The 69,997-nt window shown below is 36.5% G+C and overlaps 10 protein-coding genes across 13 annotated transcripts in view; 4 read left to right on the forward strand and 6 right to left on the reverse strand.

Moving 5' to 3' along the window:
- Positions 1-421: 421 nt before the first annotated feature.
- On the forward strand, positions 422-6,785 carry LOC103935117 (histidine kinase 3). Of its 2 annotated transcripts, XR_007253539.1 has the most exons (11): positions 423-1,736; positions 2,107-2,388; positions 2,670-2,839; positions 3,047-3,259; positions 3,424-3,610; positions 3,696-3,747; positions 3,870-4,099; positions 4,220-4,318; positions 4,490-5,622; positions 5,837-6,188; positions 6,345-6,785. XR_007253539.1 is itself a non-coding variant. In XM_048571448.1 (10 exons), the coding sequence occupies exons 1-10, from the start codon at positions 1,248-1,250 to the stop codon at positions 6,102-6,104; spliced, it is 3,123 nt and encodes a 1,040-aa protein (XP_048427405.1). In that variant the 5' UTR covers positions 422-1,247; the 3' UTR covers positions 6,105-6,189. The 2 variants fall into 2 exon arrangements, 1 of the variants encoding a protein (XP_048427405.1); XM_048571448.1 differs by lacking the exon at positions 6,345-6,785 and having other exon boundaries at positions 422-1,736; positions 5,837-6,189.
- A 772-nt stretch (positions 6,786-7,557) lies between these two features.
- Positions 7,558-10,144, forward strand: LOC103935118 (nuclear transport factor 2B). Its single transcript, XM_009344872.3, has 2 exons — positions 7,558-7,961; positions 9,776-10,144. Exons 1-2 carry the CDS (start codon positions 7,665-7,667, stop codon positions 9,848-9,850), a joined length of 372 nt encoding a protein of 123 aa, XP_009343147.2. The 5' UTR covers positions 7,558-7,664; the 3' UTR covers positions 9,851-10,144.
- Positions 10,145-11,345: 1,201 nt separating this feature from the next.
- On the reverse strand, positions 11,346-12,559 carry LOC103935120. The gene is made up of 2 exons (XM_009344873.3): positions 12,292-12,559; positions 11,346-11,931 (listed from the first exon to the last, which is right to left on the reverse strand). The coding sequence occupies exons 1-2, from the start codon at positions 12,454-12,456 to the stop codon at positions 11,548-11,550; spliced, it is 549 nt and encodes a 182-aa protein (XP_009343148.2). The 5' UTR covers positions 12,457-12,559; the 3' UTR covers positions 11,346-11,547.
- A 365-nt stretch (positions 12,560-12,924) lies between these two features.
- Positions 12,925-18,904, reverse strand: LOC103935121 (calmodulin-binding transcription activator 4). The gene is made up of 12 exons (XM_009344875.3): positions 18,317-18,904; positions 17,823-17,948; positions 17,587-17,702; positions 17,208-17,296; positions 17,086-17,131; positions 16,371-16,970; positions 16,062-16,149; positions 15,752-15,963; positions 14,578-15,251; positions 13,740-14,313; positions 13,304-13,597; positions 12,925-13,214 (listed from the first exon to the last, which is right to left on the reverse strand). Exons 1-12 carry the CDS (start codon positions 18,324-18,326, stop codon positions 13,104-13,106), a joined length of 2,940 nt encoding a protein of 979 aa, XP_009343150.2. The 5' UTR covers positions 18,327-18,904; the 3' UTR covers positions 12,925-13,103.
- Positions 18,905-20,922: 2,018 nt separating this feature from the next.
- Positions 20,923-21,790, forward strand: LOC103935116. The gene has a single exon (XM_009344870.2). It carries the CDS (start codon positions 21,205-21,207, stop codon positions 21,412-21,414), a length of 210 nt encoding a protein of 69 aa, XP_009343145.2. The 5' UTR covers positions 20,923-21,204; the 3' UTR covers positions 21,415-21,790.
- A 2,278-nt stretch (positions 21,791-24,068) lies between these two features.
- LOC103935115 lies at positions 24,069-25,550 on the forward strand. Its single transcript, XM_048572008.1, has one exon. The coding sequence runs from the start codon at positions 24,327-24,329 to the stop codon at positions 24,534-24,536; it is 210 nt and encodes a 69-aa protein (XP_048427965.1). The 5' UTR covers positions 24,069-24,326; the 3' UTR covers positions 24,537-25,550.
- A 359-nt stretch (positions 25,551-25,909) lies between these two features.
- Positions 25,910-28,308, reverse strand: LOC103935112. The gene is made up of 2 exons (XM_048572007.1): positions 27,540-28,308; positions 25,910-26,356 (listed from the first exon to the last, which is right to left on the reverse strand). The coding sequence occupies exons 1-2, from the start codon at positions 27,940-27,942 to the stop codon at positions 26,340-26,342; spliced, it is 420 nt and encodes a 139-aa protein (XP_048427964.1). The 5' UTR covers positions 27,943-28,308; the 3' UTR covers positions 25,910-26,339.
- A 4,751-nt stretch (positions 28,309-33,059) lies between these two features.
- Positions 33,060-38,326, reverse strand: LOC103935113 (agamous-like MADS-box protein AGL9 homolog; the record flags this gene model as incomplete). The annotated part of the gene is given in 8 exon segments (NM_001302303.1): positions 33,060-33,346; positions 33,748-33,875; positions 33,969-34,010; positions 34,157-34,198; positions 34,620-34,719; positions 34,808-34,875; positions 35,979-36,057; positions 38,095-38,326. Coding segments are annotated over 8 exon segments (720 nt in total). The 3' UTR covers positions 33,060-33,270.
- A 23,382-nt stretch (positions 38,327-61,708) lies between these two features.
- On the reverse strand, positions 61,709-67,631 carry LOC125471545 (probable DNA primase large subunit). Of its 2 annotated transcripts, none has more exons than XM_048572075.1 (20): positions 67,417-67,631; positions 66,787-66,848; positions 66,600-66,703; positions 66,433-66,514; positions 66,304-66,363; positions 66,067-66,127; positions 65,762-65,781; positions 65,361-65,444; positions 65,192-65,256; positions 65,005-65,053; positions 64,865-64,912; positions 64,684-64,773; positions 64,518-64,577; positions 63,895-63,954; positions 63,600-63,674; positions 63,198-63,283; positions 62,795-62,888; positions 62,595-62,702; positions 62,384-62,455; positions 61,709-61,995 (listed from the first exon to the last, which is right to left on the reverse strand). In XM_048572075.1, the coding sequence occupies exons 1-19, from the start codon at positions 67,547-67,549 to the stop codon at positions 62,438-62,440; spliced, it is 1,359 nt and encodes a 452-aa protein (XP_048428032.1). In that variant the 5' UTR covers positions 67,550-67,631; the 3' UTR covers positions 61,709-61,995; positions 62,384-62,437. The 2 variants fall into 2 exon arrangements, with proteins under 2 accessions (XP_048428032.1, XP_048428031.1); XM_048572074.1 differs by having other exon boundaries at positions 61,709-62,019; positions 67,417-67,630.
- A 542-nt stretch (positions 67,632-68,173) lies between these two features.
- Positions 68,174-69,997, reverse strand: part of LOC103935110 — a 6,031-nt gene continuing 4,207 nt past the window's right edge. The window contains exons 7-12 of one of the 2 annotated variants that reach the window (XM_009344860.3): positions 69,899-69,988; positions 69,733-69,807; positions 69,610-69,642; positions 69,434-69,514; positions 69,072-69,194; positions 68,174-68,891 (exon numbers count right to left, since the gene is read on the reverse strand). In XM_009344860.3, coding sequence (XP_009343135.1) covers positions 68,670-68,891; positions 69,072-69,194; positions 69,434-69,514; positions 69,610-69,642; positions 69,733-69,807; positions 69,899-69,988 — 624 coding nt within the window. In that variant the 3' untranslated portion in view covers positions 68,174-68,669. The remainder of the gene's footprint in view (positions 68,892-69,071; positions 69,195-69,433; positions 69,515-69,609; positions 69,643-69,732; positions 69,808-69,898; positions 69,989-69,997) is intronic. The other variant, XM_009344862.3, reaches the window with a different exon arrangement.

The raw sequence follows: 69,997 nt of genomic DNA on the forward strand, positions 1-69,997 counted from the left end.
TATTCAGTTTAATTGCTGTGGGAAATCATTTTAAGCCTTAAACAAATCAGTTTGATCGATAAAAAGAGATCAAGTGGTGATTTTGCCAATTATTTTAGAGTTAAAAATAAAAAAGACTCACAGAGACATACCTATTGTTCATAAAACTTCACCTAAATATTTTTATTCATATTTTTATGAGTAATGCTACAATTATTAGCTAGTTGTACTATTTTTTGTACTATCTTTTTAATAGAATTAAGTCCCGCCATAACATGTAGATTTTGTATTTATTAGAAAGATAATATAAATGATGGTTGAACTAGAAAATAAGAGTAGCATTTTTGTATTTTTATACAAACAAATTATATAACATTTGGTTTTGTTTTTATTTTATTTAAAATTTAAAATATAAAATTTTATATTTTCCCCTGGGTGGATGTTTTGGATAGAGATAATGGCCCGTGCGAGCAAGACATCTCTAATTTGCTACCACCATATTCTTGCAAAACTTCTCTCGCAGTCACAGATTCTTCTTCGTTCTTCCTAGTTCTAAATGTCCATGAGTCATCCACACTTGCTAGCTTCTTCTTCTTCTTCTTCTTCCTCTTCTTCCACTACCAAACTTGCTACTTCCACCATTACCTTTATTCCTTATGATGTTTTCAGTGCTTCTTCTCTGCATAGATCTCTCCAGCTGGTTGTGCTCAATAGTCAAACGTTAGCAAACAAAACCCACATGCTCGAACTTGTTCTGGTATGATTTCACGAAGGAGTTCTCTGTTGGTTTGATTACCAAATTTGGAATCTTTGTTGTCCCATTTGCTTGTTTTGGGCTTTGGTCGGTGGCTGGAGAGAATAATCAAATCAAATTCTTCTTAGAAGTTAGAAAAACCAGACAGAATCTTGGGATTCTCTTGTTCTTCTTGGGTGCGGTGGAAGTAAATTCATTGTCTTCTCGTGGTTTTGGGTGTCCTGTTTCTGCCTGCTGCTGCACACCCGAATTTGAAGTTATTTGGGTGTGGATAAGGGTAACTTCTACCGACACACATCCTACCAAGAATCCCAAAATCTACCTGGCTGCAGCGGATTCAAAGTCGGTGGGTTTGTTTTCCAAGCTTGGAATTTTACTTCTAAATGTTGGGTTTTGCTGGACAGTTCCTGTAGATTTGATAGTTGGTGTCTCCCTCTCCCTGTCTCTCTCTCCACTCTCTCTCTCTCTCTCTCTCTCACTGTTTGTAGTTAATTTGCTTGGTTTACTGTGGTGGATGAGTGTTTTCCATGTATTTGGGTTCGGTTTAAAGGTGGGGCATATGCTTTGGATGCTATGTTGCTGGATTGTATCTGTAATTTCCATGAACTGGTACCTTACTGGTGGGATTGTGACAGACACCAAGGCAGGATTGCTTGGTGAAGTTGCCAATATGTGCCTCAAATGGTGGGAGAAAGTCCCAATGAACATCAGCAAGATCCGCTACCATTACTACCAGTATATCGGGTCGAAGAGAGTCCGAAAAACGTGGTGGAAGGGGCTTTTGTTTACGTGGGTGGTTGGATGGACAATTGGGAGCCTCTGGATCTTGTGGTACATGAGCTCACACGCTAGTGAGAAGAGGAAGGAGACTCTTGCAAGTATGTGTGATGAGAGGGCTAGGATGTTGCAGGATCAGTTTAATGTCAGCATGAACCATATTCAGGCCATGTCGATACTGATCTCGACATTCCACCACGGGAAGTACCCGTCTGCCATTGATCAGGTAAAGAGATCATCTTTCATCTTTGGGTAATTTTAGGATGGTGAATATGTTGGAATTGATGTTTGTCATTGGTGCTTTTGATGCATACAGGTTAATTGGTGTTTTATGTCGCTCAGTTTGATGTTAATTGGCCAAGTACCTGTCTGTTAATTAACTGTTTTGGCCACGTAACTGTCTTAGTTGATGCATTTTGTTCATGTGGGTATTTACTTGAAAACGTTAAATTGTTCGAATTTTGTAGCGGTTTCTCAACCGGTGTTAATTTGATATGCTTAGCTTGTTTTGGTTTCAGATATTCAGATCTGAGCTTTCTTTAGCTAAGATGCTAGTTATCTATTCGATAGAACATCCTAACTTTCGCAACCTGCAGAAAACTTTTGCGCGGTACACTGAAAGAACTGCTTTTGAGAGACCCCTCACAAGTGGCGTGGCATATGCTGTAAGGGTGCTCCACTCGGAAAAGGAACAATTTGAGAAGCAGCAGGGCTGGACTATAAAGAGAATGGATACCCTCGAACAAAACCAGGTTCATAAGAACGACTATGCCCCAGAAGCCTTGGAACCATCCCCAGTTCAGGAAGAATATGCTCCTGTTATCTTTGCACAGGATACCGTTAGACACATCATCTCTTATGATATGCTGTCCGGGAAGGTATTTCCTTATCTAGTTTCTGTCGTCAACTTGTACAATACAACTATACTGGTAGATCCAATCGAATTATATTATCTTAATTAAGCAGCATGTTAATTAGTGGTTGTCTAGGATCTTTCACTTTTATTTTGCAGTCCTGCTGTATCCAAAATCTAGATTATAGTACCTTTCTCTTAGAAACTTAGAAAGCTCTTCAACATTGTCTCATGTTATCTAGAAAAATTTGGTTTCCTGATTTGCGATCCTCAACCGTGAAGTTTCATTCATTTGCGTTGCAACAGGAAGATCGACAAAACGTGTTGCGTGCAAGAGAATCAGGAAAGGGGGTTCTAACTGCTCCTTTTCGGCTGCTTAAAACAAATCGCCTTGGAGTAATACTGACATTTGCTGTCTACAAAAGAGATCTGCCCTCAAATGTAACTCCAAATGAAAGAATTCAAGCGACTGATGGGTATGCTTTCTATGAATGAGAACATGTTAATATTAAGAATGTAGTGCAAGTTTTCTGCCGATAAAAAGCATATTCACAGTCCTTTATGGTATCGTCAAGGCCTTGAAGTGCTGTCAGCAGACAGGAATTGCTGTTAATGCTAAACTCGTAATATTCAGAGTGGTCATACTTTCGAAGTTTTTTAATCCTGTTGTTCCTGCCAACCAGGTATCTTGGTGGAATCTTTCATATTGAGTTACTTGTGGAGAAGTTACTTCAACAACTTGCTAGCAAGCAAACCATCCTTGTGAATGTGTATGACACTACCAATCAGTTGCATCCAATCAGCATGTACGGTTCAAATGTTTCAGATGATGGATTGCAACACATAAGCTCCTTAAGTTTTGGAGATCCCTTAAGGAACCATGAGATGCGGTGCAGGTAATCATCTAGTCTTGTGCTCTTATGTTATATGCCTCTTCTTGGTCTCTGGTAACGGGTCTAAGTTTGTATCACTTATTGTGATCACACTATTTCTGAGGCACCTAGGCATCTAGAAAGTCTTGTAGAACTTTATTCAGAAGCCAAGTTTATTTTTTATGCAGGTTCAAACATAAGCCACCATGGCCGTGGTTAGCCATTACAACTTCTTTTGGGATCCTTGTGATTGCATTGCTTGTTGGATACATTTTCCATGCAACTGTAAATAGGATTGCCAAAGTGGAGGATGATTTCCGTAAGATGATGGAGCTCAAGAAACAGGCTGAGGCAGCTGATGTTGCCAAATCTCAGGTACTTTCTGACTTTTGTTAATGCAGGAAAAATTTGTTTGGAATTGTACTATTCTTGTGCCTAATCACGTCTTAATCCTATGTAGTTTCTTGCAACTGTTTCACACGAGATCAGAACCCCAATGAATGGTGTCCTAGGTGAGTTCGTGAGACTGCTGCCGTTATTTGTTTAAAATCATGTCCCTGCATTGCTCAAAATTTTCGAGCAAAACTACAGCCAAAAGAGCTTGCTGAACATTGACAGTTCTGTTCCTTTTCAGGAATGTTACATATGCTAATGGACACAGATCTGGATGTTACTCAACTAGATTATGTCCGAACTGCCCAGGGAAGTGGAAAAGCTCTTGTCTCACTTATTAATGAGGTGTTGGACCAGGCAAAGATTGAATCTGGTAAGCTGGAGCTTGAGGCGGTGCGTTTTGACCTGCGAGCTATTCTGGATGATGTTTTGTCACTCTTTTCAGGGAAGTCTCAAGAAAAAGGAGTAGAGGTAAATACACCCCCGGCACTTCCCCGGAACTTTTTTTATGTGTGGTTTTCTGCTTCAAGTTTTCATGGTCTAATAACTGAACTTTTGAAATTTGCATGACCAAATTTTTGGAGAGAGCAGTTGGCAGTATACATCTCAGATCAGGTTCCCGATATGCTTATTGGTGATCCCGGAAGGTTTCGGCAGATTATCACCAATCTCATTGGGAATTCAATCAAAGTAAGTGTCTAGTTGGTTCTCAACTCTTGGTTAAAATGATGAGATTTTGTTAAATATGGGAAATGAATTCTATTTAACTAGAATTCACAAAATATTAGGACGGGGAAGAAACTAAGCGATGCTGTCTGCTTTCTGTATAAATAGTTCTGAAATTGATTATTTTATTTACAGTTCACAGAGAAAGGACACATCTTTGTCACGGTTCATCTTGTCGAGGAGCTGATTGGCTCGATAGATGTTGAGACTGAATCATCATCAAAGAACACCTTGAGCGGTTTCCCTGTAGCAGATAGACACCGCAGTTGGGGAGGATTTAGGTGTTTTGGTCAAGATGGATTGACGAATCAATTCTCATCCTCCTCTGACCTCATCAATATTATTGTATCTGTTGAGGACACAGGAGTAGGAATCCCTCTAGAAGCACAATCTCGTGTTTTCACTCCTTTTATGCAGGTGGGACCATCCATCTCACGTACACATGGAGGCACAGGAATTGGGCTAAGCATAAGCAAGTGTTTGGTTGGCCTCATGAAAGGGGAAATCGGGTTTGTGAGCATTCCCAAGATTGGTTCCACATTTACATTTACTGTTGTTTTCACCAATGCCAGCTCCAATTCAAACGAGTTAACAATCCAGCAAATGAACAGCCAGTCAAATGTTGCATCCTCAGAATTTAATGGCATGACGGCATTAGTAGTGGACCAAAGACCTGTTAGGGCCAAGATGTCAAGATATCATATCCAACGGCTTGGAATTTGTGTTGAAGTAGTTTCTGATTTGAATCAGGGTTTATCTAGCATAAGCTCTGGGAATACCACCATCAATATGGTCCTTGTTGAACAGGAAGTCTGGGACAAAGATTCGGGCACCTCAGCTCTCTTTGTCAATAATTTACGGAAAATTGATGGACAGGTTCCTCCGAAACTGTTCATTCTCACCAATTCTATAAGCTCATGCAGAATAAGTTCTGCAACTTCAGGTGTCTCTACCCCAACTGTCATCATGAAGCCTCTCAGGGCAAGCATGCTTGCTGCCTCACTACAACGAGCCATGGGAGTCGGTAACAAGGGAAATCTCCGGAACGGGGACCTCCCAAGTTTGTCTCTCCGCAATCTTCTGCTCGGGAGAATAATTCTTATTATAGATGATAATAATGTGAATCTCAGAGTAGCTGCTGGCGCTTTGAAGAAGTATGGGGCTGAGGTGGTCTGTGCAGACAGTGGTAAAAAGGCAATCTCACTGCTTACGCCGCCCCACCATTTTGATGCCTGCTTCATGGATATCCAGATGCCAGAGATGGACGGGTGAGTGATGCTTCTAGTTTAGAAAGCTTTCATTTTTGAAAACCTTACTGAAATGTCAGAGTATTAAAAAACTTGCTTTTTTGGCCTGTCTTACAAGTCAACTTGTATACGATGGTAGTTGTTTCTAGTTCATTCATAAAAAACTCACTTTCTGTTGCGTACTTGGCTAGTTTTTGGCCTCTAGATTTATATGTTCTATTTATTTCCCTCACAGGTTTGAAGCTACAAGGAGAATACGCAACATGGAATGCAATATCAGTAACCGTATTCAGCATGGCGAAGTTTCTGCTGGGGATTCTGAAAATATTCAAGCATGGCATGTACCCATTCTAGCCATGACTGCCGACGTAATTCAGGCAACCCATGAGGAATGTACAAGGTGCGGAATGGATGGATATGTTTCAAAACCATTCGAAGCTGAACAGCTTTATCGCGAAGTTTCACGTTTTTTCCAATCTACAACAACTGGGAGCTTGGAGTGAGGACTTGAATTGATGAGTTGCAGATGGCATAAGCTCAGGCACCGTTTCTCCAGGACACTGTAAATGGATCCAGAATTTTCCAGAGTAAGTTTTTATCGACAAAGATTTAGTTTGCGCTCGCTAATGCTCCATGTCTTTTCGTTGTGTTATATTAGAAGAAAATGTACGAAAAATGTGATGAAATCATCTTGAGTTCCGTCAGGAACTGACAACGCACTGCCCCACTGTCTAATTTTTCAGGAGAACATGTCTTTTGTCACACAGAGCGTATAAGGAGCCCTGCTCAATTACTTGGGATGCAAGTCAAATTTTCTTTTCCCTTGTATTTTTTCGATGAGCCAGATATCAAAGCCGGTTCATTCTCCTTGCACAGTTGATCCATCTCAAGAACCGATGACTTGAAATCCCGAATCATTTGGGGGTGAAATGGAAGCTCTGGGTTTGGATTCTGATTCTGATTCCGAGTTTAACGATAGAAGTTTGCATCGTTGAAGATATATGACACTTTTCTTAGCACCAGTGTACCATGTATAGATTGATTTGGCCGTGAGGAGGAACTTGGAGCTTATCCTGGGAAGATGTTGGAGGATCCACCGTGTACATTTGTAGAGTTTGATCAAATGTAGGATTTGATGTCAACTATATACAATGTTGGTAATTTCAGAAAATCTCATTATTTTTTGTCTGATTTGTACATTTCAAAGAATATGTTGAAAACATGCTTAAGAGTTAGGCCCATTCATGTCATTCGTAGCGGCATCTTGCACAGTATTTATTTTAGTTTTGTCCAAAATTAGACAACCTTGTTGAAATTCCGTTAATTTTGTCAATAATTTTAAGGAAAATTAATGAAAAAGGGTTTGAAAATTTTGAATTTTAACAATAAGGATAAAATAAAGGGTAAAGTGAATAGTATCAAGATTGATTTTTTAGTGTAAAAATGTGGTTTTTTGTTATAGTAAACAATACTGAGAGCTTTTCGTTAAAGTTCTCATTATTTTATCAAAGGGAGGGTTGTTTTGTTTCATTTTGTTTGGTTAAAGCCTTTGAATTTGCAATAGAAAGAAATCTCAATTATTATAAATCAGTTAATATAATTTCAGGTGTTTTATAATTCATGTGAATAAAGTATTTTGTTGACTATGCCTTTAAAAGCTGGTGAATTTTATGATGATGGTTAAAAATGTTGAAATGTCTCATGATCTCTCTTTTTCCGAAAAAGTAAATTGTCATGATGAATGTACAAGCTAATTCCTTTTATTAAAAACAAAAAAAAGGAAAAAAAAAAGCGACAAATAAAAAATTAGAAGTTTAAAATAAAAAACAAAAATAATAATAAACAACCAGCGTTAGTCATTGATAATTCAAAATTATAGTTTTAACTCCCCAACCCCCTGAAAAATCAATTAATTAAAAAAAAAAGATATAAAAACCTAGCCACTCGGTCGCAGCTTGTCTCAACAGCCCCGTATCCTTCCATTGCTTTGTTTTGCAGCAGTCCCTTCCAACAAATTTCACAGTCGAGTCTCCTCTGCGGCGCGGCGATCAGGTGCGACGGCGATGGATCCAGACGCACTTTCCAAGGCCTTCGTGGAGCACTACTACACGTTGTTCGACGCCAACCGCAGCGCCTTGGCGAATCTGTACCAGGAAACCTCGATGTTGACCTTCGAAGGTCAGAAGATCCAAGGGTCACAAAGCATCGTGGCCAAGCTCACCAGCCTCCCTTTCCAGCAGTGCCAGCACAGCATCACCACCGTCGATTGCCAGCCCTCTGGCCCCGCCGGCGGCATGCTCGTCTTCGTTAGCGGCAATCTCCAGCTCGCCGGCGAACAGCACGCTCTCAAGTTCAGCCAGGTCCAATATTCCTTAGTTTTCTAAATTCGTCTTTGCTTTAATCTTTTGCGGCGATTCTAGGGTTTTAGATGCGATTCATTTGCTGATCTGCTGCTAAATCGGCGTGCGATCGGTGGTTGTGGCGATTTGATTGTCGTTGCGTTTCTGCTGGTGCTATGAGCAGGATTATGAGTTTTCTTGGCTATGATATTAGGGATTTTGGCTTCCGTGATCGAAGTTTAGTCCTCGATCTACTCGAAACTCGAGTATGCAAATCCGATAGTGGAACTGGCATCATTGATTGACTGTGATTGGTTAGATTTATCAGGTGTTTTTCTGTATGTGATTTTGATTTGTGGACCTTATGATTATACTCATGCGATTTATTTAGTGCTTGTGTGATTGTAATTTCAGTCGGATTCAGCCGTGTGTGCTTATGCAAGTTTCACTCTGCGGATTACTCGCAGAGATGGACATTTGTAGCTTCGAGTATTCTGATTCTGTTTCTTTTACAATGTGTTTGATTTGAGCTCACAGTGGATTTTATGCTCGTTCAGTGTTTCTTTCTGTTTATGCACACCAATTGAAGATTATTAGTTGATTTAGCAATGCCTTTTGTTATTAATTAGATATGGCTTCTGCTGTAAAAGGGGGGGAACAAATGCACATTGTAGATGATGTTGAACCGTCTGCATAAAAGTGCTGTTTTCTCTGTTGAATTCTTAGTTTTGACTAAATGGTTGTTTCATTTTCATGTGGCCTAAATTTTGGTGGATAGGTCCACAAAATTCTCGTTTTCTAATTTCACGTTAGAAAGTTTTACATTGTCTCGTTATGTATTTTGGATTTCATGTTTGGTATTTATTGTTTGGAATTCTATTTGTGTCTATCCATTATCTCTCTTGCCTTTAATTGCTTTGTAGGTAATGTGAAGGGTCTCGTATCACCTTTTGCTTTATGGGCACCCATTTTACAAGGATCTTGGACAACGTGTAGTGATTTACAATTCGAAACTGCTTGATTTGCTATTCTTTTCAAGAAAGTTTTTCGCAGTTGCGAACTGATAGATAAAAACTTGGGATGGGTGTACTTGACCTAAGAGTGCTAATTAAGTTGGTCCCTTTGGTTTTCTGATTCAATCGTGATGTGTCATTCACTGACTGACATTTTGTGATTCTGCGGTATATATTCATTTCTTAGGCATATAACTGTGGCTACTTTCTGCTTGCACTCAGCCATCATCTATGATATCCAGTGATAGAACTCCAGAATTAATTTTCTTTCCCGCTCCCCTCCCTCTTGCATTGGGATATAACAGTGTGTTTGCATGAGCCCCATTAGGGATAAGAGCTCTGTTCTGCGTCTTCTTGTAGTCTTGCATGCCTTGTTTATCATTATAGGCGTATAGGCATGGCCATTGCTACCTGCTGCTTGTATTAACATTATGAGCTGTCTTCTGGTGTTGTCATCATCACTTTGCTTGATCACGATGTCAACAGCTTTTCACTTATGCAAAACCATTACATGTGTACTAGGTCGCGTTTTAAATTTTTTTTATGCGGGTGTATTTTTCAGATAACTGATTAAATAATTCCAAGTTTCCCGAAATTGTTCTTAAACCTGTTGCAATTGCGTATTCTACGATGTTTACTTATTTTAGATAGAGGGTCTTGGCCTGTGTCTGTCTTTTATCGATTCCAATTTCTATGTGGTTTACCATTTATGTAGGATTTTGAAGATCTTGAAATATTCATCTTTGCAATGTAGTTTACTCGTTTTTGTTTCCCATCTGCAGCCAGCTTTTACCTAACCATAGTTCTTTATTTCGTTTCCAGATGTTCCATCTGATGCCGACTCAACAGGGAAGCTTCTACGTGCTCAATGACATTTTCCGGTTGAACTATGCGTGAAGACAAGATTATGAACCACATTTCAACAAAAGGGTGGGATTATGTGTGGCCTCTCTCTGTTGCCCTGTTATTGTTTAGTTTCTAGGGATCTGAAATGGAAAGTATGAACGTTCTTTCGGTCCTTTTCGGTTGGTGATGTGTTTAGTGTTGTTGAATGTGGTTTTTGTCTCTTAAAAGTTTTAGAAATTTGAAATATTGTTATTGGTTAAATTGATGATGTTAGCTTACCGGATAATTGTCTAAATGAATACAGTTATTGGAGGTTTGAAAACGAGATCTGTTTCTTTGCTCCAATTACTCTTCCAATATGATTTTGTGAAGGGGTATTGTTTTGCTGAAATATCTAGTAATGGGTATTATTATAGTGAGATTTTTTGGAAATGCTTTTAAAATGACTGAAAGCGTTTTTGGTGGAAATGTTTTTGGAACACTTCTAAATGAGTCATTTATTTGGTTTTCTAGCTTCCCTTTCCAACAAGTTATGTTGGGTTAAGTTCTGGATAACTGGCCGAACTGCCCGACTCGGATCCAACCCGCATTGGAATGCATAGGCATCACATAGGCATCATTAACATCGCAGTGTGCATATGTATTATTACTTTTCGCTACTATAAAGCACCATCTGCAGTTTGGCCGATTTGGTTCAGTTTTCTCAATTGTGCAAGGGACGTTCGACCGTGTCTTGTTGAACCCAGGCAAAGATCATGCTAAACAACGTCATGATATCATGAAAGCATCAACCAAATGAGCAGTAGACTCCTTGCAAAAATGTCAAGGTCACCACTTCACCAATTCCACGCACATAACTGGCGCCACCGATTGCCTGAGCTCTAGCCCTGCCGGCGACATTTTTGTCAGCGGCGAGATCCAATTTTATCTTTCTTGCATTCTTTTGTGGCGGTAATAGGTTTTGTTAATCACCATGTAACCCTGTGATTCTTTGCTTCTTCTGTTGCTAAGTAGATGAATTTCCAAATAAGAGTCGTCGTAAAACTTGGTATGATTATGGTTCTCCTCTCGTTAACTTTCAATTATCTATTTAATCAAAACCGTTCATTGACAATATCACAACAATCTCAAACACACTCACTCGTTCCGTTTAGTAGCATACAGGTTGACGCATATACTGAAGCGACTTACAAAATTACGACAAGAAAAAGTTCTGCACGTCAAATTATGATTTGTATGTAATAAGAAGAAACAAAAAGCTAAGGAGCCAAGTAATTTTCGAACGGGACTCACGCAACTCTAGCAAGTATATTCACAGTTTGTTCTCAAGCAGGCAAACGCTCTTTGAGCTTTCCTTTGTCAATGGTTTGGTATTGCTGTACTTTGAAAAAAAACTGTTTCTGCTGTACTGTGAGAATAAACTCAGCTTTATTGCTTCACGTTTTCAGTTTTTTTTTACCCAAAATTGTGAAAATAAGTTGTTTTTAAGTGTTTACCAAACACATTTTTAAGTTCAGTTTTTTTTTTTATATCCACTTTTTATAAAAGCACCTCAATACCAAACCAGTACATAGAAGCTTCAAAGATGTCAACATTAACAACAACATTATACCTAAATTATATTCAATGTTATTCTCGAATTTGAACCGGAGCAGGCGAAAAACAAAGCAGGCAACACACGATCGACTCTTCTTTTTTGTCGAAAAGTTCAATGCTTTTCACTTAGATTAACATCTGGTAAGGGGAACTCAGGTATTTTGAGGGAAGGGAGGAGAAGGAGACTCACTCCGGTGGTGTTCTTCCGAGTCCTTCTTCTCCTTCAGCATCCCTCCTATCCATCGAAAGGGGTTTCTGATTCCGTCTTTGAGTTTCCAAATCATAGTCATCTCAGAGGCTTGCCAGGCGACAGTAAGCACAATCATGACCGAAAGCAGCCACTGAATGACGCTGTTCTGTTTCTGCACCTTGTTTAGTTCTTTCACAATTCGTTCCGTATCAGTTTCAGCCCCACCGCCATCATCCCCATCCACTCTGCCACCGCCCTCTCTTTGCGGCTCCAATTCCCCATCTGCGGAGGGTTTGGTTGAAGATTTGGGTGGTTGAATCCCGTCATTAGCTTTCAATGACTCCAACTGTCATTAGAAATGAGAGTAGATTGAATTTTGAACAATACTCACTCACTCTCATCTCGACAGATGAAACTGTAACGGTATCTCAAAACAATCATGCACTTTTTCATATGTCAATGCCATGCGTACTTTTTTCACATGAGAGTGTAGGAATTAATACCGTCACAGTGACATCCCGACTCTAATCTCTATGAAATTCGATAACCACGGCATATTCTAATTTCAATCCAAAATATTAGTGGGGGGCAACAATTTGAATAAGATTCATGAACTTCTATTGCAAACCTTCCACACGAAACAAAGAAACGAATCCGAAACGAGGGAAATAGATAGAGAACTAGTGGATATGGCCCGTGATCTGACCTGAGAGAGCAATCGGTGGAGGAGGCGGCGGTCCTCATCTTTATCATCATCATCACCGCCTTGTAAAACGCCGTCAGCGGAGGAGGCTTCGCTGTTTTCGCTCTCCTTTAAGAGCCTCTTGATTGCCACGTTGATCAGCTCCAAGTTTTCATCTTTCGAATCCATGGCTTAAGTTAAGATGCAATATCTCACACAGAAAGAGAGAGAGAAGGAAGGAAGACACTCATGAAAGTCTCGAACCGTTTTCGTTTATTCCATCCAGATTTGACCAACGAGTTGCCAGTGGAATTACACGTGGCACTTTAACCTACGAGTGGCAGACATGCAATTATAGTCACAGTACTCTACTTCAAATATTCAATCGTTACCGCAGCACGTTTTGGGTTTGATTTGTGATGCTGATAAATCGTCACCACTCGTCTATTAATACCCTTGTTAAAACTTGAATAGTATAACGTCGTATAGATTTGGAACATGATAACGAGCATGCTATACACGTATTAGATTTCATTGCAAAAAGTAGTTGCACAATACATGCTCTGATCATAATCGTATTGTCCACGTATTTGGCTTTAGTAGCAGCTATAATGACAGTTTGGGTCAATCCATCACTTTGGGGAAGGGAGGGCAAGATTTTCTCCGAAGAGAGGCCGAATATTTGAAAACAAATGGTCATGATTCATCAAACATCATCTCTTCACATAAACCCAGATCAGATCAGATCATTATGCACAAACTGAGAACCCATAAAACATCTACCATTTATCAGCAAGATTTTCGCCAACCTAGAATCACCACATGTTGCTTTGCTTCTACGGAAATAGGTACATATCAATGTCGTCTACACTTAAGTCATCTTCACCGGAATGTGGTGTGTCTGCTTCAGCACCGAAACCTTCACTGCTTGTGCCTCCTAGTTCAGCCTGCAAGAGAAGCATATATCTTCTGAAATTAACTAAACCCAAGTCCATGGTACGCTCCGTCACCAAAGATTAGTTGTTTGTTTGCTTACCTTAGCTTGATGGTACCTCGTCAGCATGCGATGATATTGCTGGCGTGCCTTAGGAGACTCGACCATGGACAGCACGCGCGAGACTGCCTCCTCAATGGCTACATTGACTTTTTGTTTGCGGAACACCTTGAGAATATCTTCATCTTCACTTTCTTCATCGGTCTGTGTCTCCTGCCGAAAGCCACGCAAACCAGCTCCTTTCCTTCGCCACCTTAGTACAACCTTGTCCAGAATTCCAACAGCCCAGCAAATTACCTTGTAGTGCTTCCTCACCTGATAACCTCTCACATGCGCCTGCCAAGACAAAAAAATTTGATACTTCATTTTACTAACTGGAAGAACATCAATATAATGAACTTATATGCGGGCGTTGCATCTCGTTAAAATGAAAAAGGTAAATAAAGAAGAGGACTTCTTTTGTCCAAAGGTGAGGTACCTGTATCTTCACAACTTTCTGGCGGAGAACGAGGAAATCTTTGCGGCCTTTATACCCACGATATTTCTTTTGAATAGATACTGCAGCTGAATTGTAATCACGCGGATTGCGAAAGCTTAGCTTTGAAAACGCTGAAAGCCCTGCAATGTCATCTGAACTGATACCATAGTCATCTATACTAACACCAGCTTCTTTCAGTTGCCGTTTTCTGAAAGAATGCGCTCGGAAAGCAGACTGTATGCGTGCTGCAGCCTGGGCTGCATTCCGGACTGCAGCCAAGGTGTTTTTAAGTGACTCCTGGTCCTCACTGACCTCGAGGCTTCTATTTGAGATGCTGTTTACTGTTATTTCTGCTTCAACCTCAGCTGAACCTTTGGAAAGCTCAGTTTCTTCCAGTGTAAGGGAGGACAGATGGCTAGTCAGTGACAGCTCTGAAAGATAACCTGCAAGTCCCTTATGCCCATTGATGGCTGCAATAGATGCCGCAGTTCTTCCAACTGGATCTTGGGAACTGGGATCTGTCACCGCTCCAGCTGATGCACCAGAAGCTACAAGTACGGCAACCATCTTTTCCCTGTTAACATTAAGAAAGTTTCAACGATCCACATTGCACAACAAGGGATAGCCTATTTCAGATTAAACAAATCCAAAAGTTCTGCTGAGTAATCACCCTTAATCCTAATGGTATGCCGATGCACAAACAAATCTGACCTAATAATACCAATGACATCATTACGTGTTGATACTTTATTTGTACACAGATGACAACCCATATGCATTACCCCCTTTGCTACTTTTTAACAAGCAATAACTCAAAGAGAAAAGGAAGTTTCATTACCTTCCAAAACGAGCAGCCCAGTGTAGAGCAGTCCATCCGTTTATGTCGCGGAAATTTATATTGACTCCACAATTTAGTATCTGGTTTAAGGCCCACTCAAATCCCAAACCAGCAATCATGTGTATTATCCCTTGCTCTTTCTTGGACAAGCAACAACCATACTGGTCAAATTCATGGGATCTGGAAGAAAGCCATTGCTGCAACTTGTCTTTCAGTAGCTCTTCCAAAAGCCAATATATGGTAGTAGATGAACTTCCATTGCCGAGTAACAGGGATTCAATGATAGTACCCCATGAATCATCATCAGCTTTCAATTTCCTCAAGGACTCAGACCCAGCACTGTCCCTTTTCTGCGCTGATGAATCATACGTAAGCATCTGAACGAATCTAAGTAGTAATAACAGCTCTTCAGCACTCTTAGCAGCTTCTTGTGGAGGTGAATTATTGTGAGTATAGCTACTGCTCTTCACTCGATATTCAAACTCCCTGACTTCACTGCAAGACACCCGATTTCCAGCAGTAATGCAGACAGTAATCTTTCCTGGAAGGTGAGGAGGAGCTTCACAACGGATTACACCTTCCTGAATGATCTGAGCAGGGACTTCAACGTCACCAAACATACAAGTCCATGCAGATTCTGATGGATCACACAGAAAAGATCCAATAATGATGACCTGCATCAAGCAAAGTAGGTTTTTAAGCATTTTGAAAATAAATAATATATCCAAAGGAGAATGTATGACATTAGAATTTTGTTATAAAGTAGAAACCGAAACCTAGTGGGTTCTGCACTGTTGGAAACTTAGCACCATAATAACTGAACAAAACCAATACTGTATAACCCCCTCCCCTTTAAAATGGACATAGGAAAGTACCCACTACCCATAAACATGACTAATTTTAATTGTTGTTTCTTCCGCTGATCACAGTGTGATGGATTGCATTTAAAATTCAAACTCTTTATTTTCTCAGGAAAATGTAAGATTAAAATGTCAAGTTAAATTTCTAGAGTTGAGGATATTTGGTTTTTGAAAGGGCTTTGATACTTGTATCTGTAACTCTGATAATGGGTCATCGAGTTCTGGACCTATAACTCAAACTTTAGTTTTGAAGCATTAGAAGCACCTGGTAGAAAATATTTGCGCTAGTATGATAAAACTGAGAACAATCATACCTTTGTCGCTTCAGTGGCATAACCCCACTCTGGAGATATTTCCTGAACTGTAAACTTTTGATTTTGTGCAACAGTCAAACTAATATCAGATTCAAGAGATCCTATCTGGCCTTGCTCAAACAACTGTGTATAATAGTCCGAATGTGTTCCAGTCACAGAAGAATACGGAGAAAGCTTGAAACTGTCAACTTCTTGCGGCAGTAGCAAGGAATCTGGTTACAGGTGAAGCTTGTTAGAGTCTGAAAATTACTCAATAAATGCAAAACGAAGAATTAAAAGAGATTTTCATAACGAGAAAAGGATATCATACAATTGTCAACAATGTTTCCATTGGAATTTAGCCACTGACAATGCTCCTGCACTTCAGTTGGTCCACTCAAGGAAGACAGCGGGTTTTCCTGATCCAATTGGGAAAAAACAACAAATTAATGGCTCAATAGTTAAAAGGACAACTACGCAAATAACATAGAGAGGTTATTGCCACAATAGACACACAGGACCAAGTTATGCATAAAAGGCAAACAAAGCGGCCAAAAGCCATTAACAAATTCATCTGAGTAAAGGTGTAATAAAAGTGCAAAATAAAACAGAATACTATGACCTTTTTAGCAACACTCACATTTCTGTCCAATGTATATAAAGATTTCTCCTCGGACTTTAGGACCGATGAAGTCTTGTGTGGATCCAGAAACTCTTTCCAAGTAGCAGATTCTTTGTTACCGTCTCTGATTTCACGGTCATCGATTTGATGCTCACCACTATAGTCAGCATTACCTTGCATCTGAGCAGGTTCATTGTAGAATTGATCATGTACAACATATTCGGGTCCATTGAAGGCATTAAATTGATCCTGATTGGCAATATCACCATAGTCCAGGATATCTAAAGCATTTGGATTATCATCCACAAATCCTTTGAAGCTGTCCTCATCTAAGCTTAATTGCTCTTCAAGCTGCCGCAAAGCTTGATTAACATCCAACTTAGTCAAACTATCTAACTCCCCCGTTCCATATAAATTTTCTGGGTTCTCCCTTCCATTTTCCTTGATGACTATATCTGAACTAACTTCTAGTGAACCTGGACTGGATAGATTCTGATAAGGTTCATGTAAATCACTAACAATGGAGATAGAGCCTGGACGAGTAGTATTAGAGCTCGGACTGTGGCTAAAGGAAGAAGATACTGGTGATTGTACGAAAGATCCAGTACTCGGCTTGCCCTGAAATGCATAATTGTGTAAAAAACTATCACAACCTGGTGAGGGGAGAGAGTGAATTCATGTGAAAAGAAGTAGTGAGATATGCCTGGTTTATGATCAGGTTCTGAAGACTCACCTCATTAGTTTCTCTATAATGCACAAGAACAATGTGCTCATATGCCCTGTAAAAAAAATTATCTATTTTGTAAAGAATCTCTTCAGGGAAATGCACTCAACAATAATTGCAAGGGTACTCACGGATCTAGCATCCAATAGCTACGTCTCTGAAAACTTGGGTTGTCCTCTCCATGTGCGTAATAACAGTTTAAAGTTTCGACATTTCCAACCTATGCATATGAAACTTGGTTACTCAAGCTGGAATATAAGACTACATTGGCCTCAGTAGTGCAAACAACATTAGCTTAGTGCAACAACATAAAGGGAGGAAAATAAAACACGATTTTTTTAACACTAGAAACCATTCCATCGGAATGCTGAACCATCCAAAGACTCCAGACAGATGAATTTTATCATTTTATAACTACCCGAGAAAACAAATAACAGTCATGTGTAATAAGGACATACCTTTTCACAAAAGAACGCATTCAGTGTAACTAAATAGACAGCGTTAACAAACCTTAAGCCGTTCGTGTGCTTCACCTACGGTTCGTCCATCCTTCTTTTTGCGCCATCGGTGCCCATCTCTCCGAAAGAACCGAAGGATCCTCTTGTTAAAAAGAAATAAAGATCCACCTGTTGGAAAATCCAAAAGAAAAAGATGTAAGGATAAATGGATTCAAAATCTAGTGGACGCAACAATGCCACTAAGCCATGCCATTACAGTACAATAAGAAGAACACACAGGAGACATACTACTAGGCTGTTGCGCGGGCACCGTTGCGAACTTATACTTGTCATGGTTCTGCAATATGAAGAGCACTTCAGCAGGCTTCAGCCAACGGGCTTGCGCTTCTTGAAACAGATCATTGATGTTATATCCTGAGACATCATATGACATAGACAATGTCAAACAGTTTCCAATTGACAAGACAAACACAAATTTGAGATCACTAATATTTGTAATAAAATTGTTGTTTGCAGCAGGAAAGACTACTTCATGCAGAGAGAAATTCACCAACAAAAGAAGTTCAAATTTCGATGGTTATTAGTTATTTCGGTGCATAAGCAAACTTTAATCAAACTCTAAACAGGCCCAAATTTCCCTAATTGTAACACGAAAAGGGGCAGAAAATTTCCAATCTTCAACATAATCATAGCATTTTCGTACTCAAAATTCAATAAAAAATTGTAAAGTTGGTATTTTTTTTTTCTGGGTACATGTGAACATGCTCAGTGGCCGTACATACCTGATTGCATCGTGATCAGCTGCCGAAAAATCAAAAACTGACGAACTGCAGAGAAAGCGTTTGACTTGCGGGCATTTGAAAACCGGGGGCGGTCGGCGGAGCAAACTCGAGAGTCGAAGTTTGGACTTCGGAGAAAAAGAGACCGGAATCTCGGTTGTGAACCGGATCGCAGGTGAGCAGAGTCCCGTTCGCCTTGTACTCGAAAGGAAAAAACCCGACAGAGACAGCACGATCAAAGACAATAAAGACAAAGTGTGCCAGGATGTCGTCAGAGAGGACGAAGGGTGTAAGTAAACAGGAGCGAGTTATCTCCCGCGCCCTGTAACTGCGAAGCTTCCTGAATCCTCATGAGGTGCCAAAATACTATTGCCGAGCTCCGGAGTCATCGAGGTCAACATGTACGGACGAAAGTACTACCAGCAGCTGCCGAGAAGTAGAGGAACAAATATGGGTAGGTGGAGGCCACAAACGTTGTTGTCGCTACCCGAAGGGTATCATGGTCATTTTAGTACTGCTGACCGCTGATGCACATATTGTTTTTAGACCATCATAACAATGGAAAACGTGGAAGAGGTGCCCACAGCCTTGCCGTGATCGCATTACCCGCCAACAGATTCATCTTTTGCTCTTTGGATATGTTTGGGACTGAAATTCCCCACTAGGGCCCCTACCCAGACTCGGATTGAGACTCAGAAGGATGATGATACTCTTCAAACATAATACAGCCACACAAATTACGGGTTTCATAAAAGAGAAATGTTACAGAGATTTTATATTTTTAATGAATTTTTTGTCACTTCATAATTTAACGTTAATTTTTGTACCAATATTATAAAATATTGTGTAACAAATATGAGATGTTGAAGAATTTATTATAAGTCCTACTTTTGAGAGTCCCCTTAACATTTTCTATCATAAAAATGAGAGACTGCCTAATTGACGGCAATCGGTCTCAAAAGTGGGGATTGTATGTTTTTGAGAAAAGACACACACATAAACTGTGAGTGTAATACTAGAATATTGAATTTATATAGTAATCACATTAATAGTAGGGCAGAAAGTTAAGTGTGATACCAATACAATAAATTAACGAAGTCAATATATTAAACTCATGAGTTTGATACTTATAAACTAATTTTGTAAAAACGTATGACTCTCATAGTTATTAAACACACACTAGTATTGTAGTAGCGTTATAATACTAGGTATTACACACACTCAAACTATTGTAGAATACCTTATAGTGATAATTGCTTATTGCTTACAAGATGCAATCCAAGAGTATATTCCATGTGAAGAGGCCATGCAAGGAGAAATTTTAAGAGTTAAGTCGCATTACCACGTTGTTATATTATTATAATAGGAGTGGACAAGACAATTGATATGATACTAGAATTCTTGTGTGGAGCTAACGACCACTAACTGAATTGGAAATTGATATGATACTAGATTATCCCAAGCTGAAAACGAAGCTCTTTACCAATCACAAACTATTGCCGGCGGCTTGCGTTGCGATTTTGACAGGCACTCTATTTCGGGCAAAATAGTTAACATACCAAACAAATAGTGAGCCAAAAATGAGACCAAATTAACATCAAGGACGTGGAGATATTATATTTCATGATTCTTTATATATCCAGAACAGGTCAATTTGTTGAGAGGTCATAAATTGAGTGGGTTCTTGGTTATCTTTCGAATGTTCAAACACGATGATGCAAGACAGAAAACATGCCAACAGGATCCTTTCCGGATCATTTTGGTGAGAATTCTGAGGATTCATGAATCTTGTCCGTTTATCGTATATCGTACGGTTAGTTTTTGTCAAGTACTGTTTGTGTTTAATTTTAAATAATATTTAAAATAATTTCTGACCGCATGATGCACGATGAATTGACGAGATTGATGGATCTCTGGGATCCTTACAAAGAGGATCCGGTAAGGATCCGGATTCGAAAACATGGGCACACCATTTGCACAAAACTATTATAGTATATATTAGTAGGTGTTGGAACTGCCTAATAAGCCTACTTAGTATGTTCATCATCGAATTAACTTTATGATCAAGGTGAAGAAAGTCATGGTTCCACCATAAAATCGATGGACAATATGGAGAGTAGTCAAACTTTATAAGTTTATGCAATGTCTCTTCTCCCATTAATGTGGAATTCATTATCAACACGAGAATGTTTTACATGTGGTCTAATGTCCCAATAGATAAGATGTTGAGTTTCTACACATGTGTCTCAGATTGGAAACTCTCACATTCTCTAAAGTATTGTAATAGTTTCGAACTCTTTTGCTTCCCCTCAATATTAATAAATTTAAAAATAAAAACATGAAAAAACACAAGAGAATGTTGCAAATTGTTGAGGATTTCAGCTAAGGCGCGACAGGGACTCTGTGGTGATTAGCCCAGTAATACACAAAAACAAACGGATAGGGATCAAACGTGGGTTAAGTCAAAATGATACGTACATATTTGTGATGGGCCAGCAGTAGCACAGCAGCAACATTAACGAGAAAGAAGCCTAAAGAAACAAGGAACCTCTGGCTCTTATTCGTTGTCACATGCATGGCAGAAACACACACAGACAGATCTTAATGGGACGGCGGCAGTGAATCCAAGTGACTTGTTTACCCAACCCTCCGCCCCACAAACTCTCTTCTCTCTCTTTATCTCGCTTCAACCTGTCAGTCAGTGGTTCCTTCCCATCAGTCTTCTCGACACATATATAACCCCAAATCCAATCCTACCATATTTCTCACTGGAGCACTACTACTATTATTATTACGTACGTATCAACTGATTACTTCCTCGGTTTATTTGGCACGCAAAAGATCCTGCGAAAACTCTAGATCATTAGTAGAAATACAAAGCGAGCTTAAGGATGTTGGACTGGGGCCCAGTTTTCGTGGCGGTGGTGCTGTTCGTTTTGTTATCTCCGGGCTTGCTGTTCCAGTTGCCCGGCAGCCATGGCTGTGTGGAGTTTGGCAGCTTCCACACAAGCGGTCCCGCCATCATGATTCACTCCCTCCTCTACTTTGGTCTCATTTGTGTCTTTTTGTTGGCCATCAGGGTTCATTTTTACGTTGGTTAACTAAAATTCTTAAGTTACTCCACCTCCTGTGTACTGATCGAGGTAAAAATGGACACAATCTGAACAATGTGATCAGCTTTTGTTTCATCGATATTCTGTGTTACTTCATGAATTTGTAACATTTCAACTACAATGTTTGGGATTTTTCAGCAATAATATGTAAGTTTTTGGCGGCTTTGATTAATTGATGAAGGGTGGTATTCTTTTTTTTTTGCAATTTGGGTTGGGAAAGTAAAAACAGTGGTAACATTTACGTTGGATGGTTGAAGCTTGGATTTCGATCATTGGATTTCGATGTGCCTATTTCATTGATGATTGGCTTAGCTCTCACTCGTGGATAAAGCGGACTCGAGCGAAATAGCGGGCGTGGTCCATGTAATATTGCAACCTGATATTTCCGTAGTTAAAATCAATATATATATATATATATATATATATATATAATGTTATTCAAAAACTTGCACTACAATCAATTAAAAGTATATGTAGCTGCACAGGGATGTTCAGTAAAAACAATAGAATAATGCTCGGGAGATCAACTTTTTAAACCAAATTTTATAGATCATATGACATGTTTGTTGATGATTGGGTTATGATTTAAGTGTTGATTAACATGCTTATTTCCTATTCGTGCCACATCATATAGTTTGCATATTTTGTTTAAAAAAATTAGTCTACCTAGCATTACTCAAAAGAATAGAGGGTCAATATGAATGAAGAGGGCATAGATAATATTTTTTACTAATCTGGATGGTCGGAATATAATATGGTTGCAATTTAAAACGAAACGAATTAAATTGTTTTATAGTAAAAAAATTATGTTTTAAATTCTTGTGGTGAAGTCTGTTAGTATCTAAACTCAAAATTGAAAATTCCGTCAACTCGCAATTAGATTTGTCTTTTTTTTTCCTTTAAACTCATTCAACGTTCTCTTCATGCCCAACAGGAAAGGAAAAAACAAAAAAAGCCATTCAGTGTCCCACTGAATTTGAACTGGGATCGAACCGAAATCGTCTATTGAAATAATAGAGGTGAACGATGAAACCGAGAAGTCGCGAGATGGGTGTTAGGATTCGCCGTAGAAATCGAAGTGGGTTTGAGTTAGATATCTAAGAGGGTTGTTGAAATTGTTTAAACTCACATAAGTATTTTGGAATTATGCTTTGATTTTTAATTGATGTTGATTTTGATGATTTGTAAAATTTTAATTAAGCTGAAGAATTGTGGGGGAACCCAAACTGTACTGTGAACGGAGTTTCGTCGTCTAGGGCTTATATCCATTGATGAGGATTCTCTACCCTTCTAATTTCTCTACTCTTTCATGTCCTCCTATTTAAACAGTCACGGTTAAGTCACGTCAACATCTTATATTAATTTTTTTTATAGAGATAATAAGACAAAAAGCAATGTGTGAGTGGAAGGGATGGAAGATGATGAGAATAGGAGGGTAGAGAATCCTCCTCCATATCCATGCACCTACATGCTGGTTTTGTATGTATTAGACTTAGGTCATCTCCAATTGAAAGATGGTCAAAATGCTCCTTTTAGCCCTATAATCCTGCAAGAAATTATATTTTAATGAACAATGTTAAGCTATATTTTATATTATCTCCAACCGAGAGGGCCAAAGGGCTATAGGCCGAACATAACCCTTTGACAAAAAACCATCTCTAACGACCAAAGGACCGTAGGCCAAACATAATTTATTATTTTAATTAAATTAATATGGTTAATTAAATTAAATTACCATATTAAAATAAGATTTTTAGACATATTTTGAGTGTCACTTGTCGCCAAATGAATAAGTCTCTGGATTTCTTATCTTTATATAATCTCAATAATTTTTTGGATAGGATTTCGAGTAATACGTGAGTAACTCTCTAGATTTCTTATTTTTATGTAATCTCAATAATTTTTCGGATAGGATTTCAAGTAACACGTGTAGCTAAAGTGAGTAACTCTCCAGATTTCTTATTTTTATGTAATATTAATAATTTTTTGGATAGGATTTTGAGTGACACATGTCGAGATGTAATTGGTTATGCAAATTTTAGATAGGATTCTTATCTATGTGACACTTCTTATCTTCAACTTTTAATGTTGTAGGAATGATGTAGGTATTTATAGGAATTTTTTTTTTAATTCGTCAAAAAAAAAATTTCAAATTCCAAAGGTAACCTGACGGTAGCATGACGTTAGCTAGCCGTTGCTAGTTGGCGTCACGTTGACGCCAGGTAGCCATTGACATTCAACTGGGCTGAGCTGGAGGGCTGGCTGGAAATGGCCAGCTCGCTGGCCTGATTTGGGGGTTTGGGCCCAGTGGGGTCTACAAACCCTTTGGCCTAGCTCTCGGTTGGAGACGGTTTTCGTATCATTCTGAGCTATTTTAAGCCCTATAACTCTTTGACCAAGTCGGTTGAAGATGACCTTAGATATGGACTAAAACGGTTCAGGACTTCACAGCACATCCGTATGTGGAGCCATGTGTCACAGTGGTCCGTTTTAAAACATATTAGACTTGAATTGAATATGGTGACATCGTCAATATTAAAAAACGATTAAGGAAAATGGTCATCAACCACAGCTTTTTAAAGGGTTTTGTTCATCACGTTGCTGCTTTGCCATATGTCTAATTAGCATCATCCATTCCACAAGGCACCGGCCAAATATGATGATTTATCATTTTCCTCTATATATATAAGGAGGTGGCAGAAGATTTCTTGATCCACAATCAACACTGATGCTCCTTCTTTTCAACATTCCTTTCTTCCGTTGCTTAATTACTTACCCTCTTTGATTCTCTTCTTTCTTCCCTTTTAATACCACACACATAAACTCTTTGTGACAGCCTACACTTGCACACAAAGAAGTAAAAACAGTAGGAAGATCATCTCACATATCGTAAGGATCGAATGGCGGATTGGGGGCCGGTGGTGATAGCTGTGGTGCTGTTTGTGCTTCTGAGTCCGGGGCTGCTGTTCCAACTGCCGGGGAGGGGCAAGGTGGTGGAGTTTGGGAACATGCATACGAGCGGGATATCGATCCTCGTCCACACCATCATCTTCTTCGGCCTCCTCACCATCTTCCTCATCGCTGTTGGCGTTCACATCTACACTGGATGACCATTACCTTAGTTTCCACTTTAGAGAATTGCTTTCTTAATTATTTCATTTAATTTCAATATGCATACTTTGTTCAGATTGCTTGTTTTGAATTTGAACAGTACTGTTTGATGTTCTAAGTTTTTCCTTATGATCGATAAGAAATTGGTGAGAATAAGTTTCTTAATTTGGGGAAAGCATGTACTCCTCAAAACTTTCTTTTTTTTTTTTGAAATTTCTTGTATTCTCTAATTTTTATTGAACGCCATTGGTTCTTTACATCTAAGAGCATCTCAAAATAATATGCCAAAACTGTCACATAGGTATATAACAGTAATACAAATTGTGGTTATGTGTATTAAAAATTTAATAACTTAAAAAATAAAATTTCTCACCACTCCTATTAAAACACTTGGTGTACCACTTGTGTTTCCATCACAACTAAAAATTTCTCCACAAAGTGATTAAAAAAAAAAATTAGAATGACATTATTATTTAACATATTGGTTGGATCAAAGAATTGTACAAAATGCCAAATTGCCACATAAACCATTAAATATCGATTTAATGTTTTAAATTTGACATCTCCTTTGGAGATGCTCTAAGAAGTCATTCTCTAATTTTTTTTTTTTTTTTTCTTATGATCAAAATTGAATGACCATAAATTCTTAACACCATGTGATCAAGAGACCGAAACTCTATTTTGACGTGAGAAGCACTATTCAGACTTGATCGGGAGAAAACCACCCCATTTTCAGTTCTTAAGCACTTGGCTGTTTGAAGTTTCCAAAAAAACAAAAAAAACACTTGGCAGTTTGATGTCATTTTCCCTTGGGCTTTTGACATTTTCACCATCTTCCTTGGTTGTAACTTGTACACTTCGCAACCCCTCACTGACTTGTCGGACATCGCCGCACGCTTTTGTTTTCTACGTCACAATCAATCAATTTTCTCACAGCTAACATTATGAATTATCGAGAAAAAGACAGGAGACAATGCACAACTAATGGCAGCCTACATCCCCACTACTTACCTTGAAGAACTTGCATGGCACGAGTTCATGACAACTGTAGCGCCCAGTGTGATTGTTGCAATGCCTTGTAGAAAGAAATTTACATGAGACATTACACAAAACGCCAGTGCAACAACAGTATACTCATGTCATGAAAGTCTCTGTTACCTAAAATGACAGCTGGCCAAATTAATTCGTTATGGAGATGATTCCATCCTCATCCCATGCCTCTACATTTCCCACTGGATAGATTGCGTACATTTAAGTTAAAGCGAACGACTTTAAATTCCCCTACAATTTTCCCATCCCTTCCCTTCCCTTCCCTGCCCACACAAGTTACTACCAACCTTATCGTTGACAAACCAGTCCCAACATACAAATATGCACAAAACAACAAGTGAAAGATCATTTGTTCCAGAAATTGAAGAAATGTTGAGCTGAGCTATAAACTTTTACAGATTTGAGAACAAGAGATATATAGAGATGTATATGCACTGAACAACACAGATATCAGAACAACGAAGAGGCTAAGCGACATCCCCCGCCATCTCCTCAAAACCAGGAATTCCATCATCCTTCAACAATTCACTATTTCAGAAGCCATTTCCCCGTATTCAGTAGAGTATTAATAAAACATTTATCCACTGTGTATGCATCAATTACTTCAACAAGCTCTCGTATTTAATTTTCCGCCCCCTTTACCTATATGCAGCACCACTCTCACAAGAACAACATCTGTGCTGCTGCTGCTGCTGCTGCTCCGTCCTTCCATAAGACATATCAACTTTCTTGAACCACCTCCTCCCTCTCCTTCACAATAGCTTCCATGCTGCACCAATAGAAAATTTATAGAGACAGTTATTAACGATCTTCAGAGAAGTACCAATCGAGGCAGCAAATAATATGTCCTGTGCGTATAGAATGAATGAGGGAACAGGGACTACACCATTAACCTTGACAGGGGAAAAGAGAAGGGAAGATGAACCAAAAAATAACTAAATGTCAAACACGTCCTCGCAGGCCTTAACTTCACATAATATTTCCTTAACTTTTTAATAAAAATATACCCACGACTAATTATACTTCAGATATCATTTTCAATACCAAAACGCTTTGTGAACAGCCACATGGACCTACATCCAATCCGAGCAGAGTTCTAACTAAATTTAAATCCAAGCTAGCATGTTCATCCTTCAATTGGGTTTGATGAATCTAAACCCTGGTTAGTCGGGCCAGGTCACATTTCATTGCACATTCAACACAAGTGTTTATCTTCCTTAGCGGCTTTACAAAGTAAACAAAACCTTCCAATCTGTTTCTTCCGTTACAGGAACTTCAAGATTGTGGGACTGCTCAAATTAACAGATGAGAAATTTAGAAGAAAAAAACAAAGTATTCCTAGGATACCAATAAACAAAGATGTCCAAATCAATTTTCCTCTCGACGTTTTCTTATTGAACGATTATATGCATTTCTGAATCGAGGGGTATTAATGAAGTTTAATACTTTTTCATCAATGATGGATTAAGGCTGGAAATTTGGCACAGTTGTGGCAGCAATCAAAGCGGAATTTGATGAACAGATGGGGGGCCGAGGGAAAGCCAAATACTAATGCATATGCAGCACATGGCTCCGCGCTCTAACAGAGCAAATGGTTTGAGACTAATTTCTAGCTGGTTGTATAGTTGTTCCCCAATAGCGCGATATTCCAATTCCAATCAAAGTAGGTAAATTTAACATCAAATGTTAAATCAAAATGTTTCCAAATATAACCCCCTTTCTGGTTCTAATTAAAGAATATATAATCTTCGAAATAAAATATGTTTAGCAAATGGTTACAGATGATATAATACACAACGAAAAACCAGACAAATTTCATACCAAAATATACAGACGAACAACATCAAAAAAGCCATAAACCATGGAAAGGAAAACAGAAGCAGATTATCCACCAATAGACAAAAACAAATACTAAACGCTGAGAATTAACGCTAAAAAGGAACAGAACTTACCAGGAATGTCCCTCCGCGGCGTCGACGGAGCAGAGGCGTAGCAAAGAATGGACTTCCCCAAGAAGGAGAGGCTCGATAGGATCCCCGCCACATACAACACCATCAACAATCCCAGCACCCACGGCATCAATAAGAACCCAATGAAGAAAGTCACCGATCCGCACAGCATCAGAGCCATCGAAATCCCCAGCATCAACGACGCGAACCCAGCCGGAGAGATCTGCGCCGTCGACGCCGCCGGCGGCCGCCTCAACGACGACGAAGACGAAGACGGCGGCATCACCGTGGAGTTATCGGAGAATTGAATCGGTGTGGAAGGAGATCGGAGGAGGTTGAGAACCAGAGCCGATAGCTCGTAGAAAACCCTAGACTGCTGGTCTTGTTCCTGCTGCCTCCGCATCATCTTTCCTTCTTATTTTCTCGGGAAAATTAGAAAATTGAGGTCAGCAACTCTTAAAAAAGCCCAAATACTTCGAAATCGAAATCGAAATTTGGGCGAATTTTTGCTAGAATCGAGGCAATCGGATAAAGAAGTCGGTATGGATTGGATAGAGTTCTTTCTCTTCTGAATCCTTTTGTAATAATTAAATTCCAAGTGGTGAGTTTTGAGAGGCAGAGGTTTGTTTGTTTCTTTTGATAAAATCTCAAACAGAGAGAGAGAACCGGATTTTGCTTTTCTTTTGTTTTTTTTTTTTTTTTCTCGGAAAATCGGCTGTTTGGATTGGAAGAAAAAACAGCGAAAAGAAAATAAAGAGGGGAGGGAAAATCAGCTATAAATGGAGACTTCAGCTATTTGCGCGCTTTATCTGGAAAGCAAAAAATAATAGGAGGTAGTTTGGGATAGGACTGAGGGCACGTGGCGGGCGCGATGTGGACTGGAGTGGAACTGCAGTCAGTGATGAGATGAGTTGTGGGACCTTATCGTCTCCCGCAAACAATCACCTTTTTATTTTGAGTATATTTTTGCTACTAAAGTCATTTGGTACTTATTATTTTATTTATTATTGTTGTATAAATTTAAATTTTAAAATTAATAATAAATTTAAATTTTAAAATTTACAAATTAAATTTATTGAAATGATTCATGCTTAAGTAGGAGACGGTTTACAAACTAATAAAACAATTATAGCAAAAATATTGTACAATTTTATTCTTTTTTTGATAAAAGAATAAAAACAAATAGATGAGTTGTTTTGTGAGTTTGTTGAATCATCCTAGCCTGTCATATTGCTATTATTTGTGGGTTTGAATTTTATCATGCATTTTCCGGAACCGGATCTCCTCCGGATCCAAAAAATCTGAGCTTAAGGATCAAATGATTCGGGCCATTGAAATTTGATCCAACGGCTACAAACAAGAGATCCCTCTAAAGTTATAATAATTGTAGCAATTAGATCAAATTTCAATTGCCTGAATCATTTGATCATTGGGCTCAATTCCTTTGGGTTCGAAAGGGGATCTGGTTCATTTTTTGCCAAAATGGTCATCGAGATTGGTAGAACTCTCATTTTGGTCCTTGAATTTTGAAATCGATGGAGATGGTTCTTAAGTTAATCCACCATCAATCATTTTCTTTCTTTTGCGAACAATCTCTGTGAAAAAAGACCAAAATGATAAAAATACATTTAATAAATAATAGGCAAAATGATTTGACAAAATTTGATCATATTTTTGTCGTTTCAATCCTATTTAATAGAAATTTATCATGAAATAACTAAAATAATTGACGATAGATAAATTTAGAGACCACTACTATCAATTTTAAATCATAAGAACCAAATCTTGTTAGAGCTCGAAAAAAGTAACATACTGGGGCCCAAAAATTTTCTATGTACGTTGGCATATTTAAGATATTATTGTTTGAATTTTCTCACTTTGATCATGCAGCTATGAAATTATTGTTACATACGGGTGGCTTATAATTTGAGAAATCTTGTAATCAAATGGTGCCAAATTTGAAGTCAGATCATTCATTGAAGTTGATCCACAAAATTATTACTTTTATGAAATTGGGATGCAATGAGGTCTCAATCCCATATACGTGCCATTTTATATCCCTCAAACATCCTATTTGTAAATCAATATACATATATATATATATATAGAGACGTATTATTGGCACTCCAAAAATTTCATTCTACATTTCTTATAAGTGTATTTTTCTTTCCAAATATAGAAAATTTGAAGTGTGGAATGAGATTTTTGAACTGTCAATAACAATTTTATATATATATTCAATTTCATACCTTGACCAGGCCCATTAATTAACAAATATCAGTTTGCACAACTTCAACAAAATTACATACATGTCAATGTCATTAGCCAAGCCCCTCTAGACTATTTTTCAAAAACAATTTCAGCTACATAAAGAATCAATTTGTATACTTTTTAGTATAATCAATTATACTTTAAATAAAATTACATGTAAGCCATTAGCCCAAACCTCTTCAACCATTTTTGCACAAATTGTTTCACTTATATGTAGAATTAGTTTTGTATATCAATTTGTGTACCTTTTAGTAAAACTAGTTTGTACATATAATTTTGGTTTTTATCACAAACGATTCCTGAAATTAACCCACACCATCAAGATGGTCATAGAAATTAAAAATCAATCAATGTAGTCTCTGAAAATAAGTGTTGCGAATCAAAATGATCCTTCTTGCCACAATTCTGTAAAAAAATTTGTTATGTGCTTATGTGAGTTTAATAATTAATTAAAAAATTGTCTAAATACTTTTTTTGCACAATGAATTTTTTTACTTCTTATAGTAGGGCCTACTCTGAAGAGAGATCCCTTCCATAAATTCTCAAAGGCATAAGGCTTAACCAAGGCCTAAGAGGGGGTGTGGAAATAGTTTTCAACCAACAATAGACACATCTCAGTCATTACCTCAAGGCGAACCTCGCCGTTCTTTGCATCATTAGACCACCATGGAAGCACCGAACAAGCTCTCCAAGATTAAGGTTGTGAGGATGTTGATCGCCTAAATGTTATGATGATGTCCCAGTAGTCGTTGCCAATGGGCCAAGCCGTCATCAAAGGTGATCTCGATCAAGATTCAATTTAGTGAAGGGTGTTGAAATGTGTAAAGATAGGTGTATTGAGATTTTTTTAGAAAATAGAGAGCGAATGAGGAATGAGGTAGAAAAATGTGAGCTGGGATCGAAGGTGATTGCATGATTGTGTTTTTGGGTTTTGACCAATTTTTTTTTTATTAACTATTAAATTATTAAGCATCTTTGTAATTTTTTTTAATTTAATTAGACTTGTGTGACCCATTTATGTGACACATCTGTCATCAGCACAAAACATAATTTTTGACAAAATTATGACGGAAATACTACATTAATTTGAGACACATACTTACGGGACTACATTGATCAATTTTCAATTTCAAGGACCATTTTGATGTAGCGGGTCAATTTCAGGGACTATTTTGATGTCGTAAGTCAATTTCAATGATCATTTGTGAGAAAATATGACTTATGAGGCCCATTTACGTTGCACAACAGCACTTAACATAATTGTGACGGAATGATCATATTGATTTGCGACACCTATTTTTAAGGACTACATTAATTGATTTTCAATTTCAATGATCATCGTAATAGCAAAAGTCAATTTTAGAATCATTTGAAATAAAAATCCTATAAGTTTTAATAAATCAGTTCGTATACGTTAGAAAAATATCTTGTGAAAATGACAACATAATTATCTATAAAATCAGTTTGTATACGTTAAAAAATATCTTGTGAAAATGACAACATAATTATTTATAAAATCAGTTTAACTATTTGTACAATTAATTTTGTATATTTTAATGTCAATAGTCAAACCAACCACCCACACCAGCTGTAGATTCAAAAACTTTCCTTGTTTGATGAATAGACATATATTATTAAATTAACATTGATGGTTAAATATGGGGACACATATTTTGACTAATCTTATTGATAAACGTTTTCCTCGTGTGCAACATTCTCATAATTTACACAAATAATGCACTTTCATGCATTTTCTTTTAGTTATTATTCTTAATTTTGTATCAGAGTTATGATTATTCGTAGTGATAATTAAGTTGCTGCATTTACGAGGGTTGATTCAGTCGGTAAGATTTCTATCTTGTGTGTTGCTTCATCAAAGTTCGAGTTTCGCTGCCAACAATTCTCGTTAAATTTCTATGTAAATCTATACACGTGGCAGCTGACAATTAGATGCCACGCGTAAGCCCTTCGACTCGAGGTTGTTGATATACCCTTGTGCTGGTGATAAGAATAACCAATCTTCCCCTAAACTTAATCGAAACAAGTAAGTTGTTACATTTACGAATTTGTATCAAATACTAGGTTGAATATCATTATACCTTACTATAAGTTAAAAGTATCACTCTTTCATATAACGTATATTATTAAGGAAGAAGGCCTTATGATTAAACATTCATATAGGTCCTAATATGCCCATAAAATATTATAGAAAATCAAAATTTCAAAAAATACTTTTCTATACTTACAATCTTCGGCAAGGTCTAAACTTACTGTTTCATTTATCAATTGTGAAATGACAATATACTCATCAAATGGTTAATATACGTGTATTTCTTAAAATTTCTAAGTTTTCGAAAATTGTATATCAAGGTAAAATCCTGTGTGCTTGGTCAAGAAAAATTCTCGTGCATATACGAAGCGTAAAAAAACCTCTCTTAAAAATTATAATAAAAAATAACTAACATAACATATTTTTAAAAGCGCATAACCCTGTGAATAAAAAAAAAAAAAACCCTTTCGCGATCGTAAGCACATTTTGAATGTCAAGGGTTGTATTAAGCGACAAGTAAACAGCGACAGAAAGAAGCAATACTTCTGTCTTGATTGGATAAGAACGTGGCATCTGTCGATAAAGTTGCAAAAAATGTACGCAATGGACATGGACATTTGTGGCTATAAAGTCAAGCTTCTCGATCGTCTTGTAGCGCGCACAAGAATATTGAACACTTGTGTAAGGCCTGGATTCATGGGCCTAAATTTTGGTCAGATTGTCCAGCCCAGTAAATTCAGGCCCAACTGACCTTGTGCTGCTTCAAGATTAGAAGTTCCACCCTCACAAAAGAGTCCAATTCCTCCAAAATCAAGATATCCAATTCATGATTCCATTTGTGTTTACATTAATTCTCATATAGTCAGGAAACTAAATGAGTAATTCGTAATCGAAAATTCGAAATCCTAACTTCATATACTCAGGAAACAAAAGAATAATTCGTAATCGAAAATTCGAAATCCAACTTCGTATTCTAATTTCAATTACGTATAAGTAAACATGTACCAAAAATGTTGACCTTCAATTTTCTGAAAAGAAATCATGATTTTTAACTAACTTGGCTGAACTTGGATATGCATAATGCTTTAAACTTTCTGCTTAAGGCTAAATAATTGGTGGCTGGTGGTGGACTGGAAATTGAGAAGAATTGAGAGGCAAATGCAGAGAATTTGGATGGGCAAAACAACACCAAAAACTGGAAATTGACAATTCTTAAAGGTCCAGAGTTAATTATGGCATAAATAAATCCATACAATTACAGAGAAATGAATGTCGTCGTTGATCCTTTTAGGTCAAATAAAACTCAAACATAAAAACAAAACATGCATAGATTGTATCTTGCTTATCAATATTAACTGCAAATAACATGCATGGCTATAGCTGCTGTTTTTGTTGATGACCATGCATGCATACTCATGGCAACCATCCTCCCATGTAATTACTCAAGCTTGGACCTGCTGTCACCACCGATATTGGATCATTCTGATATCTGCAAAATTAAACAAGTACATTCATTCAATGAGAAAGATGACTCAAACCCAGAAAGAGAAAGAAAGAGAGAGTATCATCCATATATTACGAGTCTTAAACTTCACAATAGTCACTGACATTAGTTGTACAAAATCGGGCACGCGAAAGGCCTATAAGTGGCTAATTAGTGATGTTCAATTTAATTAAAATGCTAATTAACTGGGTTTAGCATAGAGGCTAATTAAATACAGAAGACCTAGACCTGGCATCCACACCTTCTAGGTTCAAGCAAGAGGAGATGATTTCAAGTACAGCATAGACTTAATTAGGTTTGGAGGCCAAATTAAAATGGTTTCCTTAATTATGTAACTTAGGGAGTTTGATGATATTATAAAATGCAGTACTAGTACAAGTACATACCCAATTTGTAAAGTGGGCTCGCAGTCTAAGGGATGGAAGAAGACATCACCCTGGGCCGCCTGAGCTTGTTGGCGGCCGTACTCATCGGCATTTGCATTCAGTTGGAGTGCATGGTATCCCTCGAACAACTGCACAACATGAGCACCAAAAGGTCAGCTGGTACGTGCAGCGTCTGAAAACAAAATCAACTTGATTGTTCAAAACTATTGACGTTTGCCTACCCTTTCTTTCAGGGTCTTATTTGCTTCGTTTAGCATGTGCTCCTGTGCATAAATAAATTAATAAATAAATATACAGGATGATGATATATATGCATTTGCGAAAACTGAAAAGCACGAAAACTTTCGTTGGCCAAGATGGGAAGAGTAAACTCAAATGAAAATACATAAGGATATATGTGTGCTCGTACCTTTCGCTGAAGATCTGTGAGCTGATCCAGCATACATTGGGTCTGTAACATAAGAATGCATACCAAGTTACAGATATCAGTTTATGTCATGCATGCTTCACTTTCAATCTGGAAAATCTGTTTCGTGTTCTTGGTTTTGGATTCCCATTCTCTATATACTAGGTAAAACTTATTTTTTTTTCTTCATTTTTTATTTTATTTTGCAATAAGGATGATTTTCCATGCATTTATACACACGTCTGATTCACTTCATAGTTTTCAAATACAACAAGATGCAAGCCGTTTCAAATATCACAAAAAGTTGGAAGAGTTTATGGAGCACCTGACAAATATACATGAAAAATCTATCACACAATAATAAAAACCTTGAAACAGCCAAATATTCAAGGAATCACTGAGAAAAAAGACAATATGTTAAATCAATTTAAACAGTAATTAGGTGGCGATCGATGAGGTCAGGTACCCGTGTGGATCTGATCTGCTTTAGCGACATATCCAGCTGCCTTTCAAGTGATTCAAGATCTTTGCTGCTTAGAGGGCCAAGATCTTCTCCAAGGAGATTCCTAAGGTAGTTACGAGAAAGTTCGTACTTAGTAAACCTAATTTTTAGCCTTTAAGGTTTATATAACTGAAGGTCGGAAAGGCAATAACCTTTGGTTTCGTTGTAGGGCTTCGAAACGTGCCTTGAGCTTCAAATACTCCTGCTGGCTACTCAACTCCTGCATATATATATATGAATTAGGAGGTTGCCATATATATATTTGAATCCAAAACCTTTCCTACAAGGCACCTTAATCACATTTTTGGTCTAATATACATACAAAAAAAAAAATTAATAAAGATTTCATATTGTACAAACATTTGAATTAGTAAAATGGGGAGGGATCGACCTATATATTTAAGCATGCCTAAAAACACGTTAAATTTCTATCTTCAAACTTAGCTTGTGGAGAATTCCGAATTGAAAATGTTTACTGATTATAAATTCATACTTTCTTTCATAAGCTAATCAACCAACACTAAGATTCTTTAATAACAAGACAAAATGTTAAGCTTCTTTGAGTCCCAAACATTGAAGTATTTGTGTAAGTAATACATCAATACTAAGAAAAACGTTGGGATTGTCTTTTACTAACAATCAAGCTATGCAACAACAATAAGATAGGGAGAGAGAGAAACAATTAGCAGGAGATAGAAAATAACCAAACCCTTAATTAGGAAATGAGTCAACTATGTATATCAACTAACACCTTCCTTCACTTGCATCTATCTTATGTGGGAAGAGGTAGACAAATGTAATAAGATTTAAGTGCAGTGCCACCTTATTGGTTAACAAATTACCGAGGTCCGGGATGGGTGCCGGTTAGAGGTTTCAAACTTAATTAGGACTTCATATAACCAATTACAGCTTATAAATCATGTGACAATAGTAGAATTCAAAAACTAAGGATCGTTTGATAATCATTTCGTTTTCAGTTTTTACTTTATCTGAAAACCAAAAACTTGTTTGGTAACTGCTTTTGGTTTTTAGTTTTCAGAAAAATAAAAACTAAAAACTAAAATCGAAATAGTTACTAAACGGATCCCAAGTTATTATTGGTCAATAGGCTAAAGGAAAAACCAGTAAAAAAAGTTTCAATGTTAATTGTACTTTCTTCAAAACATTCTAAATATCCATAAGGTTTGAGAATGAACCCTTGTCATAATGCAGTGTTTCTGGCCAGTAGTTTTGTTTCTTTTGTATCCAGTCAATATTCCTTGTTATGTAGGGTAATAAGCAAGAAACTCAATATCAACTAATTAATTGAGATGAAAGTATTACCAAGGCCTCCCTTGTTGATACATTTGTCTCCGGTGCTCCATAGTTGCACTTCTGGTACCTCTCAAGAGTTTTGAGCATGCTGTACAACAACATGAACAAACATGCATGTAAACTAAACACTCTTTGAAACATTATTTGAAGGGTGTAAATCATACAAAATATGCACTGATGGTTTAGAGGAGAAAACAGACATCACAGGCCAGATAAAATGAGATATTTTATGCGCGCGTGTGTAGGAAAACATGTAATTAGCAAAAACAAGTACGGAATTCCTTGTCCATATACAAAATTCGAATTTAGTCACACCTTGACAATTTATCGTTAGCTGAATGATATGAAAGTTTATAGAGAGACTAATAGTGAAAGTGTTAAGTCTTATACAATAAAAATAAATAAATGCTGCTTAAAAAGCTCTACCTCTCAAGCTTGCAAATTTCATATTATCTAACATAAAGTATGTGCAAATTAACTTAAAACACTTCAATAGTTGCGTAATTAAAATACTTTATAATTCAGTTGGTACTACAAGATCTAAGAAGGTTTTACATCACCATTGTACAGATGCATTTGAAAAACCAACAAACAAAGATGAAAATTGAAAACGGACAAAAGCAAGGCGATTATATATATGTTAATTTCTCATAGAAATTATACGTGTAAGTATAAAAAGATTTTTTACTGATAAGATAGATCACTGGTAAATTAAGCAACTAGAAAATTCAGAAGTGATGGACGTAAAGAAGTCATTTTTGACATAAAGTCAGATCAAAAAGAGTGAACAAGAAAAACCCTAAAGTCGGATCCAAGCCGAAATTGCAGAGATTTAGTACTAATCACTCGATGTCAAGATGTGATTGAAAAACACACTGGAAAACAAGGGAAGTCCTGTATATTTAAAGGACCCAAATGAGGAAGTCCAAAAACCAGGTAATTAACTGCTTGCTTTTGGCTTAATGTTGCCAGGAATCTCAATTTAATTTAAAAAAAAAAATAGAAAAATTGCCCGCCCCGAATTTTCTGTGAAAGAACAGAGATGATAACATTTTGTAACAATTTGTAAAAGAAGGAAAACAGAAGAAGAGAATTTGATAAAACAAAACCCTAGCTAAGTAATTAAGCAGCTAGGTTTTTGGAGAGAGAGAGAGAGGACCGGTTGATTCGTGAATCGCAGAGTAGTTGGATCCAATTGCAGATTAATTCGTCTATTAGTTGGTTCTTCCTGGAAGAAATGAGAGCTGAAAATCCGAAAACAGATACAGGAAAAACAAAATATCTACACCTGATGAAGAACAAAAGCCTGAAACTAATTAACTAAGCTGGCTCATCACAAAGCTTCAAATGCTGAAAGCCTTTTGGATCGATCAGATCGCTCTTATGATAAAAAAAATTAGGAAAAAAAATGGAAAATTGAGATAAATTGAGTGAAGCCAAAGTTAGGGCGAGCAAATTGAGAAGAGAAAAAAGGCAAGGGCTTTGTGGAAAACCACGTTCACAGAAGTTAAGGCGTTAATTAAGCATAGAGAGAGAGAGAGAGAGAGAGAGAGAGAGAGAGAGAGAGAGAGAGAGAGATCTTCTTTTGATGGCCTTTATCTTTATTTCCAGTTGCAGATCTAACAGCAATGCCGAAGCAGAAACACTCAACCTGCTAAAAACACCGAGGCAATCACCAAAACGGCAACCAAAAAAACGCCGCTAAATGTCGTCAAATTTCAACAATTTAAGACAAAAGGTGAATTTTTAAAAATAAAAATTAAATAAGTAAACTTCACGAGGAGCTTTTGCCAAAGCGCTGCTGCTGCTGATGCTTCATAACTCATGATTCAGCAGGAGAAAACTGGAAACATAAAAAAAGGTTCACGGAAGCAAACGCCTTGGAGATCCAAAAAAGCACTCCAGAAACAATAGAAGAAGAAAGATTGAAAACAATTGAAATTAAATTATATGAAAATAAACGAAAGTTAATTACTTAGTTATATAAGAAATAAGAAAGAAAGAGAGTGTATAAATTGATGTATGTGTGTGAGAGAAATTGCGATAGCCGAAATGGTACGAAAATGGAGGGAGGGAAAAGGCGGGGGGTTTAGTTGTTTTGGTGAAATAATATTGGAGAGAGAACCTTGAACTACTGCAAAACTCGTACAGCTTTCCTCTATTGGAGAAGATGATGAGAGCAACCTCGGCATCGCAAAGAACGGAAAGCTCGTAGGCTTTCTTCAATAGTCCGTTCCTTCTCTTTGCAAAGGTCACCTGTCTGTTGATCTTGTTCTCTATCCTCTTCAATTCCACCCTCCCTCTTCCCATCTCTCTCTCCTTCCTCCTCCCTACCTCTCTCTCTCTCTCTCTCTCTCGATTTCCTTCTCTATTCACCAAGTAAATTATGTGACGACTCTCTCTCTCTCTCTCTATCAAAAAACAACTACAACAACAATAGTTGCAAAAAGCTTCCTCTTTTGCTTTATTTATATACTTTTATTTTTCTATTTTCCTTTTTTATATAAATATGTATAATATTTTCATGGTTACGAGCTTAACACCATTACCATCTTCAATTCTCTCAAGAGTTTCACTCTCTCTCTCTCTCTCTCTATGTTCCTCTCTCTAGCTTTGTGTTTTGGTTAACAATGATAAGACAGACTAATTGAGCAGAAGGAATCAAATTAATAGTTCAAATCAGTGGTGACTCTGAGACAAAGATGGAACCCAACGGTTGAGAGTATTAACAATTAACATGAAACGAATTTACTGTTTTGATCTAATAGTCAAATGTTATATGAAGAGACATACACATAATTGTATTATAATATTAAATTGAAACGATAACAGTAAACTCATTCAATATAAATGTAAGTTTCATGGACGGGGAGGAGGATTTTGGCACTTGAGAAGCAGGTGATGCTCGAGAGAGAGACAGGCCAATAGGGTAAAGGCGAGCGAAATGGGAGAAAACCTTAAATCCGGCTGGCAAATGGGGCAATCAGTGCAGAGGTCCCCAAGGATGCTACGTGTCGAAATATTAAGTCAACAACGTTTGATATCCACCTGATCTATTTTCCGCCTCGGGCAATCATGTGACCCAACCTTAAGAAGTTGAGCCTTCGTATGTTCCCCCATTTTACCTAAATACCTTTCCTTTTGTCCCCACCCCATCGCCAGCCTTTGATTCAGCGATGGCTGTTTTCATCTTGCTCAAGCGAGCCTCAAGTTCAACTTACATAGATACAATGGTGATATATTTTTATTAAGTTGGAGTAATTCTCAAATTCGACTTTATCGATATGAGAACGATATATTGTTTACAAGTGGAAGTTTTAGTTGTGGCAAGTTCAATTGTGATAACGTACCTAATTTTGTTGCAGGAGTTGAGACTAGTTATAAATTTTTTTTATAAAGATTCCATTGTTTTAAGATCATTTGATTAGGAACAATACTTGGCTACTCAAAGGATAGGCAAAAGTTCCTACTCAAAATTGCTCAATGCCGATTTATAAAATTTTATTTTTATAATCGGAACGATTCATATATAAATCACTCTATAACGACCACATATGCAACAAATCAACCAAAACTAAGATTGTTTAGTCATTGAATTGTATAAAAATAGATGAACGGAATTGGTAAAGCATTAGAGACATTTACTACAATAGATTAACTAATCGACCTTAGTTTTAATTCATTTTTTATAGAGATTGTCTTTACAAAGTGATTCATAACATGAATTGTTCTGATTAATTATAAGCACAAAACTCTGTAATTCAAACACGGAAATATTTTAGTAGGAGTTCCTGCTCATCTTTAAATAGCCAAACATTGTTCTTTAATTAGCGGGTAGCTTAAGTGTACTTGATATTAATGTTATATAGTTTTAGGATGTACTTGTCTTAATTTTTCAATTGCAAAAATTACTCCAGTATTTTTGTGCAATTTTAAATTTTTACGTGGCTGGTTTTTACTGGGAATGTGTGGTAGGTCTGCATGAACATCTAGAGATTTAATTTTGGGTTTGCCAGTTTTTAAATCATATTTTCCAAGCAGCATAAAAATAGGATTTATTGAGAGAACTAGGAAAATCTTAAATCCCAAACCTTGCCTAGCAAACAGAAAATAAAAAGAAATAAACAATAAATATCAACCTAACCAATAATTTTGTCTACATTATTAGAAAATGCAGAGGTGAAATTCCTGATTTTTGGTTTTACCATTTAGACTAAGAAAAAAAGCAAAAATAAAAAAATTGTTTTATATGTTATATATATTTAGCGGGAACCAAATGATTTCAAATTGAACAACTTTTGGTACATCAAGGATGAGTAGAAGTTCCTACTCAAAACTTTTCGTGTTTAAATCACAGAGCTTTGTTGTACTCAAGGATGAGTAGAAATTCTTACTCAAAACTCTTCGTGTTTGAATCACGAATCTTTGTACTTATGATCAGAATCGTTCACATTATGAATTTATGAGTCACTCTAAAAAGATCTTATTTACCAAGTGATTTATAATATAAACGACTTTGATCATAAACACGAAGTTCTATTAAATCGGCAACAAATAGTTTGAGTAGAAACTCTGACTCATCATTTGAATAACCAAATATTATTCTTTCAAATTTACGAGTGATGCCATGGGTTTTGAGTATGTTTTGCACTAATTAATCAAATTTACGAGCATGCTCTATTTCAGGTCCATCTCGTCCTTACAAATTAAAACATGTTTTTTTTTAGGGTTTATCTTTTATTATTACCTAAACTGCCTAGACATGAATGGAACACAACATTGCTCCATCCAATAACACGATGATTCTACTTGACCTTAAACCTGTGTTTTGAGGATGTTTTGCACTAATTAATCAATTAGTTTAAGTGATACACTGTGATTTGATGGAGGTTTGCACACTTGCCAAATAAAATGTTGGTACTAAATATCTCTATTTTAATTAAAGACAAACAAGTAAACGTTTGAAACATTTTTTTTATGGGGTCGACAAGTTCAATTAACCGTGGAATATTTGGGGTTTGAGTGTTCTACCTTCTTTTGACTAATGTAACAAAGACATCACATGTCAATCTGGTTCTCTTGAAGCTTAGGTCATCTCCTACCGAAATGGCTAAATATAGATCCGTCTAGAATTATAGCGCTGCAAAGAATTATTTTAAATGAAAAGTGTCAGCCTATACTCATGTACCATCTCCAACCAAACAGGCTAAACATAGCCCATAAATAATGTATTAGTTTTAAGTTTATACTTTAATTTTATTGATTAATTTAATTAAATTACCATTAAATGTTTTCAAATCTAGTCGTTGAATTTAAATTAATTATTGCAATTAAAGAGCTGAGCCCCAAAAAAATTGCTAGGGGCTACATTTTGTCCATATGCCCCTTTTACCAAATAATGATCTGGTGGGCTTCATAGAAGTACAGCCCAACCATCGATTGGAGATGCATTTGAACAAATTAGGCATTTTTTTAGTTTTTAGACCTTTAGCCATCTCTATTGGAGATAACCTTATGGCTTTTTATGGTCGCTTAAAGTTAATTTGATCTAATTCAATGAATTAGGTCATTTAATTGTTTTTTTGTTTTTGTTTTTGTTTTTGTTTTCCTTTCTTCTTAACCGTTAAATTAGATCGAACAATAAGTAATCACAATTTGAACAATAAGTAATCACAATTTTTTTAAACCATAGGCCAGGGGAACGGGACTGCGACTGACAAAGACATATTTGAAATATTGACTCCATGGAACAGAAGCATGTGAAAATCTTGTGCAATGAAATGAGAGGAAGGTTTATACAAAAAAGGTGGTCTTAAGGAGACGACTCCTGGACTGGATCAAAGAAAGGAAAGAAGGTAGCTGAAGCAAGGTTTTGCGTAAGGGGTGAGGCAAAGACAAAGTACACAATGATTTATATGCGCTTCACCTTTTTTTTTCTTTTTTTCTTTTCAACAAACTATATTAGCTACACTTAGAGGAGGGGATGAGTTTAGCCGCACGATGGACTAGCAATAATGTGGCTCAAATTTGTCTTTGGCAAGAATCGAATATAAGATCTCTCACTTACAAATGAAGAGGAATATCACTAGATCGAGTGGCTGATGTTATTACAAGTTAAAGCAAAATAAAGATATTATAATTTGTCTTAAACATTTTCAAGCCACCCGTAAGTTTTTCCTAATCTATAGAATCATTTTTCTTTTTAGAATTCATTTTTTTCAATATTACTATTTGAATTTCAACTATAGATTACGTAGTGTAACAATTCACATATTTCAGTCTCTTGGATCGCACATGTATTGTCAAGATTGTAGAAGATTGACTAGCTGCAAACTACTAATCACATATATATCCTCCCAAAACTATTTATTATCACTTACAAGCTTCTATCATAAAAAAGCTATGACTAAATAATAGTAGAATCATTCATTATTACGTGTGGAATTCTTCTAATTTTACAACATGCATTGTCTACAATTTATTAATCACTTTGTCAAAATTATTCACGTTCAGAGTTTTATTTTAAAATAGTACTATTCAAACATTCATTTTATTTCCCACGCGCATTTATTAATTGTTTCAGTTGAGAGAAGAATTTGTTCAAAATAGGGAAGGCCAATACCAAACCAACGTCCCATCGGTCGCATCCTAGTCCCGTGCCGGCAATTTAGATTGTGAGTCTTTTTTTTTTTTTTTAATAGATTCTTTGTTTTATATATATATATATATTTTAAATCTTTTATCCAACGATATTAGGTAGAGATTTTAATTAAGTCACACAATGATTCATCAATAGTTAACTATCGAATTTGCAAGTAGTACTGGATAGAGGTTTTCGGTCTTCAGCTCACTACATCTCATGTTCACACCCTTCTCCTCTTTTAATTTAGCTTAGGGTATATAATAACATCGCTTAAATTAAAAAAAAAAAAAAAAAAAAAAAAAAAGTATCAACCTCGTTATTCATGACGAGCCTTAAATGAATGCAATATCACAAGACTAGACTAAAATACTAATGTTATTTTAAACACCTAATTAGCATAAGCTACAAGTAATTCGATCACTGAATCAATCCATGAACTAAAATAATAGTTGAAGTGCAATAAAGTGAAGAATAATAATTAAGGATAATAGAGTTAATTACAAAAAATTACCTCAAGTATGGGTCAAATGACACTTTCATACCTCATCTTTTAAAATTGACAATGTCATACCTCATCTTACGAATTTGTGTCAATGTTATACCTTCCGTTAGCTTGGCCGTTTATTTCTCAGTTAAATGCTGACGTGGCTTGATCTGAGACCCATTTTTATTAAAAAATTATTAAAAACAAAAAAAATCATTTAATATTATTTAAATATTAAAATAATAAAGAAAAATTATTTTAAAAAAAAAAAAAAAAAAAACCAACGTCAGTTCTCCCTTCCCCCCCTCTCTCCCTTCTCCCCATCTTCATCTTCTTCCCCTTTCTGCAACTACAACCCAGAAAAACAGAAGAGAAAAAAAAAAAAAAAAACCAATTTGTTTTTCTTGCTCCTCACCCCCTCTTCTCCCCACACCCACGCACCCAACCTCCCCACCTTCGCACCCCACCCTCTACACCCAACCTCGCACCCACTACCTACAACCCCTAAAAAAAAAAAAAAAAAAAAACCCAGAAAAAAAAAAAACCCATTCTCCTGGGCGAGGAGAAAATGGGCGGCGGGGGCGCGGGGGGGGAGGGGGGGAGGGGGGTGGGGGAATGGGTGTGGAGGGGAGATGGTGGGTGTGAGGGGGGCGAACTGGGTTGCTGCTGTTTGTTTTTTTTTTCTTCTTCTTATTCTTCCCTCTTCTTCCCTCTTCTTCTTCTTCTTCTTCTGTAGGGGGACGAACTGGGTTTTTTTTTTTTTTTTTTTTTTTTTTTTTTACTTCTCTTTTTTTTTTTACTTCTCTCTTCTTCTTCTTCCCTCTTCTTCTTCTTCTGCAGGGGGACGAACTAGGGTTTTTTTTTTTTTTCTTCTCTCTTCTTCTTCTTCCCTCTTCTTCTTCTTCTTCTTCTTCTGCAGGGGGACGAACTGGGCTTTTTTTTTTTTTTTTCTTCTCTCTTCTTCTGCTTCCCTCTTCTTCTTCTTCTTCTTCTTCTGTGGGTTAGGTTGGGGGGGGGGGTGGGGTTGGGTGGGAGTGGACGGGTTTGCTGCTGTGTTTTTTTTTTTTTTTTTTCCCTTCTTTCTTCTTCCCTCTTCTTCTTCTTCTTCTTCTTCTTCTTCTTCTGCAAGGGATGAACTGGGTTTCCCATTGGTTTTTTTTTTTTTTTTTTTTTTTTTTTTGTGTTTCCTTCTTCTTCCTCCTCCTTTCTAGGTTGCAGGGGGTTGAGTTTGTGGTGGGAGGAGGGGGATGAACTGGGTTTGGTTTGGTTTGGTTTGGGTTTTCTTTTTTTTTTTTTCTCTTCTTCTTCTTCTTCTTTCTCCTTCTTCTTTTCTGGGTTGCTGGGTTGCAGGAAGATGATGGGGAAGAGAGAGGGGGGAGATGCACGAAAGAAGAGGGAAGATAATGGCTGTTTGTTTTTTATTTTTTTATGTAATTTTTTATTATTATTTTAATATTTAAATAATATTAAATGATTTTTTTTGTTTTTAATAATTTTTTTATTAATTTTTTAATAAAAATGAGTCCCGGATCAAGCCACGTCAGCATTTAACTGAGAAATAAACTGCCAAACTAACGGAAGGTATAACATTGACACAAATTCGTAAGATGAGGTATGACATTGTCAATTTTAAAAGATGAGGTATGAAAGTGTCATTTGACCCATACTTGAGGTAGTTTTTTGTAATTAACCCAGGATAATACTTGTGTTTCACTTATGGGGGAACCTACTTGTATCTCCTCTTATAATTAACGTAGCTTCATTAAACGACCTTCATGATCATAACTATTCATTATTTTTCTCATCATTTAAAGATCATATTTGTAAAAATTAGTCAATTCAAATTCGTTTAGCTATCTGTGTGTGTCAAATTGGTCGACAATTTTGATAACATGTAGCATTCTCATGATGAATGGTCCATTTGTTTGATGCATGCAAATTGCTAAACAATCTTCAAATTGAATGATTTTTTTCATATATAATATTTAGATGATGATTAAGAGTATGAATCCCGATTATGAAGTTGATATAGTGAAGATACATTAATTATACATGAGGGGACAAGTAGGTTCATGGGGGAACACAAACATTATCCAATAATCAAAAAGCTAGCGGTGAAAATACACTTTGAAAAATACTTTCATTTCCCCTTGGAGGAATGAGCTCGTGCCTTCACTTGCAAATAACGTATCACCATCGTAAAAATTTCTTAATAGGAATTGTTTAATTTCTTAATCTTTATTTGAAGATCATCATTACAACAAAAAAAATCATTTAAATACGAGATCATTTAGCCATCCAAATGTATAAAAAAAATTAACGCTTGATTGTAACAACATGTCCCTAATTTTACGATTTTATTAATTTTAAATGAGTGAATTGATGAAAATGCCCCGTGAGGTGAGATTGCTGACTTTCTTTGACTGTCTTTTGTGATGTGTACAAACTATTATTTTACTGTATTTTTGAAGTACTCGACGGTACGAACGCGTAGGCGCAAGCGGAATTGAAATCGTATGATGGAGGTTTTACGGAACTACGAATCCGAAAAATACTTTTGTAAAAATTACTATTTATTATTTTATATATTTATCATAATAATTATTTTTAAAATATTTTATTATTGTATTATTATATTAATATTTTTTGGGGGAATATTTTAATAATTTATTTTTGGCCCGTTGGGCCTACACATCACAAAGTCTTCATTCTCTTGTTGCCGCATGTCCTTTTCCTTACACTCTCTGGAACTCTCTCAACCCCTCACTTGCTCTAACTCTCCCTTTTTTAGCTCTTTCTCCTCCCCGTCAACACAGACACACAACACCACCAATCACCATACCTCTGGCGACACTACCACCACCACTTCCTTCTCTGCGAGTCCTACGAACACAGAACGGGGAGAAACCCCTCGTTTTTCCTCTCTCCCTGGCTGCACAGTACGTACCATGTGCAATATTGAATCCCGCGAAGAAATCACACAGGGGAAGCATTCCCCAGTTTTCTGACGATAACCCGAGCTTTGCAGGCTTTTTTCGGCCGTCTCCGATCACAGCTTGACCTTTTGATGGTGCGATTACTATCAGAGACTTTGGCCTCGCTTGTTCGAACGACTACAATTTCGCAAGTATCTGTGAGTGGGTTTTTTCTTTTATATAGTATATATATATTATTTGAGTTTCCATACATTAATAATGCATTTACTAAGTGATGCCATAATTAAATTGACGTTATAAGAATTGTCGCGATGATGAAAATTGTGAGATTATTATGAATCCTACAGGATGCACATGTATGCATATTATTACGGGGTGCCTTATTTATATTTACGGTAGTGAATAGTATTATGTCGATGTATATGGATTTACCGATGTATGATTTTATTTACGTTACCTGCTCATTGTTGCTATACCGGTGTTATTACTCGCTTGGGCCAGGGCCAGTCTTTCAAGTGTATATTCACATCGCACCGTACGCTCACTTTGGATCCATTGTAGGTGCTAGTTATGTCCTAAATTGCTATAGGCAATTAGGACTTGTATGTGATGCGCATAGCGCCAATCTTCACGTGATTGTAGTTCTATAGCGTATATCATTATTACACCCAGTCTTGTTCATGTCAGAATATCTCTGCATGAACTCGTGTGTCAACATATGTTGATGAGCACTCGATATGATATATTCGTTTATGCGAGCTGTAATGATTATAAGATGTTATGTGCTTATTTATGAGATATTATGAGATATTACATGCTCAAGATATTACGGTTTACGGTAAGTATTCCATATTATATGTAATACCTTGAAAAATTTAAGTATATGAAATTGATATTCATAGTTTTATGAATATATGGTGAAAATCGAAAATACATTTGATTTATGGTTATGGAAATTTAATTGAGAGATTTTAGAATTTTGTTTCCAGGATTTATTATAATTTACGTCGAAAATTTTTTGACAAGTGGAAATGACGAAAAGGCCCCTAGTTGACTAAATGTAATTATACGATGACGTATTTTATCCTCATATATTTTAAAGTATTTCTTTAAATAGTTGGATAGAGCTCGACCCTATGAAAGTGTAGGCGAAAACTGTTTGTAAATCGGAGTTGAAACGAAGAAATTAGAGGTAAAAAAAAAAAAAAAAAAAGCTAACTATGACATTTTTAGCCTACCACCAACTATTATGTTCTGAAATTCGGGGTGTTACAAATGGTATCAGAGCAAATGATCCTACCTTACAACGTGAGATATTATTGATGGTTGTGGATGTGAATTGTGAATTGCATTAATATTGCATTATTTCATAAGTTCTATGACTAATGAAGAATTTATGTGGAATACCTATATTGTGATTCACCATGAAGTAAATTGAATTGAGTAGGAGTAGAAAATTTTAAAATGTCACATGTGTGGGCTGTGAGAATTAGTTAACAATGTGATGTGTATTGACCAGGTATATTACGATCTTTTCCAGTTGCTAGTCACTTGTTGGGATAAAAGAAAAAAGGTGGTGAAATCATTGTTTTGCCAATGATATTTATGGCTGAAAATTTAAATATTTACAAAAATCAAGATGAAATTTATCGAACGGGAAAGAAATCAGAAATTGAAGTTATGGATTTTTCATTATATTTGGAATGGTGGAAAAATCATGGAGATTTCTTCATTTATTGAATTATTGTTGGACATGAATAATAGAATGAGAATTTGAGTTCGTTCAATATAAACGGAAATTGCAGGTTGGTTTTAAATTCCTCATTTTTATATAGTTATTGTGATTAGAAGTTCTAATGATTTTCGCTGGAATTTCTAACATTTGGGTTGCCAATTTTGTTGGTTTGACTTGAAATTGTAATATTTACTTAGCCACTGATGATAATGGCTTGAAATTCTGATATTTATTTGGCCGATGATGGCTACGATGGGAATATATGATAATTGTTTTTCCAAAAATGAATATGGATAAAAATTTCTAATGTCTGGTATCGCCAGTGATTGTGGCCAAAGATTTGAAGAAAGAATCAAGGTAACAGCTATGTAAAGCCAATGATGGTAAGTAGTTTTACCCATGACTGTGGTTCTTATGCTAATATTTATTTAGCAAATGGTAGATGTGGCTTGATATTTGATATTTATTCTGCCAATTAAGGTGGTTGGAAATCAGAGTATACGTGTGAAAATCATGACAAATTATTTTGAGCTTGAATAAAATCGTAGACTAAGGTTATGATTTTATTCACTATAAATGGAATGGTGGGATTAGTTCTAAGTCCCTTCTCATCATTCGATGGTAGAAATCTCGAGGACAAGATTTATTTTAATGGGGGTTGAATGGAATACCCTAAAAAATTTAAGTATATGAAATTGATATTCATAATTATGAATATGTGGTAAAAATTGAAAATAAATTTGATTTATGGTTATGGAAATCTAATTGAGAGATTTTAGAATTTTGTTTCCAGGATTCGAAAAAATTTTGACAAGTGGAAATGACAAAAAGGCCCCTAGTTAACTAAATGTAATTATACGAGGATGTATTTTATCCTCATATATTTTAAAGTATTTCTTGAAATAGTTGGATAGAGCTCGACCCTACACAAGTGTGGGCGAAAACCGTTCGTGAATCAGAGTTGAAATGAAGAAATTAGAGGTTTAAAAATAAAAAGAAAAAAGGGTAACTATGACATTTTCAGCCTACCACCAACTATTATGTTCCGAAATAAAATTTTTGAGTCAGGGTATTACATTATACGTAGTATGTATACTTTGGAAACTATATTTGTTTTACAGCGAGGGGTTATTACATTTTCGAAAAAGTTTTTACAAAACTTTATTTTTAGGCCCACTCATCCATGTTTTTCACCCCTTCAAGTTTTAGTAGCTGACCTTTCGTGTGGACGAGGACTCTTGACAAACTTTGGTATAGATGTTTACCTCCAACGGTATCATTCTCATTCTACCTTACTGTACTTTACTAATGCTCTGATATCACGTGTGAAATGAGTTCATTCTCGCTCACTAGTGTACTCTTACATTTAGGCACTTTTAGGTTTAAATTTACTTATATTTTCCACATCACTACACTTTATGGCTTTATCACCCTCCTGGTGTCAGCCAGCACAGCTCGATTCGGAGTTCATGTGGACATTCCTGGTCGGGGTGTGTCATTGATCATAAATACGTTACTTAGTACTTATACCGTTGATTTATACATTTGGATGATGTCATCCGATGTGAATGATTTTTTGTTTAGTGAACTTCAAATGCGGATTAAAAAATTAAATGGTTCTAATTATAAAATTTCTAAAATAAAGATACGTTATTTGCAAATAGGGGAATGAGCTCATCTCCAAAAAAATGAAATTAATGCAAGTATTATTCATTCACTTTATTTAGGATAAGTTATTTGGGGTCCATATATCAACAAATCCAACATATTTTCCAGTTTTATCTTTTCTCAAATCTTAACACACAGTTTTATGAATTTTGCAAATCTATATATATGGTGTTGTCAATTGTTGGGTATTATATTAGTCATCGCTAGTACTAAATATTTGAGTCAGACCACTTATATATTCTCGTGGCAGATTGAAAAGTAGGCTAGAACATAGAATGTGTTGGCGAAGAAAATATAGTTACAATTAACGTGTTATTCATTCCAACTTGGTCGTTGAAAGTTATACAGATCAAAATGAGTACGTTGTTTTCCAGTCCAGTATCTGTGTAATGTTTTTATTATTTTTCAGTGACGTAAATGGGAGGGTAGATACCATATGGGATTGGTGTCAAAGAAGTTTGTTATTAAAGGGATCAACTGGTGGTTTCGCCACAGTAGTCTAATATTTCAATTTTCGGGAAGATTCACAAAGATATTTCAGCCTTATCTTGACCATCATCGTATGATTCACACAACGCCAAGAATCGAACCCAAGACATGCCATGTAGAATACGGACCTGAAACTCGACCTCAACCAATGGACCATCCCGTGGTAGTTAAGTTTGTTAATTTGTTTGTTGTTTTTCTTTGATAAGAATAATGAAAATTACAAAGAAAAGCTCCTAAACCACACAGAGTTATCAAGAGCAGGCACAAGTTGGATTTGGACGGAGGATATGAAAGGATATTGTTATGGATTGAATAAATTGAAGAAGATCAATAATAAAAATTAACAATGATACATATATCGAAAGTAAAATTAAGTGGGTGTGTGAATAACACTATCCGTATGAAAATACAGTTGTATTTCATCTATCCTATATTTCAATAGAGCTAAAACATTCTCCACAAAATTGGCTTCACGAAAAACATGATGGAAAAAGATATATAGATCAAAGGAACAAACTCGTTGACTGTTTGAAGCGAATAATTAAACCACGTGCTGAAGAATGTCCTTAATTGAAGCGGATCGTTCCCTCTTTAGTTGACAAACAATTAGTATCTTGTTAGATAATTGTTTAGCTAATTAGCTAGTCCTAACGCACACTGGTATTAGAATGTAGTAAACTATTTGGAGCTAGGGTTTGAACCTTGTCTCGGCTAATTGGGCAGTGATGAAAGGTAGTTGTTTTAGGTCAGTTGGAAAAATAAATAAACAAATAAAGGACTAAACTAAACTATGGAACTGGCCCTTTCTCTCTTACTACAATATTTAAGGTTGGAGCACAAAGTTTCTTTGCTCGATCGACCACCTTTTTTCAGGTCAAAGTCCATTAGAATATAACCCTACTTTTTGGTGAACATGGCGGCCACCATCCATGCATTTACTGGAAAAGTCGGTTCCAGAGTTGTAAATATCTGAATTTTCACATTCCAAGTGATCAAACCAACAAGTCACCATCAACACGCATGCATGTACTGATTATTTAGACTCATATACTCATCTTTTAACTACTAGAGAGTAGAGAGAAAGTTGAAGGAGATAAATAATATGAAATATTACAAATATTACTCTCTTTTTTATACAAACGATACTGAGAATGTAAATTTGGGTTAAGTCATATAATTGGATGGTCACAATTAGGTATCGAATTATTATCCATGATAAATGAATTTATAATCTCTCCCTTTCAAGCTCAAAGGAATACAATAAACCGTACAATGCATCTTAGCGAAAGTATATGAATTCTTACTTCTAATGATGCGTTTCCAACACTGTGGAGTGGTCCAAACAATACAGGACTTGGTAGGCATGGCAACTTTTGAATTAGCCAATCAACTGACTTTCAGCTTTATTCAATGCATAGCATTCACCATATATTTAGAACAGTGTTATTCACACACCCATTTTTATCCTTCATATATTTTTGTAAATTTTTGTTCATTGATTTTCTTCATTTCATTTAATCAGACGAAAAAAATTAAGAAGGGTATGTAAAAAGTAAAAATGGTTGTTTGGTTAGCAGTGCCCTATATTTATGGCCAAGAAACCATCTTAGCCAGTGGGGGACTTAGGAGAGAATATTTATATTGGCTTATATATTATGTATGGTGTCTTTGATTGAATAGGATTACGAACTAGGATTGCATTAGATTTGGACAGGATTATGATGCTAATCCAATGATTTGTTTGGTGCTACAACTTAATGTTTTTGAGTTTGATTTTCTAAGTATATATAAATTAGTATTCAAAATCACAAGTTTGTCATAAGTAAAATGATCATTCAGACTTGGCTGCAAACAAGTTAGCTACAACATTGTGCTCTCCTTATTGTTTTCAAGTCCGAATTTCCCTCCCTTACTTAAGTTAGAATAGAATTCTTCAAATGAAAGCAAAGTAATATGGCCGAGCACTGTGGTCACCCGGTAGAATTTCTGTTCCGGGGTTACAAGGCAATGACATAACAAAGGAAAAGTGCTTACCTGAGCTATGTTCCGCCTCAAATTTAGAAAATATTGGAAAAATTTATAAGAAGATAGGTAAAATTAAAGAGAAAAACCGTCTAATTAATTAAGAACAAACCCACCTCATCCTAACCTCCCCCTACCACAAGGTTCCATCCCAGTCCAAGTAACAAAGTTGGCTCTGTCCCTATCACGAGGTCGAACTAGTTGGTTTAGTTATCCCACAAAAATGAACTCAATGGGATATATTATGATCAGATTAGTTCTTACCCAATCTCCATTCACTTATGAACAACCGAAACACGAGATAATCCTTACCAAAAGAGGCCTTATAGGAAATGAGCCAACAACAATGTAGATCGAGTTAATAATACCAACCCAACGTACAGTTTTCCTTTTGTCAAGGGATGGTCTATGTCCTCTTCTCCATACATCATGATGGAAGTGTACTAAAATCTTAGAACCCTACTCTTTTTTTACAGCATTCTTAAATTACCATCAACAAGTTTTCTGCACAATTTACATATAAAAGAATCTGAGAGAGAGAGAGAGAGAGAGAGAGAGAGAAACATGGCCACGCATGCATCCCATGCTAAAAATCGAAGGCCAAACAAACACACAGAGTGACAGAAGCACTTATAATATCACAACTATTTGATTGTGACCACCGACCACCACCATCGTGCCTTCGTACTCACAACTCTCCTCTCCCATCATGCGTCGCTCCCTCAGTGGACCACTCAACACAGATGCCCGGCTTGGCTATATAGCTTTTCTGTTTTTCTTCCTTTTTTATTTTACACTTTTTGGTCAAAAAATAGATTGTTTTTTTTTCTTCTCAAACTTGCATGTACATTGTACATGAACATTAAAAAAAAATATATCATCAAGTGCTCCTGTAGCTGCTGCTATTGTTCATCAGCCCACGGGGGGATCTTAGTGTAGTCAATTTTTGGAATAAATTTCCATTTTTTAACTCACTTTTTTTAAACCAATCTGGTTTGCGGTGCGGTACATTTGTAATTGGTATTTGTGGATTTATCGGGTTGATGAAATCATGAAAGGGGTTTAAAATAATGATTGTGGGAAAAGTATATGCTTCCAGTTTCACTGCTCTTACGCTTTGCTTCTTTGGTGAAAAATAATGAATTATATATACTCTCACTTTCTATGTTTTGTATACTAGCTAGGGTTCCAGCGTACATTTCACTGCCAGCTCTAACCTTTTTTCACCAAACTAGAAGTCTCCATTTTAGGAGAGTGCACTATGCATATTTAGACAGTCGTGTTCATATCGTGTCACTTCCTGTTTATACCAGATTTTAAGTTTCACTTCCTGTTTATACCAGATGTTAAGTTTTCCAAATCAAGAATTAAGCCAACTTAATCAATCGTTTTGTGTTCTGGTCGACTCTGTTGCTATTCAGACCGATACTTTTATCTTTGAGTGACTCCCAACATTAAAAAACAAAAAAATTGCAGATTTAAAATGCAGAAGTATGAAGCTAGTTGAGAAAGGAATTTGTTTTAATGTCACGTACACAGCCAGCTTGTATATGCAAAGTTTGTAAATCTTGTCACTTTCAAATTATATAAGAGTAAATTGTATGATTCCTCAATTTATTAAAACGTACATGTAGCTATGATTATTTTCATCAACTCCGTTAGAACTTTCTTTAAAATGAGTCACGTGCCATGCACATGGGGTTAAATCAAGGGGCAAACATAGAAAATCAAATAAGAAAAATTGTATCAATGGTCCCTCAACTTTAATTCAACCAGAGAAATTGTCCCTCAACTTTAATCTAATTTGAGCAATGGTCTCTCAACTTTAACTCAATTGTAGCAATGGTCCTTCTAACATAACTCATTTTGACAGATTCTGACGAAGTTAACGAAAATGACTATAACTACACATTTTGGTGAATTAAGAGACAAATGGTAATGAATTTTTAGTTAAAAGATCATTTATCTAATTTAATTAAAATTAAAGAATCATCGCTATAATTTACTCAAATAATTTCACACACACACACGTGTTACGTACTATTAATGCGGTGGATGGGCGGGGACCAGCGAGCAGGCAGGCATAATTTGAATAGATGAAGGAAATCCAATGGCTGGAGTTGAACATAAGTGGTCCCCGAAGAGTGCTTAGGGTTGCCAGATTCATTGCCATTTTAGGGCGAACACCATCCACGTCAACCATAATAATACGTGGACCTCTTTCCAATTTGGGCACATGTATTTAAGGAAGTCACGTCGAAGCGGTCCTCTCCTCCTCCATCACAGTATTCAAAACACCGATCCAATTTCTTTGCTGGCCGGTCTTTTGTCATGGCTACCGCACCATCAATTCAAAGTCTTTATCTTCGAGTCCTTTGGCTTTGTTAAAAGCATGATCAAAGAACCATATTCTTTGGCTTTCAATCCCTTTGGGATTTTGATCACGTCTTAAAAAGAAAAGTATACCATAAAGAAAAACATTAAACACAATCGTTATATGTGCTTAAGTGAGTGATTTTTTTACATGAATTAACGACTGACAATTATTTGTTGATGTGCACGATTTCAACCTATTAATCACGGCTGAAAATCACTTCGTGGTTAAGCGACTGACGTAAACGCAACTCATATGGTGAATATGGTTGGACATACCTCAAGTAATTTGGATGCTAGTCATTTGTCTTCCATTCTTTTTACTATTAGCTATTGCACCATTATTAATTCAAAGTCTTGTTTGAGTCTTTTGACTTTTTTAAAAGCAAGATAGAATAACAATATTCGTGGCTTCAATATGTGGGAGATTTTGATCATGTGTTAAAAGAAAAGTATACCGCAAAGAAAAACGTTTAGAGCAATTGTTTACACATAAACGTGGTGATATTTTCACCATTTTCTAAAAGAAAATTTCAGTGGTATGAGGTGAATTTTATAGAAAAAAAAAATTACATTTAGTCATGAGCTAGGGACACAAACTTTATCCTTCTTAATACAGTGAAGAGGAAACAACAAAAAATACAAAAAAAAAAAACAAAAAAACAAAAAAACAAAAAAATTACAAGAAAAAGAGGGAGGGACATAGAACTAACCCCTCTAAAACAAAGCCTAAAATATAGAAACCTGCACAACAAGCTTTAAAACACCAAAACACAAAGTGTTAGGAAAAAATATAAAATCACACATCCAAAAGATATAGTCATCTGTAAATTGGAATTCATACTAATTTAAAAATCGAAACCAGGTAAGCCAAGAAAGTCCGAATGCAGCGTAGTTAGAATTGCCGGCGGAGGAGAAGCATGCCACATTGAGGTTGAGGAAGACACACTCATGTTAGCAAAACTATCCGTTACAACAGTCTCTTTCCACTAGATGTGACTAGAACAATAAAAGTTATCATCTGAATGCGAGCCAAACACTGTTTATTTAAATAGAATTGTGACTAGGCGACTGACTGAAGCATAACTGAATATGATAGAATGGAGTTGAGCATTTGCCCATGCCATAGTTTCGATGCTAATCATAGTTCTTCCATTCTTTTACTTTGGGGGGAATTTATTGGGACTCTTAGAAACTAGGAATAGCACCTGGCGAGGGCAAATATTTTCCCATATTGATATCATGACACGTTTGTTCAATCAAACTTAGCCTAACAAGAATATCGCTGGCACCAAACTCCTTTCATACACAAGCTCCGTACCATATTTAATTAGTTCAACATGATCAACAACTTATTTCAAAAGTTAATTCGAATAAGGAATAAGGGTTCGTTTGAAAGTGTTTTTAAAATGATTGAAAAGGTTTTTGGTAAAATTGATTTTAGGTTTCAAAAGCACTTTAAGTGATTTTTAGAAGCAACAGATATGTGTTTCTTGCATGAAACACTTTAAGTAATTTTTGGAAGAAGCAATAGTTATGTGCTTCTTATAGGAAGCATTTCAAGTCCTTTTCGAAGATCCACTTGGATTTTTACTAAGAACTAGTTTCAAAAACATTTTCACCAAAAAAACTTTCAGTCATTTTAAAAGCACTTTCAAACGATCCTTAAGTTATCAATTTGTCTCCTAATTAATTATGTCAATTCCAAGTGAGATTAGGTGCAATTTATGATTTACGAAACTTACTTAAAACGCATAATCAACTCAAAAGTACTAATATGGCGACACTAATTAACAACTCAATAGTGCGTATGCACATGGCTTGCAACCCTAAATCTTATCCATAACAAACATAACACAAAAAGTAGACATCGGAGGATGGAATGAAACTTTCATTACATGTACTGCAGAAAACCTAATTACTTTTCTCTGATTAGTGCCCTAAACTCTTACTTTTGTTTCGAGGCCTCTCTTGTGTGATCAATCAATCTTGTAAAATTAGGGATTTTCAACCTAAAACACCTTGATTTCCAAAAAGACTTTCCCTTTTGCCCCAAAACATCGATGGTTTATAAGCAAGGCAAAACATTGGGTATTAGAAGCATCACTTAGTTAATTGAGAAAACTAGAGCGTTAGTCTGTAAACTTTAGCCGAATTGGAATGTTGGTCATTGAACAGAAAATTCATGAGTATTAGTTCATGAACTTGTCACAATGTGGAGCAGTACTGATCTTTTTGGATAACTTTGTTATAACTTTCATCACTTATCTACTCTTTTAAACTTTTTATTTTGTATGAAAATTTAACGATGTTATCTAAAAGGATCGTTGCTCCACATAATAACAAGCTCAAGAACTAATACTCATAAATTTTTAATGAATTTTTAATTTAGAGGCTAAATCACCTATTGAGCCAAAATACATAAACCAATACTCCGATTCTCCATAATTAATTAACTATTCTTTTGAGATGTGCATGCTAACCAAAGCTGCACTTTAACGTTTGAACAAACCAACTTATAATTAAATCCAAAACTTCATCATGCCTCATCGGATCATGTGCGTGTTGAATTAGGGTTTGTGTGTGCCACTGCCATGCACCACCAACCGGATAATAATTGTGATGAAAGCAATGTTGCCGGGAAGCATGTGCGCTAATGGTCCTTTTGCAGAGGGAGGGATTGCAGTTTAGGGTTAAGAGAAGTGGAGGTCTTTCACTTATGAAAACGAAAGTAACTTAATTTGGTTTACTCTTTGTCCACTTTAGGTCATCTTTCAACCACCACAATTGGACAGCAGCAGAACCCAACAGCGACGCAAATATTCCCCTTTAAATATATCAATTATATCTAGCAATAAAGACGTGGTTGTCTTCTTTATACTGGTATTAATCAATGTGTTCAACACATTTTTAAACTCAAACAGGAAAATAAAGAAAAAAACACCACGTTTTTCATTGTCTGTGAAAGTTTGACTCTTATTGTTCATCGGTTGTTTTAGTTAAGGCGGTTTTAGTTCTCTAATTAAAAAGTGGGTTAAGTTCTCTAATTGAAACGTGCGCTCTTATGTCCATAATAATCATGCATAATATTTTTTTTTTTCTTGACAAAAAACGATAAATTGATATTTCATTGATCATCAAAACGAATACAGAGGTGCTAGTTGAGTACAATGCTCAAGTGACTAAGAAAATGTATAATTATGCACAATCTCAACATAAAACAATTGGTTTTGATACGGGGACTAGTTAAGTTCTTTTTTAGTTCTCTAATTGAAAAGTGCAGCCTAATGTTGGGGTGATCACAAAGCATGATATAATATGATTGGACAATAAGTTTAAGATTTCGAGTATTACATTAATACACGAAACATGTATCAAGGCATGTTTATCTCAAAATATTTCTCAATAAACTAACGCATAGGAAGTAGAAATATGATTAATAGAAGGATAATGCTTGCATTCCCTCTTTAGGGATGAGCTCACTCCTCCACTTGCAGCTAACGTATCTTCATCGTAGAATTCTTATAATCACTACCGTTGAACGGGTAATGCTCTTGTGTCCCCCCTTGCATGGGGAGACTTACTTGTTGCCTCATTTACGATTAACAAATTATTTACCGTCTGAACATCATGATCGAAACTGTTCATTCTCTTTATTATCATCTAAAGTTTATGTATGCAAATAATCAGTTAATTTGGAGATTGTTACCCATTTATATGCATAGAACAAATGGACGGTTCATCATGAGGATACTACTTGTTACCAAAATCGTTGATTGGTTTAACACGTACGTATGGATGACTAAATGATTTCCAAATTGAATAATGTTTTGCAAATGTGATCTTTAGATGATAACAAAGAGAATGAACCGTTTCGATTATGATGTTTGGACGGTAAAGATTCGTTAATCATAATTAGGGGGACAAATAAGTCCTCCATGGGATACACAAACATTATCCTCGTTGAATTCCTTAAGATTCATTTGAAGATCATTCCTACGCAAAATAGTTCGAATTAAAGTTCGTTTAGTCATCCAAGTTTATCAAATAAATCTAAGGTGTAGGTACCAAATAACATATTCATGATGAATCGTCCATTTATTTGATGCATTTGGATGACTAAATAAACTATGATTCGAATGATTTTTTGTATGAGTGATCTTCAAATAAAAATTAAGAAATTGAATGGTTCTGATTATGAATTTTTTATAGTGAAGATATGTTATCTGCAATTGGGATAATGAGGTCATTTCTCCAAGGGAAAACACAACTTTTTAGATTATTCTGTATCCAATTAGATTTTGGATTTAATCAGGATCACATGGAACACTCTAGGTTTTCATAGGTTTTTTGAGTTTTATGTTTTTATTTTTATACAGGCCTAAACCGTCCATTTTTTTTTTAACTTGGGAGGATGATTTTTTTAATGAAGATCTTAAAAACGATTTGGATTATGAAAAAAATTTATGGAGTAGACATGAACGCATGGTTAACGACATATTAAGTTACTAACTAATTATCGTTTGAGCAATCTTATATACCTTACACTAAAATAATGGAGGATATGAGCTATTCCGCACAATGGGCCAACATAACAATCTAGTGTTAGACTTATCATTCACATGAGTTGAGTAACACTAAAGCGTGGTAGTAGTTCAAAAAGATAATTCAAACTCAGCCGCATCACCATATTATATGTATAATCTTTGAAAAGATTTCTCATCTCTCATCTCTCATCGATTCCAGAGAGTAATGTTTGACAATTTATCTTGTGGTTCCTATCATTGTGTACGCTACAAATACGAGGGCCAAACCAGAAGACCACATGTCTGATCGATCTAAATATTTCAGAGTGGGTTGTGTTGGGGACCCGAGAACTGACTGGGCTGTGAGCGAAACTAACTTAAGTAACATTGAAAGAGTATGACTCTGGTGTGCGGTAGAGCCCATACAACTCCAAGGTCCAAACTATGTTCCACTACCACCTAAGATGTGAAGAGATTACTCAAAGCATATTTGAAGCGCGTATTAGTTTAAAGACAGTTGAGGTTCTATCATATAACTAATTCGCAAATGGTGTGTGAGGCAGCCTAACTTAACCTCACGAGAGAACAGACTCGAAGAGAGTAGAAATAAGGTAGCTGCACACCAGCTGATCAGTTTTATATTTGGGATTAGGCTTGGCAGGAGCATCATCATCAGCAGGAAGCTCAGCGTCAGGCGCAGAAGATGAGCCATGAACATGAGAGAAAAGATCATGACCAATCAAGAAGGGACGTATCTGACACTTCCAGTTGAGAAAATTGGTCTCTGTAAGCTTGAAGAAGTGAGCCACATTAGGTCCATAAGGAAGAGATGGAGCGAAAGAGGAAGAGGAGGCCGCTGCCGTGGGAGGAGACGGGAAAAAAAAAAGAATTTAGGAGGGGGGGCTATGCCACACTAGGGTTTGCAACCTCAACTCTCAGATACCATACATAAATTATAAACTTGACAATTATATTCATAGCACAAAGGCCCATATATACAATCATGTATACTTGACGTATAAGTAAGGATCTCTACAAATTAGAAATACAACCAGACTTAAATTACAATATTAATTCCTAAACCTTAGGAGAGACGGTTTCCTTGGACAAGACTCCTCTAACACATAATTAAGGTTATATAGTAAAACTTATTGGTAATATGGATAGTAACTCGGCTACTTATTAAAACTTAGAAGGTTCATTTTATCAGGCCAAAATTCCAAACCTTGGTAATTGGAAAGTAATCTTCGCAAATTTGTGAACCTGGGTTCAGACTTCTTCCGGAGTTTGTTGTGTCCATCAAGACGTCTTCTGCAGCTTCTATTTCCTTCATCGAATTCGTCCAACGAATGGAACCTTCAACATGTTACGAAGAAATGCTACTTGCTAGTTTGTAAGACTAGTTTTGCTCAAGTTTTCAGTGTTATCAAAATATACATTTTCAACAGAGTGTTTATAACATAAAATTAATCAAAATTCCTAGAACAATTACCTCCCCCTTGCCTGCTGCACTGCTGACAGAACCGCCGTTCCTGGCCCTTGATCGTAACTTTTCAGGCATTTGCTAACGTCCGGATTGCACCCATCAACCAATCATGCAGCAATTTGGTTTCATTATTGGGTTGTCGCAGTCTTTTCAAAGATGTAGTACTCGAAGATGGATTCCTCATAGAGACCCCAGGATCCTTCAACGTGCCCCTTGATCCATCTTCCATGTCGATTATCAACCGAGCTCACAAGTTTTGAACGTTATAAGTAATATCCCCTATTTTTATGCAGAACTAGAAATTGGAGCACTGCTAACATGCTTTTTCTCAAGGGCAACCAGTTTCCAAGATGTCCTCAATATTCTCCGGAAAAACTCTTTGGAATGTACACTTTCTTGTCCTTACCACGTCTTCTCCGTGTGGGCATGTGGGAAGAGTGGGTTCAAACTTGGGTGCATAGGGATGGACACTTTGCCTTGATTAACTGACCTAACCTACATATAAACTAATATACGGACTATTCACAAACAATCTAGAATTCATCCATAATTTCTTCAAATTCTTCCCTAACAATTTGTCAACCATCTAATTTTCGTCTTCCTGATCGATGGTTACATGTACACTGTAAAGGGAACAAAAACAAGAAAATAGATAGAGAATAAGAAGCCTGGTTTTGAATGATCAGCCATCACTTTTCTGCCAAACATTACAGGCAGCTAGAGCAGTAGCTGCTCCTTGATTCTCATAACAATTTTTTGTGGACACTCAGGACCACATCATTTCTGAAGAAGCTCTTATGAAAATATGAGATTTCGTGTATTTTAATCTCATTTGACTCTACATTGGTTTCACTACCAGTCGTGAGAGCTACTCTAATTAGGTAGTCGTAGGCAAGTTATTCTCCTACTAAAGAATTCGATCTCCGCCTCTTTGATTCTTATCCGTTGGATTTTGACTACACAGTTTAGGATTTAGAGTCAACCCGCATCCACAAACCAGGACTAGAACCAGAAATAAAATTAGGAGCATGGGGTTGGAATTCAGGTACTGGTCCATCTGAGATTGAAAAGCCTAAACAATAACAAGAGCCGCGAGGACAATGACATTTGCATAAAAGTTAAAAAGTAATATAGTGACGGATTACGTATCGAATTTTTTGCGCTGAAAGTACGTTGTTGAACACACAACGATATTAACACATTATGAATAACATCTTCACAATTAGTCAATAAACGGGCTATTGCTTGAGTAATAAAATTGTAATGATAGTTTAGGTGGAGCTAAAGAGAGGAACCACATTGTAAGAGGAATGGGCAATGGATACCCACAGATACTCCACCCCGGTCACCACATTGCAACAAGGTAAAGAAATCGACTTTGAACTCAAAGACTTTCTCGATAAAATGAAGACTGGATGTCATGTCGTTACAGACCAAAGGATCATAAACATTGTATCCACAAACTATACTATTACTTGTATACAAAGAAAAACAGATGCCAAATATTGCATTACTCAAAACTAATTATAAACTTCAAGGGATAACTCAAATCCATCATAAAACAAACATAAAATTTTCGTTATATATCAAAAGGAACGACAATATGTTATGCCATGAGCTTCGTCGTGACCAGTTCTTCAGCCCGACCAACCAACCAACCAAACCTGTACACCAAATTTGAGCTCAAACTGAAAAAGGCAGGGGAGAAATCAGATGGACCAATGCGAACGGTGGACCTCATGTTGCAGAAGAACACTTGTTAATAATAGAACCCCCTTAACCAGGAAACCAAATTATATATGTCCTTCCTACTTTGGGGCAGATCATAGCACTGGCTTTCATTGCAAAAAAAGGAGAAATGATAACCACCAACCTTTTTTCTCGTCCTACGCATGTTTAATCCTGTTTATTATTTGTGTTTGATTTATTTGATTCGATAGCCAGAAATAAAGAGTGGTGTGTAGGAGTAAAATAAAGTTGAAAGAAAGGGGTCTGCTTTGGCTGTATGCTCTATTATTTGGATTTTACATGGGACTATTTTGAGAGAGGTACCTGTGGAACGAGAATATGCTATATCCGCCTCTGATGGTGCTTTAAAACTCTCCCTTAAGCTGCAGACTGGTTCTGCAAAGAAAAATTCAGATAAGCATGTGGTTGAACTTCGGCCTTTTTGGCTACCCTAGAGGTCTCAAAACCGAATTAAAACAAATTTTGCTCAAATTTTGGTATTTGATAGTAAACTGTAAATAAAAGCATAATTTACCTTAGACTTTATAATAGTTTGGCTGTCCTTAAAGTACTGATTTGGATGGTTAATTCCAGCGTCACATGATGAACCATGAATAGCTTCGAACGTCAAGGTGCATGCCAGCTGATGCATACGTGACCAAGTATTCCACATTAACATCGTGTTAGAACAAAAACAACTTGGAGTAATTTTTATGCATCTAATAACATTTTCACCTGATAATGTTTGTTTTTAACTTTGTCCATTACATCTCCAACCGCTCGGCCAGTAACTCCCATTTTACCAAGAGCTGCTCTCAAGTTCTCTTCACTGTCACAGATAAATAATGAGACATTGGATAAAGAAATATTGAGCAAATATTTAAAAAAATAATTTAGATTTGCCATGAGCAGGGCGAGGAGATTCAATTAAGTATGACGAATAAAAGGATATGGTTGATCAGCCAATGTATGTATCACAACTTTAGCTGAAAGCCATTGAATTACTAGAATAAGGCACTGATATAGTTGGGTATTTTGCTGTGGCAGTTCTATCCAATATAATACAGCCAGTAACGTTAGAAAGGCCAAGTTCAATATCATCCAGATGAATAAGGAAATTTTTTATTATCAAAATTACCTGAAATATCGATATGGGCATCCATGATGATCTCCTACACCAGGAGTAGATGAGATGATTTTTTGACAGGAATAAGGCGTGTAATCCTGCAATGTCAAAAATTGAACATATTTGATCATGATCAGAATGCACAGCATCATATATTTTAAGTATTTCTTCACGCGTACTTCCAGTTTTCTAATGGTATTTTTAACAAAAAGGCTGTACATATAAGAACAAAAGCCAACAGCAAAACGCTTCTGCAAGCAATAATTATGTAGTGGATTCGATTTTTTTGAATATTTTTCATGAGCCCAGTTTTGATGAATCTGATTCTAGACATAACATCGCTCAAAATTCTTGCTATTTGAGTAAAAGAATATAGCATCTTAAAACTCTTGAATCTTAAGTGTGATGTCTTACCGTTCTTTTCCCCTCTCTTCCATAATTGTGGCGTATGCCATATGAATATTCTTTGTCAAACCTTTCAACACCAACCTATACAAAGATCAAGTACAAAGCATGGAATCAAATAGCAAGTGAGTCACAAGGAACAAGAAAACATCTTAATAATATAATGCACTACGACTTTGGAACTTTACAATTTTGCAACTTATCCTTTCATCATACATGGATAATAACTGTTGGAAAATATTTCTGTGCCCCGCGTGATGATTAAGAATGAGTAGATTAAATACTTCAGAAACAACATACTCACTTTTTGTGAGAACTCAGCTTTCCAAAACGCAAGGGCATCATCCAGCTTCAACCCAACACCCTGCAGAGGTTAATAACAAATTTTAGCCAATAGGGAAAGACGATCCCAGAAAGACATATTCAAGATTCTTTTGATAACTTTTACAGTTTGTCATAGCAAGGTTGGGCGTATAAACGTCAGCTGACAATTTTCATGCACCAAAATGCACCACAAAAACCTATAAACTACTGCATTCTCCAAAATCATCATTCGCTATTCTGCAACTTTTTCACCACAACAAGGCTGTATGACTTCCAATAATTTTGAAAACTCTAGTCGCTAACTTGCATACAGACATATAAAAGCACCAACATATACCACCAACAAAACCCAATAAGTGGTATATGTTGGTGACTGGTATCTAACGTCTATGTAACCACGCATGACATGTACGAATGAAAATGAGAAACATAGGAACAGATATTTGTTAATGATGTGGCAAATTAAATTGCAACAAACAGCACAAGGTGTCTTGATGCCCAACGTACCAAATACACAATGAATAGCACGTATGATCATGGAATAACATGTTACCACAAAAAGACAGGACAGAAACCAGAGAGTGATGCGGGTTAGGATACAACCTTGAGAAAGAGACCTAGTTGCATTCTCCCTCCATGCTTTAAATGATGATCCTCTCTCAACTGCAAGCAAGTAGCATGAGTAAAACAAGAGCAAAGGCGATTTGAAAATCTTCATAAGAAATAAAAAGCTGAGAAGAAAAATTTAGCCAATAAAGTCTGACTATACCTTTTCAAATAGGTGGCGCATGCACAGAGGAAATGAGCTCTTAGCTGCATCATCAATGTCTTTTAACGAAATCTGACCAAACTCTTTTGGCTACAGAGGCAGTCAACATAGAATAATTAACTACAAATTAAATGATCGATACATATGGGTAATAGATGAGCTAAAACACGTAAAGAACTACCTCAGAATAGTCGGGGCCCAGATAACTTGAGGATAGGGCTTCAACAATCTAAACAGAAATGAAAGGAAAAGAAATGTCAAGAAGCTAACTTGGAAATAAATGCCTACTTCAAAATACAAGGTTCAGGATCCGATACTCACAGGAGTCAACCGATCCTTCTCTTGTTCTGCTATAGTTGTTGTCCATTTTCTGCATGCAGAAAGTGCAGCTTCAGATATTTTAAAATCCAAAACCTCATGCATTAGATTGTCTTGACAGAAGATAAGAAATAGTAAGTAACATCAGATATACCCAATGAGTTTTGAATTACAAATAGCCAACAATAACCTGTTTGTCAAAATAAGTGCCTTTGATAGAAGACTGCGGAACTGTGTGGCAACAAGGGAAACCACCTATTGTTTGGGAGAGAGGAGCAAATAAACATAAAAAAATCAATGATTATCGTCACCTTATAGGTATATCGTATGCAAGAACTAATAGAAAGCATTAACTAAACCTGATTTCTAGCTATATATGCATGCCCCTTACTGATGAATACCCTACGACTGGCTACCAGTTCTGGGACTTCTTCAAACGGTACCTTAATGGAGGGGTAGGATAATAAGAAATTAAATAAAGAATAATAAATGATAGAAATATAACACATGACATAAACTGTAGGATTAGTTCGAATTTTAAAATTCATTCAATACTTTATTTTTCTTAACAATTTACTTCACTAATGAAGCAACACATGCAATAAATCAAAACCAACTGAAAATGTATTTCTGGCCGAGGACCACATTGGACCAACAGGAACCTCATTCCCATACTCCAATAACGAAATAAACAATGATCAAATAATAAATTAAAGCATGTACAGTTGAAAAAGGAAGAATGAATCAAAGATAAACACACCTTGAAGAAGATATCATTAGCTGCAAAAATGCAAGTATAGGAGAAAAATTAGAATATGGATAACAGCGAAGGAAAATGCAGATAATCAATTTTTTCTTAAACACGTTCTGAAGCAACAATGAACATGCCAAATGCAAGACCAAGACCTAACAACATGCCATAGACACTCCACTATTGCACACACCCAGATATTAGAACATTTAAACAGTGCATGTGAGTATAATTAAGAAAATTCACAACTATAAAAGTAATGCACAACTTATTGACTCCAGCATTGCAAAGTGTTATAAAATATGCGCCCCTACCAGTTGGTTGAGATTGAGCACCGAGCGAACGCGAAACCTGGACCAATTTATCTAATACACTCTGCAAGGGAAGATAAACTTACATGAAGATTGCAGCATATACCAAGAATTTTAAGGGGTTTACAAAGTATGAAACTGATAAATAAATGCTGAAATGGTCTTGGTTTCAAATGCATATTTTCTATATTGAGCACATCATATCGTAAAGGCCTTAGAAAGTATGAGGCACAGAATTACCTCGAGTTCTGAACCACCAACTGCCTTGTATGGAAGATCAAATTCTTCCATGAGCGCCCTCTGAATACCAAAAGCAGAATATTGGTCAGAAACAGACTAACGGAATGTGCCAAGCTAAGTGTAGATTACCTGAGGTTCAGGTTGTTCGTTCATAAATCGGTAACGAAATAGGGCAGTCTCCATGGAAAGAAACCATTTTCTCAGGTCCTCCCTAAAATGCAGAATAAAAATTAACAACATAAAATAAGATATAATAAGGAAATCTTTTAAGAGAATAAAATGTTACAAGTTCTTACGTTCTGCAATAAACTAGCCGAAGAACAAAGTGCGATATTATGTCCTTGTTGACGACCTCATATGCCTGAGGATGCCTCATATTTGTTTTCCATAGTTCTATTGCCTGTAAAATGCCAAAATGTTAATTTTCTAAAAGGGTGCAATAACGGAAATGAAAAGAATTTCAACCTGGAACTACGGTTTTACCAATTTCTGCATTTCGTCATGTTTCTTTCCGCGTGATAATCCATCAGATATCCCTTTAAGCACTGCATACAGTAGTAATTTCCATCAACACAACTCTCGAGATATATGCTGGGCAAATGCTAAACCCATATTCCCTTCAAGATCTGAATCCTCTCCGGTAAAATGCATCAAGAATCAAATTTCATAATTTTTGTTTGATTCCGAAATCCAGAAGAGAAAGGGATTCAAGGCCAACCGAAACTGAAATGTGGATCTATCCTAAAATCAACTGCAAAAGCATTTCGATTTTCCCATCTCCCAAACAGTCACACTCCAGCATGAAAATAATCAATCTTTTCAGCATTTTCTACCTGAATAAGAAATTTAAAAGCTAATCTGAAAAGTACAGACTGTGTGCCAATCTCATTCAGCCCCATCCTGAATATGGGGTTCTTTGATTTCACGCCCTAAACGGTGAAAGGTGCAGACTTTTGGTGTAATCTATTAACTTAGCTCCAGAAATGTGTTTCGCTTTTGCAAAATTTTCTCAGGAACCAAACAAAAACCAAAAATTAAAAGATATCCCCGAAGTTTCGAGACAAAAATTGAGCAGCGAAACGGAAATTACAAAGTTTCTTGATAGGAAATTACCTCGGAGGCGATCGAGGGCGAAGAGCTCGAACTCTTCTAGACGAACTTCAAGGGCAGGAGCAGAGCGGTAGAGAGGGAGGGTCGGGACGACTTCCTTGACGAAAGATTTCCTCTGAGATCGAACGGCTTGCATTTTTGCTCCTCTCTCTCTCTCTCCCCTCTCTGTCTCTCTCTCTCCGGTGGAAGTGAGAAATTATCTCCAGTGGGCCACGACTCCAGTGTGAGTTCTGTATTTTATACTTGCGCGCCAAAGAAGCCGAGGAAAGAAAAATGGCGGGAAACAGTTCCTTACATTGGCATTCCGTGTGGCTTTTGGGCTTTCTCTTTAATAGTACAGACTCAAAAAGTCGGGCCGAAGCTGGATTATTAGGGCCCGTTTATTGTGCCGGTTGGTATAGGTTGTGACTAATTAAAATAAATTGAAGTTTTGTTGAGTTAAAATGTGAGATTGACAGAATAAGTCATGAAATTCCACAATAGGATGGGTTATATAACATATCCATACATATGAGTTACAAGTCCAACCTAACAAACGTCTGCCAATCCAATTTTGTCCCTAAGACCCAATCTCATCCAGCCACTAAACAAGCCCTTAAAGAGTTTCGTAAGACTTAACAACATGTTTACTTGTTTGGAATGTATCGAAATGAGTATTTGAATGCATTTAATTTCTTATTTGTGTTAACTAAGACATACGGAACTAAAAATTATGTCGCTCACTTTACAATCCGTAATTTAATATAAAAAAACCCAGGAATTAAAATAAATAATGGAACATTTGATTTATTGTATATTCCTCTGAACTGTAAATAAAATTCTTAGATGTCACTAGGTGTATACGCCACTGCTCTCACAATTAATCATCACATCCAAGTCATGAATTTTACACATACACGACAGCAACATCTAAAAGTTTCTCCATTATTGCCAAAACAATAAACTTTAAACCTAAAACCTCTTCTGTGACAACGGCCATCGTTCATATACACAAATACTAATGTCACCATAAGATTATCTTGAATAACCATATTACGACGTAACTGCGCTACAAAATTTCTCAGCACCCCGTCCCGTCCCGTCCCGCTCCGCTACAATGACTTTGATCGACTACAAGGCATCAGCTATACTTGAGGTTTTGGCTTCCAAAACTAAACAGTCTAAAAGCTCGAGGCTTTCACCCGAGCGATGGTACAAATGATGATTTATTATATAAATTTACTCTAATGACTTTACCGGGATCTATACAAAGATCCTCATAATGGTTGACTAGTTGATCGTTTCTGTTGCACCATTCCAGTTGTAGCACTTCGCGTCCTTTGGAGCGCCGAACTATTGAAGGTTGGAAACCCGAACCCAAACCAACCAGAACTGGAAGCCACTTTGTTTGTGCCTTCTTGGGCACGAATCCCATTGGAAGCCTCACCACGATTTGAGGACTCAACCACTTCCAAGATTCCACTATTCTCCTGAAACGACTGGAGATGGATAAGACTACGGATTCCTCAACCAAAAAGGAGGCAAAGTCAAGTGCGCAAACATTTGTATAATTGTAGAGTTGCTTAAGAATAAAGGTGTTAAAGCCTCCTACCAATTCAATATATTATCTTAATAAGATAGCATGTCAAACCGCTATACACTTTGAATATCAATCTTACCCTTGAGGGTGACGTTGGGGGTAGCTCAAGTGCTGGCCTCGGGGACTTCAGTGGTGTCACCAAAGACGAGGGGGAGTCTGGTGGTAGTTCAAGAACTGACCTGGAAAAGCTGGAGGGTGACGCCTGAACATCGTGGAAATCAGAGTCAATAAAATGTCAAATGAATAAATATCAATTGAAGCTCATTCTGATAAAATAAAGTTACAAAACCATAAAAGTGATCAACTCTGTGAAAAAAGATAAAGAAAATTAATGTTACATAGAGCAGTACAATCAATCATTAGCCAAAGAAAAAGTAACGTACTACAGAATCAGACATAAATATCAATCTACCAGTTATGCAGGAAATAATCAGTACATGCCTGAATGCGTTCTGCGTTTCTGCCCTTTTCCATGTTCAGGGCATAGTCACACAACTTCCAGACTCCATCAGCAGTCTCACCCTAATTAGAAGTCAAAGGCCAGACCATCAGAACAAAAGAGTATTCAAGGGGAGAGAATAACAACTCATAAATCAAAAGAGTTAAGTACTATATACCTGCTTCCCTTCGATTCTATTAATTTTTGTTTCCTGAGACCAAAGAAAAATAAGGGATATGATTTTCCAATCCATGAATGTACCTTGCGAGAGATGAAAGAAAATAAAACAACAATAAATCACCAGAGTCAGCACTGCGTGATGAACTTTTTTAAAATCTCTGCTAATGGTATCCGTCCTTCCTTGTAGTGTGATAACCTATAAATGGCTTCGAAGATTTCTTGTTAACGAACTAGAAACATAGAAATACATACTAACTAAACTACTCAATAATATCTAACATACCCACCTCCTGTTGCGTCCTAGCAGTATTTTCAATACTTTCATCCAAACTACATTCCACACGATCAAGTTGTGAAGATAATTTCCTCTGAGTGCTCTGAAAATC

This window comes from the organism of the source record quoted next, unplaced genomic scaffold (assembly GCF_019419815.1).
Source record: "Pyrus x bretschneideri cultivar Hongxiangsu unplaced genomic scaffold, Pyrus_bretschneideri_v1 Contig6, whole genome shotgun sequence".
NCBI lineage: Eukaryota > Viridiplantae > Streptophyta > Magnoliopsida > Rosales > Rosaceae > Pyrus > Pyrus x bretschneideri.

Coding starts and splice junctions, on each gene's coding strand:
- LOC103935117 (XM_048571448.1), top strand. CDS start 1,248: ATGAGTGTTTTCCATGTATTTGGGTTCGGTTTAAAGGTGGGGCATATG. Junction 2,840..3,046: donor AGAATTCAAGCGACTGATGG/GTATGCTTTCTA, acceptor CCTGCCAACCAG/GTATCTTGGTGGAATCTTTC. Junction 3,611..3,695: donor CTGATGTTGCCAAATCTCAG/GTACTTTCTGAC, acceptor AATCCTATGTAG/TTTCTTGCAACTGTTTCACA.
- LOC103935118 (XM_009344872.3), top strand. CDS start 7,665: ATGGATCCAGACGCACTTTCCAAGGCCTTCGTGGAGCACTACTACACG. Junction 7,962..9,775: donor ACGCTCTCAAGTTCAGCCAG/GTCCAATATTCC, acceptor TTTCGTTTCCAG/ATGTTCCATCTGATGCCGAC.
- LOC103935120 (XM_009344873.3), bottom strand. CDS start 12,456: ATGGATTCGAAAGATGAAAACTTGGAGCTGATCAACGTGGCAATCAAG. Junction 11,932..12,291: donor TCCACCGATTGCTCTCTCAG/GTCAGATCACGG, acceptor TTCTAATGACAG/TTGGAGTCATTGAAAGCTAA.
- LOC103935121 (XM_009344875.3), bottom strand. Junction 17,703..17,822: donor GCCCGCGCAACAGCCTAGTA/GTATGTCTCCTG, acceptor ATTTTCCAACAG/GTGGATCTTTATTTCTTTTT. Junction 15,252..15,751: donor ATGCCACTGAAGCGACAAAG/GTATGATTGTTC, acceptor TGCTTGATGCAG/GTCATCATTATTGGATCTTT.
- LOC103935116 (XM_009344870.2), top strand. CDS start 21,205: ATGTTGGACTGGGGCCCAGTTTTCGTGGCGGTGGTGCTGTTCGTTTTG.
- LOC103935115 (XM_048572008.1), top strand. CDS start 24,327: ATGGCGGATTGGGGGCCGGTGGTGATAGCTGTGGTGCTGTTTGTGCTT.
- LOC103935112 (XM_048572007.1), bottom strand. CDS start 27,942: ATGATGCGGAGGCAGCAGGAACAAGACCAGCAGTCTAGGGTTTTCTAC.
- LOC125471545 (XM_048572075.1), bottom strand. CDS start 67,549: ATGCAAGCCGTTCGATCTCAGAGGAAATCTTTCGTCAAGGAAGTCGTC. Junction 66,364..66,432: donor ACGAACAACCTGAACCTCAG/GTAATCTACACT, acceptor TTTGGTATTCAG/AGGGCGCTCATGGAAGAATT. Junction 65,445..65,761: donor CTAATGATATCTTCTTCAAG/GTGTGTTTATCT, acceptor CCCTCCATTAAG/GTACCGTTTGAAGAAGTCCC.